The sequence below is a fragment of the Apodemus sylvaticus genome, chromosome 17 (genome assembly GCF_947179515.1).
Source record: "Apodemus sylvaticus chromosome 17, mApoSyl1.1, whole genome shotgun sequence".
Lineage (NCBI taxonomy): Eukaryota > Metazoa > Chordata > Mammalia > Rodentia > Muridae > Apodemus > Apodemus sylvaticus.
The window spans coordinates 27,386,958-27,450,538 of record NC_067488.1 but is presented as its reverse complement, the minus strand read 5'-3'; the positions used below and the strand labels follow the sequence as shown (position 1 = coordinate 27,450,538).

General features: G+C 42.8%; 1 protein-coding gene across 1 annotated transcript; it reads left to right on the top strand.

Annotated features, from left to right (window-relative positions):
* The first annotated feature begins 3,890 nt into the window (after nt 1-3,890).
* Tmem65 (transmembrane protein 65) lies at nt 3,891-42,574 on the top strand. The gene is made up of 7 exons (XM_052161137.1): nt 3,891-4,653; nt 28,927-28,971; nt 31,812-31,879; nt 34,956-35,010; nt 35,732-35,774; nt 37,663-37,768; nt 39,882-42,574. The coding sequence occupies exons 1-7, from the start codon at nt 4,368-4,370 to the stop codon at nt 39,990-39,992; spliced, it is 714 nt and encodes a 237-aa protein (XP_052017097.1). The 5' UTR covers nt 3,891-4,367; the 3' UTR covers nt 39,993-42,574.
* The last annotated feature ends 21,007 nt before the right edge of the window (nt 42,575-63,581 follow it).

The following is a 63,581-nucleotide window of genomic DNA, read 5'->3' as shown; positions in this document are numbered from 1 at the left end:
AATGTATCTCTTATCAGCATGGCTAAGCCTTCAGTTAATATGCTGAACTACACAAGCCAGAAGACAACGGTTTAATTCATTGGGAGTGACTATTGACAGTCTACTACTTTTATTTTAAGGACAGGGTCTTGTAATGGCTATTCCTGGTTGTCAACTTGACTATATCTAGAATGAACTACAATCCAGAATTGGAAGGCTCACCTGTGATCCAGATCTTGAGGCTGGGAGACATAAGTTTCTGATCTGGATCTTGGCATGGAGGTCTTGAGGCATAGTGGCTATGAATCCCAGGAGACTAAGGCAAGGAGATCTCTGAGTTCAAGGTCAGCTTGGGACAAAACAAGTTCTAGATCCAGGCATGGTATACACCTTCTGCTGGAGGCCTACATAAAAGCATTGGAAGAAGAGAAGACTAGGACCTGGTTCACTGACGGCTTTGCACATTATGTAGGCACCACCCAGCAGTGGACAGCTCCAGCATTGCAACCCCTTTCTGCAACAACCCCGAAAGATACAGGTGAAGGAAAATCTTCACAGTGGGCAGAACTTTGGGCAGTACACATAGTATTACAGTTTGTTTGGAAGGAGAAAAGGCCAGATGTACAATTGTCCACTGACTCATGGGCTGTAGCCAATGGATTGGCTGGATGGTCATGGTATCTGTTCACAGCAGGAAAACCCTAACTAAGACAGAAGTTGGTACCAGGGACTGGGGTATTGCTGCGATAGGCCTGACCATGCTTTTGTTTGGAAGAATATGGATTTTAGGACTTTGGATTTGGAAAGCAGTGGAATGCTTTAACTGGGCCTTAGTGGGCCATGCTCATAGGAATATGAAAGAATTTGTTGCTGAGAGTGATTTGAACTGTGCAGACCTGGACCAAGTGGGTTCAGTGGAGAAGAATTTCAGTACATGGCCTGGAGACTGTTTTTTTTTTTTTTTTTTTTTTTTTTTTTTTTGTGGTATTTTGAACATTCAATGCAAGTCTTATAAAGGGCAACATTTAGTTGGGGCTGGCTTACAGATTCAGAGGTTCGGAGGAGCTAAGAGTTCTACACCTTCATCTGAAAGCCACTAGGAGAAGACTGGCTCCTAGGAAGCTAGGATGAGGGGAAAACCCATGCCCACAGTGACACTGCAATTGGGCCACACCTTCTAATGGTGCTACTCCCTGGGCTGAGGGTATACAAACCATCCCAGGTCTCATGTAGCTCACATTGGCCTTGAAGTTGCTATGTAGCTCAGGCTGGCTTAGAACTCCTTGAACTTCCTGCCTCTGCCTTCCAAGTGCTGAGATTACAATTGTGCATCACCATGCCCTGCTTAACAATGTACTGTTAGCCGGGCATGGTGGCGCACACCTGTAATCCCAGCACTTGGAGGCAGAGGCAGGCAGATTTCTGAGTTTGAGGCCAGCCTGGTCTACAGAGTGAGTTCCAGGACAGCCAGAGCTACACAGAGAAACCCTGTCTTGAAAAACCAAAAAAATAAAAGAAAAACAAAAACAGAAGCAAAACAAACAAAAAAACCCCAATGGACTGTTAACACATTTAGGCAATGGCTGATAAACATATCAGGCAGGTTCTGGGAGAAACAGAACCCAGTGTGCGTGTGTGTGTGTGTGTGTGTGTGTGTGTGTGCATTCCAACAATGGCATCATCTGTATGCTGGAAAGGCAGAGAACCCAGCAGCCACTCAGTACTGTAGAGGCCATGGGTGTTCACAGATATGCATTGGAGAAACCGGGAATGTTAATCACATAGTGTTGTCTTCGCAATGGAGAAAATGTATGTTTTCTACCCAGAAGGCTGGGAGTTGGATGTTGTTAATAGCCCTATCTTATTAATAGACCTCTCTTTGTTTCTCAGTCAATAGAACCCATCCTTAGAGGAGGTGTCAAGTGCGCGTCATAACCTGATGACCTTTGTACTGTCTGTATGACCAAGATCACACCAGATCCTAGGCCCTTAAGCTAAAGAACTCATCTTCATGGTAGAGGTCACATGTACTTTACAAATGAGTTTCAAAGTAGCCTTAAGCTTTATCGTGCAGGTGGGATTGGGATAATTGTTACCAAGACACTTTTCCAGAATTATACTCTACTTAAATAAGTCTAAAATAAACTGGCCTGGTGTCAGACTCCAGAAGTTTGAATCAGCACCAGCTGAACTGCGGTTCCCTAGTGGTTCATTTACCTGCTGCTGTTGAGCTTGCAGGGACCCCAGCCCTACCCACCGTGCTTCCACACACACACACACACACACACACACACACACACACACACACACACACACACACTGTACATGAAGCTGGATGTGCCCACAGTCCAAATCTGGTGCTTGGGACTTAGAAGATTCCTAGAGAGTTTCTGGTCGTCATTCCAGATCAGAAGGTTGAAGGTTGAAGAAACTTAACAGTGGCGTCAGTGAGGACAGTAGTAGTAACAAAAATGGACATGCTCATCAGTTAGGCCACCCCAGCAGAAGGTGCCACCCACTCTAGGGGAGGGTCTCCCCTCCTCCAGTTAACTCTTTGTTGTTTTTTTTTTGTTTTGTTTTTTTCGAGACAGGGTTTCTCTGTGTAGCCCTGGCTGTCCTGGAACTCACTCTGTAGACCAAGCTGGCCTCAAACTCAGAAATCCGCCTGCCTCTGCCTCCTCCCAAGTGCTGGGATTAAAGGCGTGAGCCACCACTGCCTGGTCCCCCAGTTAATTCTTAAGGGCATTAATTTTAACGGAAGGGTTTATAAAAATACAGCTGATTGGACTCTCCGACATATTTTAAATCATCTCTCGATTACTTATAATAACTAATACAGTGTAGGTGCGCAGAAATAGTTGTTACACTGTTCCATTAACGGAATAATGAGAAAGTCTGCAGATGCTCCAGGCAGATACACTTTTTTCCCCCAAGTACTTTTGGTCTGAGGTTCATTGCATTTGCAAATTCAAAACCACAGATCTGTGTGCTGTCTTAAGTGCTTATAGCATACTCACTTCACACAAGGTTCTGAGCTGGCTGCAGCAGTGGTTACGATAAAGAAGGGATTTGGATCTTGATTACACTTGAGTAGATTTATCGTCTAAGCAGATTTATTTTTCTAAGATAGGGTGCCTAAGTGTCCTTAGGTTCAGATAAAGCAGTGATCTTCCTTAGGAAGAAGGGAAAGCTTCCTGGAGAAGGTGACATTTAGCCCCGGCCCTGAAGATATCTAGGATCTGGACAAGAGGGATGAGAAAACCACAGAGGGACGTAAATCACCAGAGACCATTCGATAAAGGTTTTTTGACATTGTCGCCGTGGCTCCAGAGTTGGCAATCTGCAAGTAAAGAGCTGACCGGCCAGAGAAGAGTATTCTCCCCAAATCTTAAGTCTCAGTCTCAAACCCTCCTCTTTATGGGACGGGTTGAACCGGCTCAGCCTTCCCCAGGGAGCTGCCAGAAAGGGCGTTTCAGCGCCGCACTGTCTGGCCGCGGTGGGCACTGGTTTGGCAAAGGGCGCGGCTCTTTGTGCTTCATGCCCCCACAGGCCTGGGCAGGGTGCAGTGACCCCCACGAGGCTCTTATCCGTCCCGCTGCTCCTCCAGGGCCGTCCGAACTCCAGATTTAGGACGGTGCTTCGGAGAGCACGGCTGTAACCGTACCACCGCTCTGGCCATCCAGCCTTAACTCCTTTTTTCCTGCTCCCTGCATTGCATTTAACAGGCGGATGCTGTCTGACAGGGTACGCACCCCTTCCTTTCCTCGCCACGCAAGGGAGTGGGCGGAGACTCCAGGATGAGTTCCCTCCCAAGCGGGTATGCGCCTGCGTAGCTCCGCCCAAGATCCGCCCATTCCCTGCCGCCCCGCCCTCCTATTCCCGGCTCTGCCGCTAGGGGTAGCGGCTGCGGCTACGGGCTGATCGTCGCGGCGCGGTTGCTTTGAGGGCGCAGCAGCCCTACTGAGTGAGGCCGGCGTGAGGCCAGAGGGTGGGAAAGCGGCCGGCGGCGGAGGGCGGCGCCGGCGGAGGGCGGCGCGCGGTGACTCATCCCTCTGGAAGATCAGACACGCTCGCCGAGCTCGCCCGCCCCGCCGCTTCTCAACCGGGAGGCGCCCGCCCGCACCTCCCGCCCGCCCGCTCGCTCCGAGCTCCCGGCTCGGCCGCGGCGCAGAAAGTTTTCCCGGGCTCACGGCCTGCGGGAAGCGGAGCGGGCACGGCTGGGAGGCGGTCGCCGCGCGGGCCCGCCGAGTGCATGGTGCCGGGCGCCCGGGCCGCGCGTCAGGAGGACCCGGGGCGGGGCCGGGCTGAGCCCAGCTCCTGAGCCTCTGTCCAGCTGCGTCCGAAGCCGTCTTCCCTCGGGACTGCTGCGGGGGTCGCGCTCCAGCGCCATGTCCCGGCTGCTGCCGCTACTGGGGAGCCGGACGGCGCGCAGCCTGAGGCCGGGCCCTGCCGCCGCGCCCCGCCCGCCGTCCTGGTGCAGCTGCGGCCGGGGACTGCTGGCGCTTGGGGTCCCCGGCGGTCCCCGGCTTCTGGGCACACATCCCAAGAAGGAGCCCATGGAGGCGCTGAACACGGCGCAGGGCGCGCGCGACTTCATCTACAGCCTGCACTCCACGGAGAGGAGCTGCTTGCTCAAAGAGCTGCACCGCTTCGAGTCCATTGCCATTGCACAAGGTAAGCGGGTGGGGCCGTCCGGGAAGACTGAGTTCCCGGACCCCTGTCGCCTCCCCACACTCTGGCCCCACGCCTGGCACGGCCGAAAGGGGAAACTTTCCACCTCCCAAGTGTCCCCAAGACAGGACACTCGCGGATTGTGCCAGGCAGCTGGGGCCGAGCTTGGCTTGTGCCTCACTGGCTGTGGAATTTAGGAGCTTCATCCTGAAATGCCAGTTGTCTCTCAGGGTTGTGTTTTGGTTTGTCCTGTGCCTCCTCTCTCCAGCCCCCCATTCCCCTAAGCCTTTGGTGTCTTCCTGAAAACGTGTACCCATGCAGGTGGCATGCCCTGCATGGTCTTAAGAAAGTGCCAGGAATTGGGCAGGCAGGAGGAAACTTTCTTGAAGGTGTGTGGATGGCCCCTCAAGATGCTCTAGGTTGTATATGGCTTCTCACATCTGGTTGTGGAACAGCCCAAGGAAATCTTTTCCTGGGAAGTGGAAAGATGGTATCGAGCAGCAACTGAGTGTGTACTGGAAGACTGGAGATTCAAATTGAACGCCAGAGTTTGTTTCTTTGGAGTTTGAAAGAATGAAGTGAGTTTTTGGGAAATTGGGACTAGGGAATCTTAAAAATGGAAAACACACTTCTACTTAATAATTGGAAAAGGATGAAAGGAAAGCTATTTTTAAACAGACATGTTAAGATAGGATATTTTTAAAACAAGTGCGGAATGTGGTAGGGCAGAATTTGAGTGTACGTGAAAAGGCTAAAAAGTACAGAAGAAGATTCGAAAAGATGCAAAGACCAAAATGGATTCAGTCCTTAAATTATTTTTTTTTTGCTACGTAAATTCTGTTGTATACGCAAAAACATAGCTACTATTTTATGTGACATTTGGATGCGTTAGAAAATTTTTAAATAGTCGAAGTTGGTATTATATAGTATTATATAAACATTCCATAGGTTCTGAAGTATGGAGCCCTTCAGTACTGATTTGGAACATGACTTTCAGATCTCTTGAAAGGTTATGTCTGGCCTGTGGTGAGAGGAAAGTGAGTCCTTTCCTGATATTAGTATGACTTACCTTTATAACTTAAGAAAGTTTTTATTGGTTGTTTCCTTTACGACTTTAATTTTTTTTCCAGTTTAGGGGATTGTGAGTCAATATAAAGTAATGGGAATTTCAGGCATTGCATACCCACGACACTGTTTCTAGGAAAATGCAGTATTCCAATCAATTCAGTTAGTAAATCACATTACAGAACATCATAACTGAATACTAGCATACCTTTAGTCTGTGTGTGGTTTTAAAAGACTCAGTTCTGAAAAGGTGCTCTTTGAAAACAATATAGGCAGTCATATCTTAGAAAGTCAGTTTATGTCACTCAGGTGAGACTATGTAAACATCATTTTCCCCTTTCTAAAGCAAGGTCTTGGAAATTCTACATTGTCAACAAGGTATAAGATTGGAGGATCCTTTGAATATAATTTTATAGCAGTTATTGAAAAGCATGTTTTTCAGTACCAGTACCTGACTTGCTAAATTTGATGTACTTTTGCACATACCAGCAGAGTATTAGGTAGAAGTGTTACATTTTCTAATGAAGACAGTATTTTTAAGTCTAAGATGGTTTTTGATATCCTTGGAAGGACCTAAAACCTTAAGTCCATGGAGGTCATTAGCATCGATAAAACTTAATGACCTAAGTTATTTGAGGAAGCTATTGTTAATTTAAACGTATTTGTTCAGGGGGGAAAAGGGGGTAAATATATAGGAAACAATTTGGTGGTTTAATGCCTCCTCTTTATAAGCTAAAGCACTTCAAAGTTTGGACATCTGTTTTTGTTGATGCTTCAGACTAACACTAACTCTTGAGTTGGTGACACTTAGAGGTGCTGCTGCATTAGTTTTTATCGTGCCTTGGTGCTCACTTGACAGTTTTATCACCAGTCACATAGTTAAGGGGCTAACTAGGCTTGCTTAGTAAGTTACCTTGTTTACTAGTTACATAAGGTTAAAGGATCTCACTGCACTGCACCTCATATTCTGAAATCAATGGATTTGTGTATTTGTTTTAAATGAAAACATGAAAACCTCTCATGTTTTCTTTACTTTTTTCAATGTTTCTTGTTGTTGTTGTTCTATCTCTTATTTGTGTGTGAGCATGTTACTTCGTGCTTGTAGAGGCCAGAGGACAGGTGTGGGGGTTGTCCTGTCTTTCCTGCCAACGCACTGGTCCCCAATCAACAAACTCAGACCCTTAGACTTGGTGACAAGTGCCTCACTAGTGGGCCATGTCATCCATCTTAATTCTGTAAACTACCAACTAATGCACTAAACGTGGATTACTAACTATACTTTCTGATGACATGTAGTCCCTGGGAAGTGTAGTCCCTGGGAAAGGCTGTTTCTTACGGTAGGAAGCCTGTGTGTCCTTGGAAAGGTGCTTAGGTCATCCTGGGAAGCATTCTGGCTTTGATAAAATATTACAGAAAGGAAAAAAAATCATCTCTAAGATGGGTCGTAAGATCTGCTGAAATGTGGCATGCAGTTTTTATCGTTCTCATGTGTCTATCAGTAGGCCTGTGGTAGAATTTGTGATGAGATATCACTCTAGAATCAGTTTATAACAGATGAGGCAGACCTTGTGGGATTTCTTATCTGAGTGAGTTTGGTTGTTTTGATTTTAGAATTACAAACTGATTTTTCCTTTCCAATCTGAAGACAGAGTTTATGTTGCACTCCTACCTGCTCAACTTGTTTTCTCTTCCAGAGGTAGCGGGCAGGCATTCCACGGACAGTAGGGGTTGGCTCTGTCCACAGCAGAGCTGATGGGATGACGCTGGTACAGTTGCCTGTTAGCACCAGCCAAGGTTCTAAAGCAAAGTCTGTCTTCCTCATTTCTGCAACTAACATTTATGTTTATAATTATTTTTAAACCCTTTAAAAGTACATTTTGCTTTTGAAATGAGGCAGTATTAGTTGTTATCTGTTGCTATAAAACAAGTTATAGCAAACACAGAACAAGCGCCTCACAGTTGCTTGTGTTCCCAAATTCCTGGACCTGCTCGCTTGTATATTTCTTACTCATAGTCTCCTTTGGCTTTTTGAGGTCTCGGCTGGGGCTGGAGGGTCATTCTCAGCCTGACCCGTTCACACAGCCTGTGGCTGGTGGTGTCAGGTCTTTGTTATGTGGACTTTTCTACAGGACTGAGTGCTTTCCAGACAGAATTCTTGGAGAGAGGGAGAGAGAGAAGAGGGAGGATAGTGCTCAACGGAAAGGAAGGAAGGAGAGAAGGAAGGAAGGAAGGAGTTCTAGAAGCCCGTCTTTTATGATACAGGCTTAGAAATAACCTCTCTTGTTTGCTGTGGTGCCTTGGAGGTTGCTACCCAAGAATGACTATTGCATCAGAGATGGAGAGCCACTGGTGTCATTTTGGAGGCTGCTTGCAGTACTTACTAAGGTTTAATGAACAGTTTCAGTAGAGTTATGTAAGACGAGAGATGGTTTGGGCAGAGATATCATAAGAGATGAGAATTGAAAAAAGCTTCTTAGGGAAAATTATTGTCATGTATATTCAAAACTTAAAAAATTAATTTTACATATGGCAAATAAAATATATGAAGGCCATAGTTCCCTGGCAGAGGTGGTACCATGATCGAGTAGGTGGTTTTCCTAAGGCTTGGCTCCTTTACGGCACTCAGGGCGTGTTGACTTCTCTGATTTCCCCATGTGGGGCAAACTTTGTATAGTTTGTGGTAGTAAGGGACTGTTGTATAGTTTGTGGTAGTAAGGGACTGTGTTCACACTTTGAAAAGAAAAGAAAGAAAGGAGAGTATTTCCAGGTGAATAGTGCAGTTTTTCTGTTAGCAGCATATTCATTAGCTCTTATCTTTTTTGTTTGTTTCTGTTTGTTTCTTTTTTGTTTGTTTATTGTTACTGTGTAAACAGTAACTGTGTACTTTGAACATTTGTTTTTGCTACTGATATACTCCATATTACCTTTATAATTCTAAACAGTAATGTGTCAGTCTTCCTCTCTTGTGATTGTTTATTTAAGATAGGATAAAAGCACCATTTATTTAGGTTTGGAGTACTTGGCAAGTAGCCTGAAGGGTCCTAGACAAAATCAAAGGCTGGCAGCTATTGGGTTGGACTGTAGAGTCCAACCATGACCAAGTTTCGCCATGGAGATCACTCTACTAGGGATGCTGTACCTTTCAAAACTCTTTCCCTGTTCTTCACAGCGTGTTCCCCGGGACCTTAGGAGGAAGAAGCAGCTGTGCCTACCTCTTAGCCTCTGGGATGGATTAGGATAATCTCAGCTTTCCCTCAAAGAGAAAAGATTGTCCTGTGCCAATTAAGACACGTGAATAAAGACATTTCTGGGCCTTCCTTGAGATAATAAAAGTGGAGTAAGGGAGGGATAGTCCCAACTGGGCTCAGCCAGCGGGGGAGCCAGTGTGGCTTCACCAGAGAGTCCAAGAAGGGTTTTCTCACAGGGGTCTGGGCCCAGCTAGAACTGCTGACCAGGCAGATACAGGTTTCCTCAGTAACAGTGACTGTGACATTTCAGAAGGGCTGTAATATTTAGGTAATAGGTCAGAGTTCCTAGAAAAAATGTTCCAAGAGGGGTAGAGAAGCTGTAAAACTTTGTATCCTTTTCCTGTTGCTGCTGTAACAAGTTTAGTACACGCTAAAGCCACACATTCTTGTAGAGTTTTGGCAACTCAGGGTCCAAAATGAGTCTTAAAGGTGCTTGTCAGCAGGCCCCGTCCTGGAGTCTCGGGGGAATCTGTTCCTTGCTTCTTCCAGCTTTTAGCATTCCTTGGCTCTTGGCCTCATCACTTGAATCTCTGCTTCAGTTGTTGCTTTATCTTCTTTCCCCTTGACCTTTTGCTTGCCCCTTGCAAGGACTCTTGTGACTACATTTAGTTTTCACTTAGCAATAATCATGCCCTGGAGAAGCCTCGTGGTACATGCCCCTGTACAAAGCTTGTGATAGTGTTTCGGACCCAATGAGATAATTCAGGATATATCTCTCAAAATCTTAAATCACATTTGTGAAGTCCCTTTGCTATATAGATAGCATTCTCAAAGGGTAGAGGATAAGGTGGCTGTGGGCATCTTTGAGGTCCCAGATCCAGCTTCCTACAAACGTGTTAGGACCTAGTCTCGGAAGTCTACACTGTCATCTTTGTTTCCTGCTTTTGATCAGGAGAGTAAGTCACTAAGGGTATTCTAGATTCAAGGAAAGAGAAATCATGAGATAGCATTTTATGTGAGTGATCATGTCTAATAATTATAGTTCCTTTAATCTGTATATTAAATTTTCTGTTGAAGGTTTTGAAGATCATCGTTAGTTTTTATAAGGGTATGGGGCCTCGTTTGGAACGTTTGTTTCTCTACCAGATGCTAGTACAGCGATTCTTTAGACAGCCAGATGTACAGCATTCCTGTCTTTATCAGAATTTTTTACTTTCTAGGTGTCGGCACTTTGGGCTGGGAAGTCCCCTGCTGTGGGCTCTTCCCTTCACAGACTATTGAACAGCCTTTCTCCCCTGTGCCTGCCATTTGCTGGGGGCTCGCTAGCACACTTTCCTAGTTGTGTTGGCCAAAAATGTCTCTAACTGTAGCTGCATGTTTCTTGGATGGTTGGGAATGTGGAACCTCACAGAGAGAAGCTTATCATAATCTTCTGGCTGAGAGACATCAGTTATGGGAAATGTTGAAATTGTTTCTTTAGCTGTTCGGGCCTGTCTCCTCTCACCATCTGCAGTGCTTGTTGTTAGCTGCCTGCCTTTGCTGCCACCGCACCCCCCCCTTCACTGTTTGTCTCCCTTGTGCTTGTGTCTTGATATGGACAGAGGATAATTCCTGACCTATCTAGCCCACTACTCATCTGTCTGAACTTTCCCAATACCTGTTTTCCTTGATTGTGTTGTTTCTTCACTACTAAATTCCAAACACAACAAAATTAGAAAATACAGCTTTCAAATAAATCAAACATTGTCCTAGTTTAATTTACCATTTTCCGTCCATCAGTCACTTCTTATTCTTTTTTTAAATAGCAGTTGTGGCAAGCAAATTTTTACTAAAGAAATTTGTGGGTGGGAAAGTTGGAGAAGTGTGAAGTAAGTCAGTTATGGGCTCATAGAAGAAGGTTGGCTGGAACTGAAAGAAACTGGGTGATCTTGAATGTTGTGTATGACCTGATATTAAATCATTATTAGAAGAGATTTAATTTTTCTAAAAATAGTGATGTTTGCATAATCACATTCTTGTCTGCTTCCCTGTGGCTTGCCTGCTTATAAAATCACTGGAACAAATAGAGACCAAGTCCCCGCGTGCAGATTTTATTAGCATCTTGCTCAACTCAGTTGAATTAATTAGTCTGCAGCTTTACAGGACTCAAGTCTTGTCTTTGTCTTATTGTTTTATGTCCTCTCTAAGTTAAGGCACACAATCATGTAACAAGTAGCTACATGTTCAAATCACCTTAATCTGATCAATGTGAGGATCTTGTAAAAAGATTTTGCAGGGAAACTGAATCGTTTATTCTGCTTGCTTTTGATGCCATATTCCCTTCTCTGCCTTTGAGAAGAAATGAGTGTGCTTATAACGTACCTTGCACCAAACGCCACAGTCCTTCTATGTTGTGTTTTGGTACAGTGATTTTCTCCGAGGCTACTTCTATTTGCAGACTTACTAGTGGTCGCACCAAATGCCCGCAGAGCACAGCTGTTTTAGGTGGCATCTCTGTAGACTGTCGTAGTGAGAGTGAAGTGTGTCGGGCTGAGCCTGCTCTCCACCTCTCCACACAGAGACCTCCTCATCCACCAGAGCTCTCACACACGCACCTCTGCTCCCCTCATTCCTGGTGGCTCTTTCCTGCTCCGAGAGGAGCAGTGCTTCTTGGCATTTCTGCTGCTACCGTGTCTATGCTGCTCTGCTACTATTCCACAGTGCTTATAATTTAATTTTCTTTTACTCACAAAACAAAACCTTGTGCCCCTTCACTCCACTCCCAGAAGGTTTAATCTTGATAGACACTTCCAGGACCAATCCTCTTTCAGCCAGCTGCTGGCAGCATCACATGGTTATAGATCCAGCCTCAGCTCTGTCAGTGTAACTCTGACTTGCAAGTATCTGGGCTGTGGCTGGATTATCATTGTTCTAAATTCTAAAAAAGTACTTGTGAGGGGGATTACTTTTTTATGGATCTTTAAGTGGCAGGGGAATTTAAGTTTGAATGATGTTTTTGACTTAGTCCAGATTTCCTGCTTTCCTTCTGAATTTTAGGATAAACTGTTTATCCCATTAAACATTTCTGTTATTTAACAGTCAGTAAGTTCTGGGTTTTAACCGTGTGCTGTTGCTGCCTGTCTTGCTGCCGTAAGCACTGCTGCTCTGTAGGATGTTGGGTGCTGGCCGGGTGCACACGCAGAACCGACTCTTCCTTGACTTCTCTGTTTTACTATTCCTGGAAGATGTTACATTTTATAGATTAAGAATCAGAGGCTAAGGGCACGTTGCCCAAGACTTTTGAAGCTGTCATATTTGAGTTATAACTGAACTTGTTTAGCTTTAAAACTTCAATTCTTACTCTTTTTTTTTTTTTGGAATCTTTTTATTGGCATAAATTCCAATGGAAAAAACCAAAACCAGAAACAACTGTGCCAGTATCATTTGTGTGTGTGTATGTGTGTTTGTTTGTTTGCTTGCATTTTTTGAGGTAGAGTTGCCTCAAACTCACTATCCTGCCTGGGAAGTGCTGCTGGTATTGTAGGCCTGCAGTATCTAGCAGGTAAGGTAACATTGTAGGCCTTAACCACCACATTCATCTGGTAACATTGTAGGCCGGCTGTACCATATCCAGCTGATTAACATCTTGACTTTACCTCATCAACCGCTGGCACTGTGCCTTGTGCACCTGCACACTCCTTAGTAGTTCCAGGTGCTTGTGGTCTGAGGATGGCAGTGACCAAAGATAGCATTTCAGGGCAGCTGGGTTTTAAAGCCTGCTTCTGTAACACCTGCTTTTCTGCAACCATTTTATTTTACTTTTCTACAGTGTCATTGCAAAGTGCAAGAAAATTAAGCAGGCAATGTAAAACTTTTTCAACAAAAATACTTAAGAAGTGCTAGAGAGATGGCCCAGGAGCTGTGCATTGTACGATGGCAGCTTTTCCAGAGCCAGCAGCCGCATAACAGCTCACCATGGTCTCAGGGCACAGGTCTCAGAGTACCCAACACCCTCTGCTGGCCTCTGTGGGTAGTGCATCTACATGGTGCACAAATACACACACAGGCAATACACATACATGTAAAAGGAGGAAAAACCTAACGAGGGCCAGGGAACTTTCCTCCTCTTCTCCCTCCTCCTCCTTCCTTCCTGCCTCCCAAGCCCCCATCAAAGTCATTTCTTTCTTTTTTTTTTTTTTAAAGATACTTGATTTATTTGGTAGTTTGGGTTTTTTTTTTTTTTTTTTTTTTTTTTTGGATTTGGTTTTTTTTGAGACAGGGTTTCTCTGTATAGCCCTGGCTGTCCTGGAACTCACTATGTAGACCAGGCTGGCCTCGAACTCAGAAATCCACCTGCCTCTGCCTCCCAGAGTGCTGGGATTACAGGCGTGTGCCACCAACGCCCGGCCAAAGTCATTTCTATACTATAGCAGGCAAACATATTTGATATTGAAAATACCTCTCATGTTTCCATACTGGACATATTACTTGCAGCTTCGGGGTCAAGAAATAAAGCCTGCTTAGTTTTAGAGCATAAATGTTCTTAAATATTTACCTCCCTTGATCTTTTTCTGCCTGAGAAGTCTTTATAGGTTCTTGGGGATATAGGTGTATGACTTAGGTATACAAATGAACATTCACATTAATGAGTAGACATGTTCCTTCTTTTATGTAGAGATCTAAATCTGAGCTGTGTATTTCCTACTGCATAATGTATCTTCTAGTATTTAAAGTTGATTGATACTTTGATTTTATAACCATTATTGCCATGAATAGTGCCCATATAAGTAAATACACAGTACAGAATGGCAGGAGTGTGTTTCCGGCCATTTCAGAAATTGTTGGAAATTCTGTTTTGGTAATGAACATCAAGTCACTTACTTAAAAAGTGACAGCTTTGAAAATGAAGCACTCTAACAATGTGATCTCGAGACATACTGATTTGATAAATAAAAAAAAAGTGCTGAGGAATGCCAAGAGTAAAATACTGTCTTTGTTTTCTGCAGCTAAACCATTCCGAGTTCTAAGAGCAGTGGTGTCCTTTCTGTGGGTAGCTGAGGCACTGCAGTTCATAACTAGTAGTCTTAATTTGAGCCAAGGTCCTTCAAGCCACGTCTGTTGGTCTCTAGTGGCCAAGGTACTAAACATCTGGGTGAGCAGTGGAGAGACACTTCAGGTTCACTGTGTATAGTGTGCGGCAGAAATCTTCTCGAAGGCGGGCAGAAGTACCCAGTCCAAGCAGGCTCTGTACTCCTGTCAGCCTTCCCTGCCTCTCCTTGCTCTTCATTTGTTGTAGCTGGACTCTTAACGGTGTAAGGTTGCATGTATCCCAGGTAAACAACTGCTAATGTCTCCTCTGCCCTTGCTGACTCTTGATGAGCTTCCGGCTGCTTGCCTGTGGCCACAGTTCCCTTAGAACTTGAAAGCTTTGGGTTTGATTTGACTTTGGAAGTATTTTATTGTAAGGGTGAATAATGTTCCTTGGAACTCTGTATTTCTGTGGAAAGTAGACTTGGTTTAACAATGTTTACTCTGCATACGTTACCTGGAAGTATGGTACAAATGAAGATTCTGTCTCAGGAAGTTTAAATGCTTCATACTTCCTCAAGGATTTCTACATTAAAGGTTCAGGAATTATATGTTAAATAACAAAGGTTAGCGGTTTTTATTCATTTATTTTAAGGTAGAAAATTGAAACTATGCAGATAGTAAACTATGCAGATAGGAACATTTGAGTTGAGAATATAAACAAATGTGACCATGATGATATAAAGAGTGGAGCATTTTGCAAGATGGTAGAAATTTATATTTGGATGTATGAATGAACTTATATTAAAAAAATATTATCCTAGAAAGGTTTTCTCTGCTTCAGAGGGGCTTGCTTCATAAAGACATTAGAAAAAGGTATCCTGTTAACATGTTTTTTTGTAAGCACCTTTGAGACGAACATTGTGTAACAAACGTCACAGGGCCTGAGAGAGGTAATGATCCTAAAAGATAAAACTTACTTAGGTCAGAGTAAGTTCTGGGCAGTCTGAGGAGCCGAGCTGTTGAAGCTCCGCAGCTGTCTCTTGGCTACATTCCCTTCATGGCACAGACAGCAGCAAAGGGGTTGTGTGAAAGCCAGTGGTAGACCAGAAGAGATATGGCAGGGGCGGCCTCTAAACAGAAGGGCAGGGCAGGGGAGGGAGGCTGTGCACGAGAGAGACCGGCAGACCCTGGGCCTCCTAGGTTTCCATAATCCCTTTCTAGGGCATATCCCCAATGGCTGAGGAACCACTCCAAACCTTGTAAAGGTTCTGTCTACTGTGGGCACAGTGCACTTACACAGGGCAGTCAGACTACACTCAAACCATTGCAATGATGAACTGCATATATCGTAGTGTTTCTGAAATGGAAAATTGTCTGCTGACAACATCCCTGTTTAAGCACATTCTGATGTTTGCACAACTAAAATCTCCTGACAGTGCTTTTCTCAGATGTGCTGTCCCTATTAAATGATGCATGGCTGGATTTCTTTTTACCCATTTTCTTTTATTTTTCTATCATGAAGTATTTCCTCAGGGAACATGCCTCTAGGCACAGATCTTTTTTATTTGCTGTTTAAAATGTTCTCCTCATGTGCTTTCTGCACTTATTTTTGATTACTTAGAATTTTTTTGGTATAATTTCATATTTACAGACTTCTAAGTATTGCTCAATAAACATTTTTTTCCTTCAAATCATTAAAAATGACTTCCTGGGATAAAGTCTTATTATCTCAGTTATAGGTTACAGTTCCTTGGGAAGCAGTCTGTGAGACAAAGATAAACAGGTAAGAAGTCTGTTGGGTAATGTTGCTGCAGTCCTTACCTTAGAAGAGAAAGGAGGATGCTGGCTAGCCTCAGCAGGGGAAGAAATTAAGTTTTGGTATTGTCTGAAGAGAAGACTCAGCTGGGAAGTTCTGGGCTTGGGATAACCCTTCTTTATTGTCCTGAGGTGGTTGACAGCTCTCAGCCTCTACTTCTCTAAAGGGGAGCTCTGGGCAGAGGATAGAGACTTAGGTAAAGTAGTATTCTCCATTTGTAGCGTTTCCCGCTCCCCAAGACAAGAGGATGCTGAGAGCCTTCTTTTAGGAGGACTTGAGGCAGCTGAGGATTGTATCGTACAGTCCAGGGTTCATTACAGTCAGGATACCTTGGTGTGCATTCCTACAAACAGGAACACATTTTCCAGAGGAAAGAAGGAATTGGAGAATGGCTAATCAAAACTAAGGATGTATGAAGAAATCTTATGAAACCCAACTAGTTTGAAAGCTAATGAAATATACAATCAAAAGGCTGGAGAGATGGCTCAGTGGTTAAGAGCACTGACTAACTGCTCTTCCAGAGGTCCTAAGTTCAATTCCCAACAACCACATGGTGGCTTACAACCATCTGTAATGGGATCTGATGCCCTCTTCTGGTGTGTCTGAAAACAGCTACAGTGTACTCATATAAATAAAAAATAAATCTTTTTAAAAAAGAAAAAAAAAACAATCAAAAGAAAAAAAGGGGACTGGAGAGAGATGGCTCAGTGGTTAAGAGCACTGACTGCTCTTCCAGAGGTCATGAGTCCAATTCCCAGCAACCACATGGTGGCTCACAACCATCTGTAATGGGGTCTAATGCCCTCTTCTGGTGTGTCTGAAGACAGCTACAGTATACTTATATATAATAAAGAAGGCATTTGAACAGTATGAACAGTGAGCAGGGTGAGCAGTGTTCTGTTCAGTCAGGGAGGCCCCAGAATCATCCATCCTATAGGCTATTGCTACTGTTTCTGTTATGTTACTCACCACAACTAGATTGTTGCTGAAGATACCACACTGGTTGTAGGACCTAATCTTGTACTGACCAAGAAACTGTCTCCTTACTGGCCAGCTTTCCCGGAGCTAGAAGGTGTTGTGCAGGCTTCTGGGAGAGAACAGACATTAGCGGTCTTACTGGCACTGGATCCTGCATGCTGCAATACTGACTGCCAGGCACGAGGGTACAATAAAGGCAAGACAGTGTGTGGAGTAATCCACTCCCTCGATTGGCCCGGAGGCCTGCTCTGCAGGACTGAAGATAGTCCTGGTACTGAAACACTGAAAACTCAAGGCCCAAGGGGAGAACCTATGATACTGTTTCGCTTAGTGGCCACGTTGTCCAACTTCTTTCTGATATTTACATTTACATGTTTATATGTGCTGCTTTTGCCTTAGTTGAAGAAACATCTTATTGTATCAGGTTAATGCAGATATACAGAACTGTCCAAATGCTGAGAGCAAGGGATCGGGTGGTCAGCAGTGGGTGCTGTGGCTCAGTGGCCTCAGGTTCAGGGAACAGTGCTGCAGAGGGAGTGGGGAGAATATCACAGCCAGAGGATGGGGCAGGGGTGTGAATGCTGTGGACATGACATCACAACAGTTGCACAGAAGACTTCACAAGATCAAGCTGGTTAAAACCTCCAGCAGGGAAGGACGGAAGACTCCCAAGTGCCCCTTCTAGCTGAGGATTTATTAGTTTATAGCTGCCCAGGAAGGGAGAGTCAGTCTTCAGGGTGGGGTGCTGGGAGTCTGCTCATGCCTTTGTAGATGCCTTCCAACTCACATGCATATGGGCCCCGCTAATGGAATCCAGTGGGTTATAAACAAAGGAAGACATGGAGTGGAGAGGGAGATTTGTTGCAGCTATGAGGGAACTAGAGAAAAGGAGTGAGGGATATTGTGAAGAAGATACATTGTATACATGTGTGAACATTTTAAAGAGATTTAAAATTAAAGAACACTGTTCTGTATGACCATATCATCGCATGAGTATATATATTACTACTCTTTTCTTCCAAGATGCTTTTAAGGTTTCAGCAATTATCTAATACTTCTGTAGAGCAAAAAGATTTACACAGGTAACTTATCATATTTACTTGTTACGTTTGCAGGGGTTCCCCAGATCTGTTAGTTACATAACCTTGATACTTAGCAGTACTTGCAAAGAAAGAGGTGCGTGTGTGTGTGTGTGTGTGTGTGTGTTATAAAGAATTTGTAATTAACCCAGTACCTCACAGTACGTTTTAATTTTCTTACTTTCTGCATTTATTTGCAGCTCTAGCCTCTGGTGGATCTGGTGGATAGGTACCTAAATCCTACTGTTCTTGTTTTCTAGTCACTGATTCTGTCTGTCACCAGTGCACCACCACCAGCACTGCTGATGCCTTCTTGTGCGAATGTTCTTTCACTTTAGTTTGGGCCCAGGCACCCAGAACCACAAGCCCTTCCACTCTACCACATGGAAGGAAGCCTTTTTCATGCAAAGCGGATTTCAATGCCTTGTTGGACTGACCCCTGGCTGCCCCTGTTCATATTTGTTACCCTGCTTCAGCTGTGAAACCCTGCTGTATTGCATGCAGCATAACGCCTTGCATAGCATTTCCTAATCTAGTCTCCCCGTGGCTTTTGGACTGTGCTTCGTGAGAAAAAATGGCTCCCTTCTTCTTCCCCTACCTGCTTAAAGTTCACAGTGCTTTAAGGCTAAGCGCAACGCCTTTCTTCAGTGTCCTCTCTAAGGAGTGCAGTTCTACCTGGTGGAAAGTTCATCTGTTGAACGCTGCATTTAAAAATATAGGAGTTTCCTCTCTCATCATCACTCTTGTCTCTTGTCACTCTCACCTCTCTGCCCCTCTTGGGCTCTCCTCCTCTCCCCCTCTCTCCACATGATCATCACTTCTCTACTCTCTCTGTCCCTCTCTGTCTCTCTCTCTCTCTGTCTCTCTCTCTCTCTGTCTCTCTCTCTCTCTCTCTCTGTCTCTCTGCCTTTCTCTGCCTCCACTATACCATTAACTCCCATCCTCTGTTCTGAATAAACTCTATTCTATACCAAAATAAAAAAAATATATATGTGTGTGTGTGTGTGTATGTGTATATGTGTGTGTATATATGTATATATATGTGTGTGTATATATATATGTCTATATATATATATATATATGAGTTTTACCATAGATTTGACAGAAAAGTTTTTTATATGCCTTTCCACTTATGACTAAAACAAAACAAAACCTTAAAAGTTGTTTAAAAAAAAACTCATAGAAAATTACCTCTGATACCAAAGAGTTATAGAAATAGAATCAACAGAGAGCAGAAATGCACAGTGTGACTTTCCACCAGGTAGAACTGCACTCCTTAGAGAGGACACTGAAGAAAGGCGTTGCACTTAGCCTTAAAGCACTGTGAACTTTAAGCAGGTAGGGGGAGAAGAAGGGAGCCATTTCTTCTCACGAAGCACAGTCCAAAAGCCACGGGGAGACTAGATTAGGAAATGCTATGCAAGGCGTTATGCTGCATGCAGTACAGCAGGGTTTCACAGTATTTAGCCACTGTATCCAATGTTTAGTTCATTACCAGACAGGAACGCATGCAATTGTGTTTCCTTATTGTCCCCTAGTGATAAGCCCACGGGATGTTTTTCAGAGTGGATAACCAACAGGGAACTGAAGAGCAAGTGTGGTTGCACATGACTGTAGTCGTAACAATTGGGAGAGTGAAGCAAGAGGGTTACCTGAACTCTGGAGTTTAAGCCCCTCTGGGCAACACACTGCAGCCCTAGCTCAGCCAGCCAGCCAGCCAGCAGTGAATGCATGAGGAAGGGATGGGAAAAATGAAAATGGTGCATCAGAGAAATGCAAAGTATGAACTGAGTGTGAGAGCTCACACCTCTAATCCCAAGCCAACTATATAGGGAAGGGAAGGGGGAGGAGGAGGAGGAGGCATTGGTTTACTTTCATGCCTGGTTATAGTGTCATATGATAGGAGCTGTCCTCTGGCTTCTAGCACCTGCCCCATCCCCCCATTTGCTTTTTATATTTAAGAAAGGGTTTCACTGAGCTCAGGGTACCCCGGGGTTTACTCTGTGGTTCAGATTGGTTTTAACTCTTGATTTTTGTCTTTGTCTCCATAGTGCTAGGGTACCACTACCCCTGGGCCGTGGGGGGCTGGAGCGATACAGCTTTAAGGTCACAGAGTAATTAAAATGTTTTTAACTGGTTATTGTTATGGTTGTTATGGTTGTTGCTGCTGTTGTTGTTATTATTATTATTATTATCATTATCATTATTATTATTCCGTGCTAGGGATCTGAGACAAACCCCTTGGCAAATGCTGGACCTCGGAGCTGCACTTGCCCTGCTGGCTATTATGATATTTACTGCCTCCTTGCCAGTGTACGTTACTGTGCACAGGAAGGTCTGCCTCTGAGCGAGTATGCAGGACTCTAAAAAATTCTTACGTATTTTATATTTGCACACATTGTAATGACCTCGTTGTTTGACTGCATTTTGATTGTAAAATATTTTTAGCATGCAGATTTCCCAAACCTGAGATGGTCATTTCGAAGCGTGCGAAGGAGGTGTCATCAGCAGAGACCCCTGATAGTTTTGGTACAGTACAAGCTTACAGTGTTGTTTGGCAGATGCTTATTGCAAACAGTAAAGCATCTGTTTGGCAGGTCTTCTTTGTTCGAAACAGAATGCTTAAGAACATTTTTTGCTCTACTATATTGGATTGCTAGCAGACTGTTCCCATTACCTAACCCTGGCCTGCGGACTTGCCTGAGTAATAACTGCACGCTTCACTAACACAATCACGTTGTGACCATGAGAAAGTATCAGCCAGGGCACAGGCGTGCCTTATTTCTCCCGAGGAGGTGAGACAGACCTTAGCTCAGAGCCACCCTAGGCTACATCGTGAGACACATCTTATTGCTCCTCCTGCACAGACACATACTCTTGAATAGTCTGAAAGTTTACATAAGTTCTAAGTTCATGCTAAGGCCAAAAGTGAAAGGCTGTTTTGCTATGGTTTGTTAGATTTGGTAGCTGTACAGTTGCATATACTAGTAGTGGCAGACTTGTTTGTATGCGTGTTTATGTATGAAATCCACACAGAGAAAAATAATTTAAAATCAATGTTTTCTATCATAATTTCAACTTGTAGTCTATTAACATTAACTAGTTAACATTTAACATTGCCCAAGAATGCAGTACAGTGTGTGAGAGATATCTGAATTATTTTATGGCTTTATGGGTTAAAGACATTTTGTAAGGATAAGAACTTACAAATACCACTTGGATAGTATTTATGGGGTCAAGGGCAAAAACTGAGATTATAGAGGCACAAGATGTGCACACATCTTTGCACTCACACTAATGTACTAGTGCCGTGTCTGTAAAAGCCTATATTTTACTTGCTAATTCTAATGCCTGTGTTAAAACAAAAGGTAGACAGGTAAGCACACACATTCAGTGCTGGTATCTTTTGAAGAATAGTTTTGGTTGTGAATTATTCTGGAGCTTGTTCCCAGCACAGAAATAGAGAAATGCTATTTGCCCCATAGCTGATAGCACACATCCCTGTATTTGGTAACTGAACTAACAGTATGGATTATTTGATGGCAGTATTTGAAACTCATCTTTAATTATGCCCCTAGTTACTACTCCTCTTTGCTACACTTAGGTAGTGTACTTCCAAAAGCTGCCACTGTACAACAAAGACGGAGAACATAGTTGAATCTTTGGGAATACAGAGATTTAAATCTCTCATTTGTGCACCAAGAAAATTTCTTCAGGATTTAGCATCTATCCTTTGTCAGAGCAGGCGTTTGTACCAGGCTCTGTGGAATTTTAACTCAGTGTGATTTCAGGACAATGCATTTGGTCAGGGCTAGAGATGGAGATTGGCCCCCATCCTGGAAGCCCTGTAGTTCTGAAACCAGCAGAAGTCATGATTGAGTCACTCTCTCTGTGGCTACATCTTCACATCTTCAGAGCAGCGGATTTCCTCACGGCCATGCTCCAGGTATTTAGACTGAGCAGTTCTTAGTTGTGATGGACTCTATCACACCGCTAAGAAGTTTAAAGTCCCTGCTGCGGGGAGCAGTTTGTATTTTTTATCACATGCAAAGCAGCCATGCAATTGCTTCTAGAGGGAGGCAGCATCCCACTGAGAATCCTGTACTTTCAAGGACCCTTATGTCTACTGTTCTGTGAAAGAATTCTTACTTGAGGAATGATAGGGAGAGAAAAGGGTAGCAATCCACTGAAAGTCTCTCTTCTTTCCTTGATGTTAGGCAATTTTATCTTAAAATGAATATCCTTATGTAACCACATCTACAGACAGATGTACTATTTATGATATTTTATACTAGCTAGATTTTTCTAGCTCAGTTTAAGTTTTTCATCTACAATATTATAAATGATTATATGATTCGTTTTCAAAGAAAATGCTAATAATACCCACAATAAATAAAAGTAGCAAGATCTGACTTTTCTTAAAGTTACACTGTTGTTTTGATGTATTAGCCTTTTAAAAGACACATCACATGTAATAATTTCCTGTGATTCATAGGCATACAGGCAGGGAAGTCTGTGTTAAGGAGCATCTGTAATTGTTGCATGTACACAGTTACATATCTAAAAGCAACCACACACCAGTGTTTTGTTTGGCTGTCTTAAAAGACAGAAAGATACTGTGAAATAGAAGATTGGAGGAAAATAAAATTATTGGAGGAAAATAAAATGTAATAATTATTATACTGTTCCTCAGTATAGTAATTATTACTTAAGCCAGAGGTTAGTAGATTAGTAAGTTCATATGTAGTTGAGCATAGTAGCTGTCTGTTAACACCACAGTCAGCTCCTGTTTATAGCTGTGGTGTCGCTGGCTCAGTGGTTCCTCTAGGTGCTGGGTTGGGTGCAGTCCGGCCTTACAGAGCCCATCAGGTTCTCCAGAAGGTCAAGGGGATAGGGCAGCTCTGCTAAATAAACTCTGAGCAGGACTATCTTTGATTGTATACCATATAATCACTACATATATACATATAAGATATATGTATATCCAACTATTTATCTATCTTAATTTTACAATAAGCATTTTTAATTGCTAAATAAAACTATAGTACCACATTCAGATACTTTCATGGGTTTAACCTAAAGCATGTATTTAAAATATAATTAAAAATCTTTACTTGAAATCTTTATTTAAAAGGACATATTAACTAAACTCTACTAAATCCATTAAGTTCTTTGCTATTTCTAAAGAGTGTTCATTTTTTGCTTCTTGCAAATATGTTACGGAGCCATGATTGTTATAAACTATGTTCTAAATCCCTTTTTGGTGCGTGGCTTTTTGTTATCTAATACAGCTAGCTAGATTATTTTGCATGCAGTATGGTTTGTGTTTTATATTTTCTAAGGCATTACTGTGACTTTCATCATACCCATTGGATGGTTTTGTTCCTATTAAAAAAGAAGCTATTCATTATGTCTGGGATTGTAGTTCTCTGATTACTGTTTAAAAACATCCGTTTTTCTTTGTTCTCCTTCACGAGTTCCCTAGTAGATGAGATGATTTGTGCTCCTGGCTCTGCTCCCTGGACAGATGCTGGGTGGATCTGCAGTAGGCGGGTGTCCGGAAGGTCAGGTGCAGGCTCTAGATTGTGTCTATCGTCTCAGAGAGATGCTCTTTGGCTATTTACACTTACTTAAATGATTTTAAATTATTTCTCTTCTGTTTTTTTTTTTTAAACATTTGTGGCAGTAGGCTGAAGTAAATCATTGTATTTAGAACCACCGAGCGGTGAGAGCACAGTGCGCTCACTAGCAGAGCAGGAGTTGTCTGGGCTGCAAAAGCTCTATCCTTTCAGGCTTGGGGTCAGCATATAGATGTGGGTGGGCTTAATGAGTGTTTAACATGAAAACCACAAGTCATGGTTTCTATGGACTCACATATAATAGGTGATTGTATGCCACAGGCTGCAGTTCTGCTATTCAGAGGCAGGTGCTGTAAACACATTTTGTAACTGGACAATGGCAACTAAAATACACTTACACTTCTCCTGTTACAGTCTATTTGATTTAAAATCTATCTTGTAGAAGAATTAGAAAAGAAATGCACCGACAAGCATAGCTTACTCTAAGAATTATTCTATAAATTGTATTGATATTGATAGAATTATCTTTAAAGGAAAATATGATAAAGAAGAGATATATAAGTTAAATCCTACAGTAAACTCAGGTTTATCCTTTTGTTGTTGTTGTTGTTGTTGTTAGGGTCTTGCCATTTAAAAGAAATAGATAGTTGGAGCTTGAAAATTTTAAAGTTTCTTTCTGACTTGTATTTTATCTACATCTCAAAACATGAAAATATTTTTCATAGAGTTTGACCTGAAATGCAGGCTGTGTTCTTGGCACCCCTGTAGCTACAGCCCTTGAATGGCTGAGGCTGGAGGGCCACTGGTTCCGGTCTAGCCTGGGCAACCAAGCCCGACCTCTGTCCCAAGAAACTGGGCAGCAGAGCAGCAGGGCGGGGGTTCGTTAGGCATGCTTTTCCTGGGGTGGTTTATAGCTTTCAAGCAGTTTTAAATACATGTCTTGCTTTTATTTTGGGTACAAGAACACCACAGGAGATATCACTTAACTTTTCTGAGGAACACAAGAGATTTAGGTATGCAATGCTAAGTACGGAAAAAAAAAACAACAACTAATTAAGGTTTCCAATAAAGAATTAATCTGCTATACATTTGTGTAAGTTAATAGACAGAAAAGCTCAGATTTAAAAATTAATGAATTTTGTTGTAAAATCACTTTGGCTAAGGCAGATGAGATATAGACAAATACTGTTTCTTCTTCTCTAGATAACATTATCAGATAATATATACTCACTACATTTGTTTTTGTGTAGTTTATTTTAATAATTATTTTGCTGTGAGTACAAATTTACCTGACTTTTATTAGTCTCTGAAATCAGTAGTAAGGCATATAGGCTTTTGACACTGGAATAAATTGTTTTGGAATTTGTTGTCAGAAAATTATTTCCTCAAGTAGGGTAAGGGTTTGATGGTTTTATACATTAAATTGATTTCACTGTGAAAAAAATGTTGTCTCATGAAAGATACAGCAAAAATAAGATTTGAGAAACCTGGGCTTTACTTACCCATGCTTCTTTTGTTGGTCCCAAACCTCTTTCTTGGTGATTGTGACACATTACAGATTCAGCAACTGATTTCAGGGGCAAAAGCAATGTTAGAAATATGGTATGTCTTGTAATAAGTAACAGAAGTCACATACACATATTTTAGTTCTGTAAAACAGCTAAGTGTTATTATACCAAAGTGAGGAAGGGAAATATTGCCTTACCAATAAGGGAAAATATTATACATGTATCGAGTGACCACAGGTCAAAGACACCGATGTCTACATGGTATGATACACCATGTGTGTGTGTGTGTGTGTGTGTTTGCCTCCTTCAGAGAAAACAGTGCCTCCAAATCTGTCATTTTTTTCTCTGTGATAATCCCTCTCCTCTTCCCTGTCAGAGAGAAGTTGGGCACTGAGCCCCCGGGGACTTGCATTCTCTGGTAGACTCTTAAGAGAAGGCTTACTTTTCTCTTTGCTTTATCTTAGGGAAAGTAAGTCATCACTGCTAATGCAGTGAAAGTTGGGAGGAAGCTTTTAAAGTTTCAGCTCCATTGTTCGTTGTTCTAAAAGGTGTTAGTGGTTTTTTTCCTCCACACACAATAGTAATGGTTGACATTAGGATTTTGTTTCTCCAGTCTATTCTTAAAGTGTCCCCTGTGAGTGATCAGCCGGGCTCTCTGTCTGGCACTGCAGCAGAGCTGATCGCCTGTATTCCTGTCATCTCAGGCTTCACAGAGCCTCTGACCTGAACTGACACACCCAGTCTGCCTTTCTGTGCCTGTAGAGTACAAAGTCACTTGATTTTCTTCTGTAAACTGAGGGTTTTTTTTTTATTTATTATTTTTTTAAATAATATTTTAATGTAAGTCACATTTCAGCTGTGAGTTTGGGTAAAATCTAGCAGTAGTAGTGTAGGATTGAAGCAAACGTGGACTCTAAAGTGGAAATATTTGCTGTACAGTGCTGAGGTCATAGGGTCTCTACAATAGTGCAGGCTCAGATCTAGGATTGCTGCCCTCAGTATGGTATGTGTCTTTTGGATCTTATTTTTGTTTTTTTTTTTTGTTTTTTTTTTTGAGTCAGGGTCTCTCTACATAGACATGGATGGCCACAACTCACAGAGATCCACCTGCCTTTGCCTCCAGAGTGCTTGGATTAAAGGTGCATACCAGCATGTCTGATTTTGTTTGTTATTTGAGACAGGGTCTTACTATGTAGCCCTGGCTGGCCTTGAACTCAGCTCACTGTGCCCCGAAGGGATTAAAGGCGGAGCCACTATGCTCTGGAAGAGTTTCTACCAATGAAAAAGTCTCTTGGATATTTTCCAGTACAGCAAAAATGAAAACCTAATTAGCTGGAGTTCTGTTGATTAGAATCAACCTCCAGTTAGTCATTTCCTCTCCCACCAGATGCCTCCCTAGACACACAAGGAAAAACAACTAAACAGTTGGCTAAGAATTCAGCGTTAACTTTTTAGAATATAACCACAGGGTCCTGGAACCTTAGTGGTAAGCCAAGTGTAGGCACACCTTGAATGATTCTCTGCCTTCTTGGGGTGATTGGCACTGTGCCACTCTGCATGAGCTGAGCAGCAAAACAGTTAGGTCAGAGGCCCTGAAAACCCTGTACCCCAACAATGGAGCCTCAGGCGGGAGCTCCTTGGGTGGCCTGGGTTCTTCTCAAGGTGGGTTTGGTTTTTTTTTTTTTTTTTTTTTAAATCTGTTTAACATCAGATCTCTAATTCTTCTTATTTTTTTTTTAAAAACTTCTACATTTTTCCTGTTTTTGTTTGTTTTTTATTTCTTATGTCACCTGCCATTTTCTTTATGTGAACGAAGTTTAAAACTTACAAGTTTATGTAACTAATTTAAAAGCAACTGGATTAGGAGGTGGAAAATGTGGTTTGTATAGTGACTCCTTTCAGTTTTAGATTTTCTAGATAAACAGGGTGCAGTACCTCAGTCACAAAGGAATAAAAGTAAACTATTCCTTAGGTGGTTACAGTATTCTACAAACTATCCTGGTTTTTGGTTTGTTTTGGTCATGTAGAAAACTGGAATTCTTCATCTTTTGGTTCCGTCTTAAAATCAACTTTTGTTTCATGCACATGGGTGTTTTGCTTACATGCATGCCTATGAGCTATGTTCCTGCCAAGGTCAGAAGAGGTTGTCAGAACCTGGGGGATGGGAGTTATAGGTGCCGAGGATTGAACCCATCTGGAATAGCAGCCAGTGCTCTTAATCACTGAGCCATCTCTCCAGCCCCCTTTATTAATTACATTTTCAGAAATTAATTTATTAATATTAAATTGCTTTAGTATTTTTTTTTAATTATTTATTTTATATGAGTGTACTGTAGCTGTCTTCAGACACACCAGAAGAGGGCATCAGAACCCATTACAGATGGTTGTGAGCCACCATGTGGTTGCTGGGAATTGAACTCAGGACCTCTGGAAGAGCAGTCAGTGCTCTTAACCACTGAGCCATCTCTCCAGCCCTAGTATTTGTATTACTACAAAGCAACTGTGTCCATGGAGGAAGTTGCCCTATAATTTTCAATTTTTCTCCCTCCCTGTGGTTTCAAGGGCTGTCCCTGCAGATTTGTACCTGAAACACAAGCACTCTCACTCTGAGCGAGACCTGACCTGCAACTTTCCATTTACTTTACGTGCCAGGCTTTGGTTTTAGTATTATTCTGTTCTCAAAATGTGTTGGAAAATATTTCTCCCAAATATATAAACCATAGCTATTCACTGCTGTGATCAAATACAAGAGGTTAAAACACACACACACACACACACACACACACACACACACACACACACACCCTCTTAAAGGACCAAAACACTTGAAGGGAAAGCTTCATCTTGGCTCACGGTTTCCTGTGGTTCAGGCTGTGCTGGGTTGGCTCCATTGTTTGTGGGCAGTGATGAGGCAGACCATCATGGCTCAAGGGTAAGGAGCAATGCTACTCACCCCGTGGTGTCTAGGAAACCGTCTGGAGGGACTGGGCTCTGAGAAGGTGTGTCTTTCCAAGCAAGTCTTCCAGTTAGGACTCACCCCTGACTTTTTATGCAGTAATCCAGCAGGTCCACACAGCCCCGCCTCTGAACCCAGCTGCACAGGGAACCAGGCTTTCTGTATAGGTGCCTGCTGGGGACAAATCTATACAATCTACACAGGTTCTTCTCTGAGTTACCAAGTCATCTACTTAAGATGGAATTATTAACCTTTTCAACTTTCACAGACGGTGAGATGTTCTATTTGCATTTTGTAATAATTCTAAATTTTATATGACAGACATGATACTTTTAATACATGGAAAAACTTTGTCATATTACCTATTGCCTTTTAACTTTTTGATTAAAGATGAACTATCTGCCATACATTATAAATAGCATATTATTATTTGCTATTTTAGATTAAAAAACACTATGTCTTTTTAGTTTTTTTCTTGTTTGTTTGCTCTAGTGTATAGACTACTTATTCTAATAGTATAGCTTTGAAAATTTAAAAAATTCAGTGTATTGTTACATGGAATTAATTGGAGAACATGATACAAGCCAGTAAAACTATTATTCTAATGGCATTGCCTGTAAAATGTAATTTCCAAGTGGTTGTGGTGACACGGATATTTTGGCAGCACTTGGATGTGGATGCAGGAAGATTGTGGATTTGAAGCCAACATGTACTGTATAACAAGATCTGCCTCTAAATAAATAAGCAAGTATACGCATATTTGGGTGGTCTTTTTTTTTTCTGCTCTCAGTGTTAGTTTGTATATATTTGTTAAGTCATCCAGAGTTTCCATATTTTCTAGAATGTGTTTCTACTGTAATTGATGCAAATGGGTTCCTTGCATAATGACACCATGACCTAGATAAGAGAGCCCCCATGTGTGTGACCCACAGCATATGGCCAAAACTGATTAGTTCCTAGTCTTGTAATTTACTCCAAACCAGTATTCTTTAAAATGAATAATTTAGGTCTACTAACTTAACTCCATCTTTCCATGTTGTACGTCTGTTTTATACAATCATAACTAATTCTTGCTCCATACCCTTTCTTCTCTTTAGAAAAATTGGAAGCTCTACCACCCACCCCAGGACAGCTGAGATACGGTAATGGTCTCTAATTGCTCACTTGCTATGCACATCTCTTTTGGACCTGAAGGAACTATGTCTTACAGCAGCACAGCAGTCAGCAAACCCTCCTGATAGAATAAAATAGGTTATCCTATTTTTCATCTAAGAGTGCTTTCTAATCCTGGCTGAAGATATATACAGTATTATGGGATAACTTATATTTTTTAAATGTTCTTATCATCTAGTAATAAAAGTAAATTTATATTAGAAGTTTTCTTAATTTTCAGAAAAAAATATATTTAACTTCTCAGGTAAAAGGATACGTTGGATTTAGTTAGGTGACTGAAGAACTTAATTTTAGATCTGGGCTAACTGTTCTCTGATGCAGACAGTGCGTCTGGGTAGCTAGTGTTCGCAGCAGTAAGAAAGCAAGTGCAGTTCATGTGAGGAGGATGAACCTCCTCACTGAGCTGTTCTGTTCTTTCTTTTCTGATAAGAATTAATTTTGCAGGTTAATATGGGAGTGATATAAAACAGTTTAGGGTCTTATTAAAAGACAGTGGAAGAGAACCATTTAAAAGTGTGGTGGTGATTTTGAGTAGGTGGTAATTAAGTAGGTAATTAAATATTAAATGTCATCTGCTAACAGAATAGTGTTTGCCAAAGGGAATTGAAGAAATAGTGAATTAGTAGGAGATCGTTATTCATTGGAAGGCAAATTCAAATGACTAGGAAAAAACTAATGATAGTTCTTTTTTTCCCTCTCTCTCTTAGGTAGAATATAATTTATGTTAGAAATTAGTAACTTTCCTCAAACACCAAAACAGTTTAAGAATTCTTTAAGATCTCTCTTCCCAGGTAATCTTTCCTGATTCTCCCAGCCTAGATTCTTAATTCTGTATTGTACATTACAATATTATTATTGTTTTTGTAGGTGATGTTGAAATGAACTGTTATGTGGATAGGTTTCTATGGCTAAGTCCTTTGCGACGTGGAAACCGAGTTTTATGTGTCTTTGTGTCTCAAGTTCCCAGTGGGGTACCCAGTGCATACTTTTTTTTTTCTGAGAAACTTAATTTTTCTCCCTTGAATTAAAAGTAGTGTTTATTTGACAGATTTATTTAAATATAAAGATAAAGACCTACTTCATAGTTCAAGTTGGTTAGTGTGGCAGCATGCCTTAGTGTCACTGACCAGGCTTCCCCCCAGGATGAACAATCAGTGTAATCTTAACTTAATGCCATTAACGTCTTTTTGAGATGCCATTATATTATTCAAATACTAAGTTATCTCAGCTGATTTCCTCATTAGTGTGCCGTATTTGTGTGTCAGAGACCACAGAGGTTGTATCTAGATACACTTAGATGGTGGGTGATGTAAAATCTCCAGTGTACCCTTTTGCCTATTAAGTGTATATTGTCGTAGGAAGTTAGGATTGTGTGTGTGTGTTTGGAAGCTGCTTACCATAAAAAGTCAGAATGTTCAGAAGGCAGCCAATGGACGTAGGCGGAAACCAGAGAAGTAAGTCTGCATTCTTGAGCTGAACCCCATGCCATGAATGTAATAACTTTCACCATCTCGATAGCTTCTGCAGTGATAATCACAGTGGAATATTCTGCTCTTCATCATGAACATTGTTACAGTGACAAATGACACTGAAATGACTTGTTATGTCAATTGTGTACTGTCAATGTAATAATCTCCACATGATGGTGCATGTTATGTTGAGTGTGACATTTCTATGAGGGTAGTTGTGGGTAGAAGTGTTTGTGTTTTAAAATTCCTGCCTCGTAGCATTTCCGGATTGTAGAGCTCACCATAGCAGTATCATGTTTTCATAACTTCCGGGTTATACTTTAATTGCATTGTATATTTGCTTGCAGAGAAAAGCAAATCTGAAGTCACTAGCAACTATAACCAACTGGCTTAAGGGAGAACTCTTTAAACATAGGATGAAGCTCAGACTCTTGAGCTGAAAAAAGTTTACTAAAAAAAGTTGTCAGTTGATCTGACACTGTCTTTGCCTTAGCAGTTGTAAAGGTCAATTTAGTCTTTTCCTGTTCCCAGCTCGCAATCTGTTTCTCAGCCTCCCCCAGGTGTTTAAATATGAAGTTAGCTTTTTTTTTCCAGGTTAGTAGCCCTCGATGTAAGTAATGATTTTTGAGCATCTGCTATGTTCTTGGCTCTGTATGCTAAAGGCACAAATTTGAGAAAGTGAAGTGGAGTTATAAAATAAAATACATTTTTGCTACTTTGACTTTTAATATCCAGGTTTCAGGTTATGTACCAGATAGATGACGTGAGACATGTCTTTGACAGGAGGGGGCCTTCAAGCCGCATTTTGATACAGAGCAAATACTGATTCTTACAGTTTCAGTAGCATTTGGGAATCTTAATAGGTTCTGAGATGTTAAAGACTTCACATAAATGTCAGATGAAGTTGAGGTAATTGTCCTTTCCTACAATTTCTTTAAAGAATAGACGAGGGTGGAAAGGGTCAAATAACTTCCCTAGAATTTGAGTGTAGGCATTTTTAAAAATTATTATTACAAATACAGGCATTAGTAGTATTGTGATAGTCCTCAGGCACAAGAGAGAAATAGGTTAAGTGGGGGCATCACATGTTTACTACAGATTTACTCTTCCATGAACTGTATATACGTGCACTGCCAGGAAGAAAACATAAAGGCCTAAAAATTGTTTTTATGTGTTACATATTCGTGTTTTGTTTCCCAACATAACTTCTGTCAAATATACTTACAGCAGCAACAGGATCTCTGATCGTTCTTAACTCTTTAATTACATGGCCTGTTTTGTCCATTCTAAAGTTATCAAGAAATTAAAATATATTTTTCTGTGTTTTGATGTTTTTTCAGTATTCTTCCACAATGCGATCCCTTTTGTAGGATTTGGCTTTTTGGATAATGCGATTATGATTGTTGCGGTAAGTTCTCACCACTTGTATTTTATGTAAACAAAGAAATTAGTGTGCTCTACATTTTCCTAGTATACATATAAGAAGAAAACGGATGAGTGTATATATAAATGTCAGAGAGTATTTAATAATTTAGAACCACACTGCTTTTCTTGGGCTACTAACACTGAGTTGTCTCAATTACTGGTGTTAATGTAAAGCATATCTATGTCCAAGAAAAGCTCCTTTATGTTGAGTTTATAAACTGAAGTTGACTGTGTACCTGTGAGCAGGTTGTCTGATAGAGAGCATCTCTGTGCTAAATGTTTGTTTCTCACTATTTTTGTGCTTGAAGCCGCCATTGTAATAATTTCCTTAATAAGGCACGCCTTAAAGACTCACCTGCTGAAATACTGTCCTTTGCTGTGAGCAACTGTGGAGGCAATACCTATTGAACAAAGGGGAGTAGTTAGAGTAGTTTGAAGAGAGGCAGGAGGATGGGAGTTAATAGCTTGTTAGATCTCTAATCAGACCCTGTGCCTATCTTCCCCGTGGCTATGCCTCTTTCCTAGAATATCAGAGGAGAGTGTTTTTCCAGACCTGAGATTCTTTTTTTTTTTTTTATTCGATATAATTTATTTACATTTCAAATGATTTCCCCTTTTCTAGCCCCCCCCCCCCCACTCCCCGAAAGTCCCGTAAGCCCCCTTCTCTTCCCCTGTCCTCCCTCCCACCCCTTCCCAGTTCCCCGTTCTGGTTTTGCCAAATACTGTTTCACTGAGTCTTTCCAGAACCAGGCCTGAGATTCTTAACCACAGGTTACCAATAACCTGTTTACATAAAATTCAGCTTTTACTGAAATAAGTATTTTAAATCACTGACTTCAACACCCAATGAAGAGTAATAATGGTTTTGACAACAATACTCTGTAATTGAAGGCTATTTCCGAGATGGTGGCATGCTCCCATGAGGTGTTTATTTGATCTAGAGATGAACACAGACGAGATTCACAGTGGAAGATTCTCTGAAGGGAGCCGAGTCATCATGGCCGGCTTCCAATGCGTCCTTTGTATTTGTTTGTTTTTGCCCTTTACTGTGTCTTAAAGCACAGATGATCTTTTCTCATTGTGGAGCAGATGTGAGTGTTTCAGACAGGGCAAATTATGCAGTCTTCTGCCTGTCACGTGATAAACTTCCCTCTCCTTCTCTCAGACACGCCTTCCTGGCTTTGTAGTCAAATTTCTCTCTAGTCAACTACAATAGGGTAAAGTCGACCTTCATAAATGACTGCTAGTAATATTCAGCCTTAGGTTATATGGCTTATTATAATTGTATATTACTGGATTGCTTTTTGTAATATATATTTTAGTCATTTTGTGAATTGATTTGCTTTATAATTCAATTAGGATAAAAATTTTAAGAATAGGTTAATTGTAAGGTAAGAGTAATTAAGGTGATAGCTTAACTTTGATAACTGGTGAGATCTATTTGTAATTTCCATCTATCTTTAAAAGTTTTTGGAATACAGCACAAAATAAAGATAATATTTTATTACAAATAAATTGAGGGTATTGTTCCCCAAGTGATAAAGCATGCAAACACTTCTTGTTTCTTTCTTTTTTTCTTAAGATTTATTTATTTACTTTATGTGTATGAGCACACCAGTAGAGGCCATTGGATCCAACTCCAGATGGTTGCAAGCCTCCGTGAGCTTGCTAAGACGTCTCTCCAGCCTCTACCTCTTGGTTCTTACTGTTACTTTGTGTAGGGAGTGAGAGGGCCAAGCCTGGAGCCTCATGCACACCAGCGGACACTGTCCACAGAACCACAGCTCACACAGATGCCTTACAAGGCTCTTCTTGGGTTATCGACGGTGGCTCGCCGCTGTCACGGGTGCTGTCACACGTATGACTTACTTGTCTACAGCTCTGTAGTGGTGCTCTGCTGTCTTCACATTTATATAAGAAAACTATGCATCTTTGATATTTTCCTCTCTGTTTTATTTTCCTCAGAAATCTGCTATTTTAGCTACCTTCAGAAGTTAATAATTTTATGTGTCTAGGAGAGTGCTGCATCAGGCTGGTCATATTCAGCAAGAATCATGTCTTCCAGGGGTAGAGCTGAGAGCGAGGGACAGGAGGGTAGAGGGAAGTGCCACCCAGGCTTTCTGCTCTGGACTGACTGATGAGCACTGGTGTCCGGTCACACGTTAATTAGACGGCCTCTTTTTCTTTATATTGGCAGTTCATTTTTTAAACATTGTCCGATGCCAGTTTCCTAGGGAGTTTGAAAACTAAGTTTACCTTTATCCGGGACTGGAACTGAAATAGCAGAATAGACCCAGGACCTCCTCTGTTTGACAGTCATGCATCCCTGTCACCTCAGTGCCACCTCTGTAAGTGGGCGGGAGACATGAGCTCCTCCTCTTCACCCAGGGGATGTGGCTTTGGGACCTCCAGGGAGCGGGTCCCGGGGTGCTCATCGCTCAAGTCTCAGTCCTGCAGGTCCATCAGTGTGCTTGGCAGTTAATGTCCCCACGTGAACGCATGAACCCCAGCTGCCGTATTTAGTGGTTAAGGGGCCAAAGGTGTTGAGGGACGTTGTTCTAATTGCAGCTTTCCTAGAAAATCACCTAGGCTTTCAAGTCTTTTGAAAGAATAAGCAATAGAACAATATGTTATAGAACTTAGCATATTTGTGTTCAAAGAGCATTAAAAAATATTTCTTGGAGATAGAAAAGTAAAATTAATCTAGAAATTAGACTATCAATGGTGAATTGATTACTACATGTGTTGCTATCTATTTTTTAGGAAGGCTCAATTTTGATGGATGAAATGTGATCGGTTATTTCATCATGGAAGTATATGTATGCATAGAATTAAAATATAGAATATATAATAAATATATAAAGATATATAAACATAGAATTAACATAGACTATATAGAGAGAATTAAGTGAATCACCTCATACTGTTCACATTTATGGATATTTTGGGGTATAATTATGTGGTAGCAGCATATTGACTATACAGTCTGTTTTTATTAGCATGTTGATATTCTTTTATAGCCATGTCAGTTTTAATTTATTTCCCTGATCACTTTTCAGGGAACCCAAATCGAATTGTCTATTGGAATTATTTTGGGAATTTCAACAATGGCAGGTATTTAATAATAGCAAATGTTAAAATTCAATTGTCGGCATATTGTTTAAAAATGTCAGTAAGTTAGATTTAGAAGATGATAATGTATTTTAAATGAATTTGCTCATTGAGATGTTTATTTGCTAAGGTATCTTTAATGTTAATCTTCTGGTTCTTAGTTTTCTGTGTGTGTTTTCCCCCCTGAGAAATTGTATAAGTAATTTATGTTAGTGGGTAACATGACTCAACTAAACTGTCTATGTTAAGGCATTTTTTCTCATAATTTAATATTACCCTAAATCTTTTTACCTTTTGTCACTATTAAATTAATTAATTTCAAGTTGAGTAGAAAAAAAATTTAAAAGCAGTATTTTCCTTCCTTTACTTTCTTGAGTTGGGCTTGCCAACTTGGCTCTTTCCTTGAGCTTCCAATATTCAAATTTCCCAAAGCAAATGAAAGACAAAACTCTGAAATTTCAGTATTGAAATAAGAATAGAAATTTTCTGCTATAATATATAAATCCTCTGTCGGTGGAGGTATAATATCGTAATTTTAGGATTATGTTCATGTTAAACTCTTGGCACCTAGTGCTCTCCCTGGGCCACGTTGAGCATGGTTTTTACAGCTAAGTTACGTTGACTTCAGAAGACCAAGGCTCAGTGCCACCTCTCACGTGACAGCATGCTGCGACCTTTGCTGGCTTGGTTTTGATAATTCATTGTGTTTTTTTCACCTTTCCAGCTGCTGCTTTGGGAAACCTTGTTTCAGATTTGGCTGGACTTGGGTAGGTTCATTCACAATTCAGTCTGCAGTTCTGCACCTCCGCTCTTGTCTTCATTAGTCTCTAATTAACAAGCCTTTACAAAGGACAGTTATTTTCTCTTGGGTTCTGAAACTAAAAGTACTTCTAAATCAGTACATTAAATATAGTTGTTGGGACAACGTGCCAATAAAACTGAATAGTAGTCCCAAGAATAGATAGAACCATGTCACCATATAAGCAAAACAGAATTTCTATTTATAAAAGATATATTTTGTGGACATCTACAATGGAAACAGAATCAAAAGCAAACCTCTGTCATTTTCCACTTCCTTTTACTGACAAAAAACCCCAAAGATAAAGAGATATGGCGCAAATTTGAGGATACTTACCTGCAAAGGAAATAATGTCCAAGTCTCTGCCTTCCTCTCTCTCTTTCTCTCTCTCTCTATCTGTCTCTCTCTTTGTCTGTCTCTCTGTCTCTCTCTGTCTCTGTCTCACACACACTCACAGTCAGTAAGACAGTAAACATAGGGTCTTATGGACATCGAGTGCACTCTGCCTCAGAGCCACGCCCCCAGCCTGCAGGCATGTGTCTCCTTGGCCATTTCTCTTCTCTGTGGTAGGAATGCTGACACAGACAGAGGGTGGCAGCCCTGAAAGCCAGCTTTCTCGCTTTCTTCCAGGTGGCAGATGGCCTGGGCTGTGCTTCCTGGGCTTGGGAAGCTGAGAGGTTGGCATTCAGAATTAAGGCAAACCTCCCTCCCTCCCCCCCCCCTCTCTCTCTCTCTCTCTCTCTCTCTCTCTCCCTCCCTTCCTCCCTCCATCCCTCCCTCCCTCCCTCCCTCCCTCCCTCCCTCCCTCCCTCTCAATTTGTCATTGACATTGTCTCCTCTCTTGGCCTCTCAAGAGGTGGATTTTGAGATTTGTATCTAGTAGGAGTCTATTTCACCTCATAGTTTAGGCAGAGACAGTTTTATAAGTGGTCTGACACTTCATATTAGACATCTGCACTTGAGTTTGAGCCCAGAGCTAACTTTTAGAGTTTTTGGGTTTTGTTTTTTTTTTTTGTTTGTTTGTTTTGTTTTTGTTTTTGATTTTTTTCCTTCAGGGCCATGATATGATTTTATATTCCTGGAATTCTTGACAAATCTTATCTTGATACAGACTCCTTAACATTTTCATTTCCCATTTCCAAACTTTAGGCCTAATATTGACAGTATTATAGTTTCTATGTAGCTTTTTGATTTATTAATGGACCAAACTGATAGGTTTTAAAGTCACTTAGTTTTAGATTGAGGTCTAAAGACTTTTCTGAAGAGCTTCTATGTTTGAGAACTGTTTTTTCTAGTTTCCCTTTCCGTCACATATTTCTTTATATGTGTCCTTAGATGCACAGTTTCAAGATATCTGAAACCAGAATGTATCGTATTATTGTCAGTGTGGATAATTGGCAAGCTCTTTTCTTTTTGATAGTACTTAGAACAAGATTAATGCTAACTTAGGCTAAAAGTTCTAGATTGTCATTCTTAAGTACATTAGTCTGATAAATTTAAAAAACTTACTTTCTGATCATAGTTATCAAATTAAATCATGATCATACACTTTGAATTTGAAGTGTAGCAATTTTACACACACACACACACACACCCCCACCCACCCACCATTTCTCTCTTAAAGATAATGATAAAGATTAGATGTTCTTAGTCACTGTGTATTAAATGTGAATTTGAATGTATTTTAAGCCAGAGTTACCTATACGTAATAAAATGAAAGTTATGTTTTTTTGTTTTTGTTTTTGTTGTCTAGAATGATGAGCACAGGGACAGATTCTTGTTTCTCTTTGTAGTGATCGGTTTTTACTCTATGCAGACACTTGCATATTTCCTTAAACTGTCTTGTTCTCTTAAAGCCTTGCAGGTTATGTTGAGGCCTTGGCATCCAGGTTAGGCCTCTCAATTCCTGATCTTACACCAAAGCAAGTTGACATGTGGCAAACGCGTGTTAGCACACATTTGGTAAGTCATATGATTTATAAGTGTGAACCTAGTGGTGACCATGGCAGTTTTGAAACTGTAAGTGACTTGAGTTTTGCCCAGGCCTTAGATGTTCTCAGAATAACTTGTTATCCCTTTATCTTTTTATAAGTATGATTGATTTTTTTTTTTTAACATTGTACAGCTTGGTTAGTACAAAGGGCTTGAGCACTCAAGGTTTTGTAATCCTTTGTCCCTTCTGGAACTGATTCCCATTTATACTGTAGTTGTTCACTGGTGGTCATTTCTGAGCATGTCTGTGGACTGATAGGGGAGGAAAGGTCAAATAGTAATGGATTGAAATGTTAATGGTGGGAGGAGCAAATGTTAATGGTGGAAGGCTGCTCTAGCCTTTCTAAGGGGAGTAAGAAGGGTCCCTTGGTAACTCTGGGTGATAGTGAAAGACATTTTAACAGAATGGGTAGGCAGTTGGGAGTCTCTTAGCAATGGTCATATTCTAGGACAGTCAGGAGTCAAATAATAGTCTCTCTGTTGAAATATGAATGAACAAAATATTTAGATCAAAATAAGAATTTAAGATGAACTTTATTAGTATCTAGATAGAACTAAGTTTTCCTGTTATATCTCTGAAACTGTAGTCCCTTCAAAAATATTTACATTATAAGATTGACAGATTTAACTATTAATATAAAACACAGGCATACTACCACCACCACAAACAACAAAATGCCGAAGTAACATACAGAAAAAGTATTGTACATAGCATTGTCAAAACATTCATGTGTACTCTGAGAGTTACTATGGATACCCTGATTGCTGACGGCATGCTATCCGAGAGCAAGCAAACATTTCCTTCAGCTCTGCAGACTATGAGCTAGCATAGCTTCTGTAATGCCAGATGGGACTCATTTTGTCTCTCTGTCTTCTTAACTAGAAGCCCCAGGAGGAAAGGTCAACTATATGTAATTGGTCCTCCTCTCAGGTTTAACCAGCACAGAGTTTAGTATACAATAGAACCTCAGTAACTGTCTGCATGAAAGAAGAAAACTTGAGGGACTGAAGAGATGGTTCACACACCAGGAGTGTATACTGTTCTTACAGAGGACCGAGGTCAGTTCCCAGCTCTCACGGCTCACTCGCAACTGCCCATAGTTCCAGTTCCAGGGTATCCAGCGCCCTCTTTGGTCTCTGTGGGCATCTGCACTCACATGCACATCTCCACACACAAAGACGCATACATGCACACAAATAGTTTAAAATAATAAAATAGGTATTTTTTCAGAAAGAAAACCTAATTGAAAAGCTTTAATTTGATAGTCATCAGGAATGTAGAATTTGAAATCATTTATAGAAGTAAAAATTTAAAACTTTTCATAATGTAGGTTTCACAATGTAGATTATAAAAGTCTTGGTATGATATGTATATATATATATATATATATATATATATACACATACATACATGATTAAAATTGGCATATGTGCATTTGTAGTTTTGTCAAGTGTGAAAGACTTTATGACCAGTCTATGAAGATGCACAAATAATATTTAATTTTTAAATCATCAGTACATAGAGCCCTTCAGTGTTGTGTCTCAACTGTGGGAATGTAGGGTAGGTTCTTTATGGTTCAGAATGCTTTCAGGAGTCAAGAACCCACTATTCAATGGGACTTGAAAGTCTTTATATAGAATGTATGCAGCAGCTTGGAAACTAATGCATTACAAAACATGGTGCACAGGGCAGAGAAGCAGAAAGATACAGTTTCTATAATGGTTGTATCTGTATATAATTGAGCATATATGGCATTAAATACTGAAGGACAGGATACAAGGGTATCGAATCCAGATACACTGAGAATAGCTGCTACATTTCCCCTCCTTTATGATTTAAAAAAAATTTGTACTTGAATATTTCTTTGATGCCATATTTCCTCCTGTTCCTTTGAATTTTAAGATGGCACATTTTTGCGTGTTTGGTAGCTTATTTTAATATGTAGGTTTCTGAAATCAACAGCAATACAGTTGTAGTGGGAATTCCATAGTGTGTGGCAATGGGCTGTTGTCATCGATGTTTAAGCAAGAATACCTCTTTTCAGGACATGCAACTTTAAGAAGTACTCTTGTGTTTCCTTAGGGCAAGGCTGTTGGGGTGACTATCGGCTGCATTCTAGGAATGTTCCCATTGATTTTCTTTGGAGGAGGTGAAGAGGATGAAAAACTGGAAACAACAAATCAGTCATCTTAGAACACCTATAAAAAGATGTAAACTAATGTACCTCAGTCATTAAATACACTGTCTCAACATTTAGCAGTGAAGACAGTAACAGTGTATAGATATGGGATCAAATAATTCAGCATGTATTATGGAAACACTAACTTATTGTGGCTTGGTCTTCTTAAGACATCTTTTTAAGAACTATTTAGTATCATTTTATGTAAATTGTTGAGATGCTCTTCATCAATGGCTGTCATCATGTTATCTTTTCCTTCTCTCTCTGTATCATGATATTATTTAACTTTCAGTTATTGGTACCGTACTGTACTGAATTGGGGTTGCTCATTTGTTACATAACATGCACGGGAATACCTATTTATGTTTTTATTTTTTTCCTGATGGCTATAATTCAATGCTGGGTTTCTCCAGATTATTTAAGATGTTTAATATCAGTTGACATTTTAACTCCCTGCCCAGTTGGCATCGCTTCTGTTATTTCGCGGTAAACATTTACAAGCATATAAATTCATTCAATTTTTAACCTTTCATATCTATCCAAAATGAAGTAGTGTTTTAAGTATGTCTGGTTCACTTTAATTTTGAGCCACGCTGTCTTAAGAGCCAGAGGTTAATCAGAAAGGACAATTCTCTGGCCTCCCTTTTACATAAATCATACATGCTAACAAGTGTACTTATTTCTGATTGGCTTTTTACCTTTAATTTCCCGACTTTGAGCAATCACGCAGTGATTTCTGGTTTGTGAGAGAAAAGCAATGCTTGGATCTCCCTGTCTCTTAAAATAGGGATTAAGAGAGTCAGGTGAACTAAGACATTTATAATGACATTTGGAAATTAGGCTAAAAAATTTTTTTTTACAGACGTAGAAAATAAAAGTTTTCAAGGAGGTGTATGGGATGGATGACAAAGTTTAAGTGCTATTTGGGAGGTTCACAAAGTGTCAGTTGTATTACTCTGGAAAGATCTCCCCCGAATGTGTTATTGTCTCATGGGATGGAATGAGTCTAATATCTCATGCTCAGAATCCTAATCTCATTAGCTCTAGCTTTGTGACTTTGTTTTCTGGATGAGTATTTTAGAAACAACATGTATTTTCTCTTTTGCTTTCTAGTCTAGTCAAATGTAACACGAGGAGAGATCCTTTCTCCCATTTGTGGACTTTTTTCTTCTTTCGTGGTGATTATGCCACATGGTTGGTGAAGGCTGCTGGCGTAAGTCTGCATTGTATGTCTGACCTGAACGCGGGCCTGAGAATCCTGGGTTGTAGTTTTTGAACCCCCTTTTCCCATTTGCTCTACTACACATGCTAAAAAGTTGCAGGTAGCAGAATAATTGAGCGTATGGAAGAGAGAAACTGAAGTTAGAATTTAATCCTTGAGGAATTAAGATTATTCATGGTTGCTAAGTAGATGGAAAAGACAAACTTTACATGACCATGCCTTTTAAATCTTATTTTGGAGTTTTGTTTGCACATAATTACTTTGGGCTCCTTTTAAAGAAGATTTCTTTTCCATAAGAAAGCATGTCACATATTGTTCCTGTTGCACTTTGGGATGATTTAGTTCTGTCCATTTATCATAGAATTTAAGGAAAGATAGCATAAAAGTCAAAAACCATCAAGTTCTCATATACACAAGTAACATTCTCCTCTGATCAAATTAGCATCACATGACTTGAGGATGCAGGCAGATTCATCGTTTGTATCTTTGTCCACATGTCACATGGACAGCAAGCACAGGGTCCCAGGATGGTAGGATAGAATGCATATTTTACTTCCTGTGTAAACATGTGAATGCTATTTCCTTACTCTGTGTATTGGTGGCTTTTCTTGTCTTTGTTTTTAGGTGTTGTATTGTGGTGCTTAACTTTCCTTCTTATTAAATACCATCTCCAGAAACTTGTCTTGGAGTTTAGAAAGCACTTTGGATTGTTGATTTTTTTTCTTCCTTTCTCTTGAAAAAGCTCCTAGTCCTTATTACCAGAATTTCTGTTAACAGAATTATGCCAGTTTTGTTGAAAATTTCAGTTATGGAAGGTGTAACTTTCACATGAAAGACATTCTAATTTTCAGTCAAAAATTTTGAATCATTTAACCAATAAAATGCTTTGAATCATTACGATGCTTCATTTTCAAAAGCAGACAAACAGAAAGTCTCTCTGTCTTCAACCAAAGGTATTGTTTTCTCAAGCTGTGGCTCTGGCCTAACCTGGTGCTGTGCACGGTGTGATTCCTGAAGGTGGCCCCTTTAAGTTAATGACTTGACTCGTAAGACCCGTGTTCAGCGTTTTTCACCACAGAGGATGTGACGCCAGCTGAACCTGGACTGCCCCGTTTCTCATAGCAGCTGTTCTCTATCAGCATGAGAGCTACGGCGGACTGTACCATCACCAGCTGCTGTAGAACTGTGTGTTCAGAACCCGTGGTGTCTGTGTATTGCGATTTATTGACTTGTTGATGCATGTAAACCAGGCACACTTGGTTGCCTCCGTATGTTAAATAGTGACCAATGTTTTTACAAAAGAATTGAACAAAAAATATCTTTTAAGACATTTGGGATGTGGTTTTTGATTTTAAAGTTTGGTTTTCTTGTCAATCTCAGAGGCTCTGGGTAATTCTCTGACAGGGGAACAGGGTTAATAACTGCAGGTTTGTTATGATGTGAGCACGGTGTCTGCACGTCTCCACACAGCCTCCTCTTAGAGCTCCCGTGGACGTGAACCCTGTGGAGTGAGAGAGCGGATTCCATGAAACAGCAGTGAGGGGTGCCAGGCGCTTCCAGCCCCGCAGCTCACAGTGCTCAGTTCACTTCAGGTTCTCTCTCCAGCAGGGCGTGGGAAAGCAGTAGAAGGCTTTAGAATACACAGTGCGGTGCGCATTTTGATCTTATTCACACTCCCTCCTCAAACTCCTCCAGGCTCTTTTCACACCTGACCTTGAGCCCCTACCTCACCCCCACCCTCCTCACCTCCACCCCCTGCCCCCCACCCCCCCAAGGCCAAGTTGTGCTGCCAAAAATACCTGGCTGAGTGGCCTTCCCCTGGAGTGTGGCTGCCTTATCAGGGCTGGCTACACTCTTAGAGAAAACTGACCCTTTCCCAGCAGCTAACAAAAGACAATACAGGTTTCTGTCTTACACCAAAAGTTTGTGTAAACTGTTTTGAAGGAAATCTGCCTAGTTTTAGAATTCCATATCATTTATGGACATTTTTATTGTGCTGTAATTTGTACTGTAGTGAAGTGCTCAGGGACGAGAATTAGAGTTTTGCATCCTCACCTCTTTTGGGGTGCTGTGGTTTCTGGGGACAATTACTTAGTCTGCTTCCCCACCCCCACCCCCTAAGTCATGTAGACTTAGAAAGTGGATTCCCATTCTTACCATGAATTATTTGAAATGATAAGAATTGCCTTTTGGATTCTAGTGTGACGGTGGCGGCAGTAAGGACACTATCACCTCCCCTTTTATCACCTCCCTGTTGCTGTGTGCTGTGCCTGCATTAGCTGTGTCCATGTAGATAGCATATGGCTTTATGCGATAGGACGACATGTTCATAAACTTTGTGTCATCTGCTGTTTTAAAAAGAAATTCAAATTCTTTGTACAAAGAAATTTTCTTTTAAAAAACCATTTTCTCATGTATAACCTAGCAGTTCTTATTTGAAATCTTAAGCTCTGCTTGGTCAATTCTGTGAGTTAGGTTGCATACAGTGTGCTAGGGACTGCCCAGTGCCTATTGTTTGGGAGGTGTTTTTGTTTCTTTCTTTTCCTGACACAGTCTCGTTATGCTGGTATCCAACCTAGGGCATTTCTCTCATCTGTGTTTTTGAGTGCTGGAGTCAGAGGCATGAAGTACTAGACCAAGTATCTCTGTCTAAGTGAAGATTATTCTGCTGGGAGCAGAGGTAGGGGAAAAGAACACAGAAATAAATGCATACTTAAAATGTTTTTATCTCAGTGTTATGGTTCATAAATGATACAAGAGAAATTAGATTAGAAAATGCCGGGGACCATAAACGGGGTTGTCAGGGGCCACTCGAGGGAACACGCATGTACAGTGCAGATGGACGGCTGTGCAAGCAAGGGTGCTAGATTCTAGGAAGTTGATGTCGCACTAATAAAAAACTATTTCCCCTTGGGGTGCATTGTGAATGTTTCCCTCTTCACCTCACACTCAGTGTCTGGACTAGCCCTAAACATCAGCGCCTAAGAGTTAAGATGAATACATACCAGATATCAAATGGATAGCAGGAGGAGGAGGTGGCCCCAAAGCGTGGAGACGTGCTCTTGGGGTTCACAACATCTGGAGATAGCCTGGTGGTCAGTAACCGAGGTTGTCATGTGTTCCTGGTCACGTGGCAGTCACTTATGTTCAACAGAGCAATCTGTGCTGCTGATCTATCAATTAGGACTGGCAACAGAATTAGGGTGGCTTGGGAGGTGGTGGTGGGGGGCTTGAATTTTGGGTGTGGGTTTTTTTTTTTCTTTTTTAAAGCAATGGAGTAATGATCAAGATAGGCATATACACTGTTTTCTTTTGAGGTGCCAGGCCTTGGGGGACATGAAGAGGGTGGTGTCTTCTGATGGTGTAGACATTTTTCACCTTGGGGTTTGTGTGGAAGCTCATGGCATCGAGAACGGAGGCCACTGACGTGTTCCGCAGGCTGAGGTGTGAAGATGTGTGAGCTCACCTCACTGCCTTCAAGATTCAAAATGCGGGCTGGAGAGATGGCTCTTCTGAAGGTCCTCAGTTCAAATCCCAGCAATCACATGGTGGCTCACAGCCATCTGTAATGAGATCTGATGCCCTCTTCTGGTGTGTCTGAAGACAGCTACAGTGTGCTTACATATAATAAATAAATTAATAAATAAATAAATCTAAAAAAAATTTAAAATGCTTCTGAGAGCTATGGCATTTTTCCATAATAAAAGAACTTTTGGAGTTGGGGGGTGGTTTGAGACGGGGTTTCTCTGTGTAGTCCTGGCTGTCTTGGAACTCACTCTGTAGACCAGGCTGGCCTCGAACTCAGAAATCCACCTGCCTCTGCCTCCCAAGTGCTGGGATTCAAGGCGTGTGCTGACACTGCCCGGCCAGGAACTTCTTTTTAAGTGAAGAAAACGTGAGCTGAGAGAGGAGATGAGGGGGGCCCCTCCAGAGTAAATATGTGAGATTGCGAAATTCAGTGGGCCTGCATTTGCCAATACCATGCAAACTGTGCATTTACATAGTGTTTCACCTTCACAAAGCACTACACAGAAGTGGGCTTTAAAAGGCTACTAATGCAAAAATAGAAAAACCGAAGTCGGGAGGTGCCATAGTCAGGAATATGGACTCTGGCCTTCTTGCGCACTGACCGGAAGTTCCAGCCGCACCGTCGGACCCCTGTTTTGTCTAGCTCCTGTGCTTCTCCTCTTCCTTGTTTTCTTTTCCTGAACCTCAGGAGAACAGAAGTAGTTTTTAGGATACATTTAACATTCCATGCCGTGACTTTAAAACCATGTCAACCAAGCATTCTCTCTTCTTCATTCCTACTTGAGGGTGGGGTGGAGAAGAGACAAAATAGAAGTTAAGTAGTTTATTTCACTAACGTTTTTGACTGTTCTTTTTAATACATTGACTCAGAGAAAGAACCCACCTTTCAAAAGAAAAAAATTATCAGGTTTTAAATGCCAGGTCTGAGGAAGAGATGCCTCTCCTCTGCTCTCTGGCTTCAGGGCTCTGAGTGGAACCTGGCCTTTCCTAGGGTTCAGTGGCTCCTTGTCTGAAGAGTGACGAGTCCCCCACTAGAGTGCTGACTGGCTCTTCAGCGCGTCCTTTGGGTACCTCTGCGTCCATCCTAACAGATTGTCTCCTTTCCTGTGTCACATTCTCTGCCACTTATGACCTTTACAGATTTTGCTTCTGGAAGGCAGGTTACTTTATAGGCAGTTCTCTGGGCCACTGTTTTTATTACAAGTAATCCAATGCTTACTGAGAAATGTACATGTATTCTCTATTTAAAAATCAATTTCAAGGGCCGGGAGTGGCGGTGCAGGCTTTAATCATAGCGCTTGGGAGGCTCCGGGTGAGCTCTGAGAGTTGACGGCCAGCATGGTCTGCATATCTAGTTTCACGCCAGCCAGGGATACATAGTGAGACCCTTCCTTTAAGAAAATACTCTTGGCTTATTCTCAGCGTGTGTGCATTGGAGCCAATGGCTACAGTATTCTCATTTTCCCCTGATGCTTCCCTCCGGTGCTGTTTATTTACAGTGTTGAAACTCTCTGCCCCTCTGTCTCCCCTCCCCCATTTCCTTAATCTTGTGCTATTTCTCCACTTTTGGGCTCAACGGCACACATGTTTTCATAAGAGAGCAGCTTTGGGGTTACGCCTTAAATCCAGTATCACAAACCAAAGGTTTTTAAGCGTCTTGTTTTCAGGAGGCCTTTATCCTCCAAACATTTGAGGCTCCCCAAATGGCTTTTATATAATAGCATGCTAGAGAGATGCAACTAACATATTATAAAAATAATTTGTTCATTTAGTATAGTAACAGACCAACTTCACATTTACATAAATGATACATACTTTATGGAAATTGTTTTCCAAAGCTAATTAGGAGAAAAGTGTTTTAAAGTGTTACCAAATGTCTTGAATGTCTGAGTTACTAGAAACAGTTGGGTTCTCACCTGTTTTGATCTGTTGATATTGTTTGGCTTGGAGAAAATAAAACCTCAGATTCCTGGTCACAAAAGGAGGGAATACATATTAATAGCCTTTTGTTTGATTGTATCTGAGTTCAAACCATAAGCTCTGCAGTGAGGACCTTGCCCTGCTGGGCCCTAGGCTAGTTCCACAGTGCACTTCCCTTTTGACTCCTTCCCTCCCTCTCTTTCTTCTCTCCCCCCCACTTCCACTCCACCCTCTCTTCCTCCCTCTTCTCTCTCCCTTTCCCCTCCTCCTTTCTTCCTCTCCTGTCTAGTTGTGTTTCCCAGGTCGAGCTCAAATTCCCGGGCTCCAGGCGCCTGCCTCACCCTCTGTCTGAGGCACACCCTTACTTTTGCTTTTTGTCAGTGAACATGCCGCGGTGAAAAAAGGAATATTCATGCCTTAATGTAGTAGGAAAAGGTTTTGAACACACAAATTGCTTTAATACAAACACTGAAACTCTGCAGATCACACCTCCAGTTTGAGAACTGTAGTTGGAACTGCCCTGATTACGTTAGCTCCAGGACCAGATATCAAAATCCCGGGATAACAATATCAGAAACGAGGCAGAAGCTTGTGTCCTGTATAACATTATCGCAGCGTGTAGATTCCTGTTGTTTCATGCAAGCACAGCTTTTATACTTAAAGTCAATGCATGATCTAAAATGGTTGGTTGAGTCCCATCAGTTATATCCACACCCTGCACAGGAAAAAGGAATAAAAAAAGGTAAATGGCTCAAAGCAACTTAAATCGCAACGTGACCTGTCTCTCGAATTTCCATCTAGAAGCTCACAGATGTCTCCATTCTGGGTGACTGAGTCTGTAGCAAGAAATGAGATGGATGTCTGAGGAGTCAGCTGTTGCACGCAGTCTGCCACTATGGCTACCACATATTCATACCTCACCTGTCCCCTCAGTGTGAAGATACCCATCTGGGAGAAGGCTCAAGGTTCTGAGCAGTGGCTGTGTTGATGAAGAACAGCAGCATCCTGTCCTTTCTTGATGTGGCCCTGTGGTATCAGATAACCTACAACTGAAAAACACCTCGTCCAACACACCCAGCGTGCACTGACAATTTCCATTCAGGCAGAGAAAGACTTGGGATACAGTGGTCACTTGTTCTAGCAATGGTCACTCTTCAGCAAAAATCTATCCTGACCATCTAGCAGAAAATGTGGCTCACCTATTTGAAGAATTTGGCAAGAATGTGTGACCCTCCAGCCTCCACCTTGTAAATGTGGTCATTATAGGCACACACCACCACACCTGGACTAGACAGCTCTTCAATGCCTGGAATTCGCTCCCTTTATTCCCGGGGTACAACATCTGTATTAATCCTGGCATGTCCAATCTTCAAACCACCACACTTGGCTACGGAATCATAGACCCATCAGTAATAGTTGGATTGTAGACCACTGATCCCTGATACCAGTGGTCTTCAGGGTCTCTCTTCCTCTCAGTCTGGGATGGGAGTCATTGTTGCGAGGAGACCTGGCACCATTCTAGGAGGCTTTCTGAAAACATGCTAAGAGCACTTGTCTTTTGTCATGTGGTTCTAGGCTAGTCTGTGGATATAAAACTTAAATGTGAGACCAAGCTTTCCAAGTTCTGAGGAAGCCTCTCTTGTAAAACTGCACACCTCCCTCAGGCCTGTGGGACGAAGTGTGTGGCCCATGGGGACTGGCCATGTTTGGTGTATGGCATAGAACAGGCAGGAGATGCCTGGTCCACGACAGTAACTCTCAGACACCTTTTTTCCTTTCAATTTGGTAGTAAATGTGTGAAAAAAAATATGGCTGGTAGTTTTAAGGTGAAGAACAACAAGGAGTAAAACCATTCCATTTTCTACCTCTTTAGGGACTTGTCATATGATTCCGCCATTCTGAAATCTCAGTCCACCCAACTGAGATTTGGTGAAATCTTTGCTGAAAACTAAGTGTCAACCAAATGAGCCAGATCAAACACACTGTTAAAGTTATTGGTGTCATTGTGACCCTTCCACATAGCTCCACTTGTGGCCTTTGCACAGCTGCACTTGTGACCATTGAACACCTGCACTTCTGACCCTTACACAAGCAACATTTGTGACCCTTACACAACTGCATTTGTGACCCTTGTATACCTGCCCTTGTGACCCTTGCATGGTTATGCTTGTGACCCTTGCATGGCTGTACTTGTGACCCTTGCACAGCTGCACTTGTGACCCTTACACAGAGATGTACTTGTGACCCTTACACAGAGCTGTACTTGTGACCCTTGCACAGCTGCACTTGTGACCCTTGCACACAGCTGCACTTGTGACCCTTGCACACAGCTGCACCTGTGACCCTTGCACACAGCTGCACTTGTGACTCTTGCACAGCTGCACTTGTGACCCTTGCACAGCTGCCCTTGTGACCCTTGCACAGCTGCCCTTGTGACCCTTGCACAGCTGCCCTTGTGACCCTTACACAGAGCTGCACTTGTGACCCTTGCACACAGCTGCACTTGTGACCCTTGCACGGCTATGCTTGTGACCCTTGCACAGCTGCACTTGTGACCCTTGCACAGTTGCCCTTGTGGCCCTTGTATTGCTACACTTGTGACCCTTGCATGGCTACACTTGTGACCCTTACACAGAGCTGCGCTTGTGACCCTTACACACAGTTGCACTTGTGATCCTTGCACACAGCTGCACTTGTGACCCTTGCACAGTTGCCCTTGTGACCCTTGCACGGTCATGCTTGTGACCCTTATGCACCTGCCCTGTGACCCTTGCACAGCTGCACTTGTGACCCTTGCACACAGCTTCACTTGTGATCTTTGCACACAGCTGCCCTTGTGACCCTTACATACCTGCCCTTGTGACCCTTGCACAGCTGTACTTGTGATCCTTCACACAGCTGCACATGTGACCCTTGCACGGCTATGCTTGTGACCCTTACACAGCTGCACTTGAAGTGTGATTATTCGAGTGCCCCCAGTATTTCCTGACATCTTCCAAAAAGCTGATAAAGTCCTAGGAACTACTGTGGTGCCTTTGGAGTAATGTTGAGAACAAAGTCGCAGGTCTTCTGTGGCCTGGCTGATCGGTCCCAGCTGAACCATTTCACGGGGCTGCAAATGATTACTTGAATCAGATTCATTTCTCCGCGAGACATTGCAGAACAATGGTCTTTTCACTGAGGCAACCATATTAAATTCACAATAGGAGGTAATATACCCACAGGAGTGAAAAGAGACCTTCATTTATAAAATAAATCTTTCAGAAACATCTTTCTTGTGTGAAACTAGATTGCTCAGGATGGTTGAGAGGAAAAAATGTCTCGGAGCTTATGTTTTTGTGGGTCGCTGATGCAACGATCGTCGATTTTCTAAGTCTGAGCCTGAGTCTGCTCTTTAGTCATCCAGGGCAAGACCAGCAGAGCGCAACTGAGTCCTGCCCCAGACTTCAAAATTGTGGCACACACACACACACACACACACATACAAATTATGGAATACACACACATAAACACACATACACACACACCCCAAAATTATGGAACACATACACACACACACACACCCCAAAATTATGGAACACACACATACACACACACACACAAATTATGGAACACACACACATACACACACACACCAAAATTATGGAACACATACACACACACCAAAATTATGGGACATACACACACACACCAAAATTATGGAATACACACACACACACACACACACACACACACACAAATTATGGAACACACATACATATACACACACACACACACCAAAATTATGGAACACACATACACACACACACAAAGTATGGAATACACACACATACACATACATAAACACACACACACACACCCCAAAATTATGGAACACACACACATATACACACACACCAAAATTATGGAACACATACACATACACATACACACACACATACACACACAATTTTATGTCACTGAATTAAACAGAATACCCATGGGAGGAGATACAGAGACAAAGTGTGGAGCAGAGACTGAAGGAAAGGCCATCCAGAGACTGCCCCACCTCTGGATCCATCCCATATACACTATTGTGGATGCCGACAAGTGCTTGCTGACAGGAGCCTGATATAGCTGTCTCCTAAGAAGCTCTGCCAGTGCATGACAAATACAGAGGTGGATGCTCTCAGCCAACCATTGGACTGAGCGTGGCATCCCCAGTGCAAGAGTTAGAGAAAGGACCCAAGGAGCTAAAGGGGTTTGCAGTTCCATAGGAGGAACAACAATATGAACCACCCAGTACCCCCAGAGCTCCCAGGGACTAAACCATTAACCAAATATACACATGGAGGGACACATGGCTCCAGATGCATAGGCAGTAGAGGATGGCCTTGTTGGACATCAAAGGGAGGAGAGGTCCTTGGTCCTGTGAACACTCACTGCCCCAGTATAAGGGAATGCCAGGACAGGGAAGCAGGAGTGTGTGGGTTGGTGAGCAGGGGGAGGGGGGATGGGATGGGGGTTTTCGGAGGGGAAACCAGGAAAGGGGACAACATTTGAAATGTAAATAAAGAAAATATATAATTAAGAAGAAGAAATAGCTAACTGAAGCAGAGGTCAGGCCTTGGATATGCTATAATAAAAACATGAAACACGCGCTCTTGGCTTTGGAATGAGGAGACACAACCTATGGCCTGTAGTTGTTGGCTGTTTGGCACTGTGATTACCATGGAAGACAGAAAAGATGTCCAACAAACTTGGGAACCTAAGAAACTGTTTCTAGGCAGAATGTTTCAAGTGCTAACAGGCCGCTTTTAGCTACATAAAATAAGACCCAGAGGAAAGGAAGGAAAATGAACGCAGCAGAGCAGAAAAGCATTCCAGCTCAGGGCTCACTGATTTAGTGAACAGAACTGCCTATCATTCTAGTCTGCAGAGTTCCCAAATATGCTCGGGGTGTGTGTGTGTGTGTGTGTGTGTGTGGTCCAAAGCACAAGGACAACGGGATTGCTTCTGAGTTAACATCAAGTCAGGGTTGTGAGACACTGTTAAGATCCTAGTGGATCTCGGCAGAGCATCTAGACAAACTTGCATCCAAGAATATAAGGGCGCTCTCCCACAGAGCTAACATCCTGCATATGGAGAGGCTCACTGCGAATGGAAGCCAACTGTTCTTTTCTAGTGGAACGGAGCCCCACAAGTGTGTGCGAGTCCCACAAGAGCAAAACCTATATCAGCAGAACAGAGTAGGGCCTGGCGGCACAAGCCTGCAATTCTCAGCTTCTTGGGAGGCTGAAGAGAGATCACAGGTTCAAGGTCTGTCTGGGCTACAGAGAGAGATGGAGCCAGCAGGGTCAACTTAGCGAGACCCTGTCTGAAAACTAAAGTGTGAAGAGTGTTGACAACATAGCTCTGTGGCAGAGCCTGTGCCTGGCACACACGAGTCCTTGTTCAAGCCCTGGCACTACAGACAACAGAATCGGCTAAGAGCCAGAGTTGGACTGAAAGGGGAGATTTAAAAATGTCAAGAAGTCTGTAGGCTCAAAAGGCAGAAACCAGGGTGGGGAAGCTGTTTGGTTATAGAAATAGGCTGTTCTTCCTCCTAAAAGAAGGGGTACTTGGAAGTCAGTGTTAGGAATTCGGTAGAGAATCACCGTCAGAGACCACAGCTGTCCCCAAAGCCAACAGAAAGGGGTGACATGCACCAGGCTGGATTTCAAAATGGCTGTCTGCCAGCATCCACTGCATGGTGTGTGTGTGTGTGTGTGTGTACAATCTAGGATGCCATTCTTTCCAAGCTATTCCCATTCTTTTTACGACAGGCTCTCTCATTGGCCTGAAACTTGCCAAGTAGGTGTTATGACAGATGACCCCCCAGTAAGCCTGTCTCCACCTCCCCAGCTCTGTGAATCAAGCAGGTGCCATCACACCTGGTGGTTTTATGTGGATTTTCAGAATTGGACCCAGGGTTCTTCTGCTTGCAAGGAGAACTTTTTAGACTAAACCAGTGCCCCAGCCACAGCACTCCTGGGTGGGAGTGTCTAGGCTCATCCCGGGCTGCCCCCCGCTGCTGTATAGGGAGAAACAGTTTGTTGCCTCAAATCCCTAGATATCCCATCCACACCGGGACCTGATTAGGTGACAAAGTCTAAACCTTGAGCCAGAGACTCTTGCAGAAAGGGATTCAACTCTCTCAGGTCTCTAGACACTAAGGACATTTTATATATGGAGAGCCATTAGAGGTCGAGAACCAACTACTATATCTTGGTTTATTGACGGCCCAACGAACATGCCTCTGTGTGCTCTTCTTCTAGAAGTTAGGTTCACAGATCCATTTCCCTGGGGAAATGCAGAAAATGCAGCAGGAGGAACACCATGTCAGCTCAGGGCCTAAGAAGCACTGGGAGCTTCTGTGCTGTTGCTTTGAGAACCCTTAGCTGCTACTCAAAAAGGTAATGACTGCCAGGCCAGTTTCTCACAGACTGAGGCAGGAAGATGGTGCCTACCTAGGAACTTAGTGATGCCCTGTCTGAAAAGAAACTGAAAAGAAAGGTTGGGAATGTAGCTTATTGGCAGATGCCCATCTAGCATGTGTGAGGCCCAGTTAATTTTCTTTCCTCACCTCAAGAATGACTATGTCAGTAATTAGCTATAAAGGTAGCTATGCTGCTGGAAGAATCTTATGAAGAGGTCAGAAGCTAAGCCCTGTCCCAAGCTAGCCCACAGGGCTTCAGCTAATGGTTAGTTGAAGGAACCGGCCTGGTCCAGCAGCCACCAAGCCTGGCAGAAGCCTTGTTCAGATAAGTGACTCTCACAGAGGAAATGCAAATGACTCTTTTAGGTCATCAAGTCTGGAGATGTTTCATTACATAATGACAGATAACGAAAGACATTTACTTGACAGTAGATTTAAAAAAAAATCAGTTACAATAACACTTCTGAAGAATAAGAATGGAGTGTGTGTGTGTGCACGCGCGCAAGCATGCCTATCTGGTTTGATTGAAATTAACTGACTAAACTCAATCACAACCTGAACACGAATCAGAGTTGAAGAGGCAGACGCGGCAGCGGAAATGGAGCAGGCTCATCAAGTCAGCTATTTTTAGTCTGCTTGGGACTTGTAATGGGATCAGGAAGAGAAAAAAATGAATCAAGACATAGCAGAGCTGAGAAATTCGTTCATGCATCTTAACGATAGAAACTTGATGTTGCCTCCTTCCTTAAGGAAGAAACGTCTGCACTGTGAGACAGGTCCTTGCTGTCCCTCTAGCTCTTCTTCCTCATGGTCCAGTCACACAGAGAGCCACCACAGCTCCTCAGATCATCACACAAGCTCTTGCACTACGTAAAAAAATTCTTTGTCGGTTCCAATCTTTGCCAATCTTTGTAATGAAATTGAGTCATGTTTACCCTCATCACTCTTTCTCATCCCTACTCCCTCTGAAGAAACTGGGCTTCCCACCAAGTCCTCCTCCTCCTTTGTGTGTGTGTGTACATGTGTGTGCATGTGGTGTGCATGCATGTGTGTGAACATGTGTGTGCATGTATGTGTGCATGCATGTGTGTGAACATGTGTGTGCATGTGTGCATGCATGTGTGAACGAACATGTATGTGCATGTGTGCATGTATGTGTGTGTATGTGTATGTGCATGTATGTGTGTGTGTGTATGTGCATGTATGTGTGTGTGTGTGACCCACTGGGTTTAGTAAATGTCGCTGGTTGAGCATGGGTGAGAGTTAGTTACTGAAGCATGGGTACCCTCAGTGACGATGCCGCTGAAGAAGCACCACCTGTCGGGACTGTGAGATGGCTAATAAGCTGGTAAAGGCATTGCTGACAGCCTGCAGCCTGAGTTTGATTCCCAGAGTCAACAAGGTAGACGGAGAGAGCGGACTCCTGCAGTTTATCCTGTGAGCTCCATGCGTGTGTTATGATGCTCATGCACCCGAGCATGAAGAGTACGATGGTGGTAATAAAGAAGGATGCTCCACCTCTTCCCCAGCCACTTCTCACTGTCACTAATCCTCAGGGACGGGTGGGGATGACTGGCCTTTCCCCTTTCATGATGAAATTTTGACTGACCCAATTCTCTCACTGATTCCTTTTTAAATATTATCTTTCTGCTTGGTAGTGCGTGTGTGTGTGTGTGTGTGTGTGTGTGTGTGACCCAATGGGTTTAGTTAAGGTTGCTGCATGAGCTTGAGTGAGAGGTGCACATGCATGCACACACCCTCACACAAGGTGCACACACACCCTCACGCACACACACATCAAAGGAGAAGGAAGACTTGGCAGGAAGAGCGTCTCTGGGCAGGCTGGTTGACCATGCTTTAGGACACCGTACTTTGTGCTTACATGTAATGACCAGCTATGCAATTACCAAGGTAGTTGTTTGCCTGTCTTCTGCTTCTCTTGTGTCACGCATTTCTGCTGCAGACACAGACCACTGAGAGGACATTCCCATGACATGACTTAACTGTGGTTTAATATCAGTGCTTTCCAAAGCTGCACCAAGGGTGCTTGTCAGATGTTCAAAAGGTCAAATGCTATTCAACCCTTTCCCCAGGTAATCTCACTTGGGACCTGTTTGTGTTTAGGGTCACCTAGACCCTTAGGATATAGGCAGTCAGGCAATACCATTTTTACAAAGTTCCAGCCCGAGTATGTCCTGTCTCCTTTGACCTCTTACTGCTTACCTGTGGGCTGTTTCCCTCTGTTGAATAAGCATTAGGGAGGTCATCCTGTGAAATTCAAATGAAGACGTCATGCTTGGATCAAAATGGAATATCCCAGAAAAGTGAAGATGAAAGTAGTCATTATTTTCTGATATTTATTGCTATTTTTTTTCTGATTTCTTTTGCCAACAGTAAGGAGGAGATCATATGATGCTCACTGATTTATCCTCAAGGCATCCCAGGTTAGTGCCTCAAAGTTGGGGAGGTATGCAGCTAGAGACTGCTGTAGTGCTTCTCCAGTCACGCTGTTCTGGATGATAAGTCTGTAATCATTGAATGTAGTAGCTGCTCATTACACAGGTCAGTACAGCCTTGTCCCAAGGCCCAGGGCATCTGAATGTCAGGAGAAATAGCAGATAACAGCTTTTTACTTCTTATTCTCTCTGGGGCTGGGTGAAGAGTTAGATGTCAGTGAGGGTCCAGTAAAGAAATGGCTGCTATATTTAGGGGAACCCGGAAGAGTACAGCAGAAAGGGGGAAAAAACAGACTGGACATAACCAGGGCTAGGGAAGCAGAACGTGGCAAAATCATGGATTATGAGGAGGAGCAGCAGCTGGGGAAAGGGAAGCACGTGAACTAGAGCAGCCTGGGTAGAGGAGGAGCCGAGAAGAGCCGGGATGCTGCTGTGGGCTGTGAGACTGTATTGGGAATAGGGACTGAAGGAACCTGGCCAGTGTGGTCTTTGATGTGCTGGTAGGCACCACAACTGTATGGCATTAGGGAGTCATCTGTCCCTTCTGTCAGAGGCTCAGGAAATGACTCCTTTGAGTGTGTGTGTGTGGGGGGAATCCATTTCACAGGTTCCTGAGATGCTGGCTTTTATTTAACCACCAGGAATCCTTCTACACTTCAGCTAGGGCGAGCCTGAATTCAATTTAGGACCATCACTGGGCCTGCCCTTTTTGGGGGGCAAAGGGGGTATCCTTTGGCCTGATACTCTAACCTTTTGCTGATGATAATAAGAGTGTGTAATATCTGATTGATTCAGAGCAGGGTGGGATCATCATGGGCCCAGAAAGGCTGAAATGCTGGCCAAAGGCCGGAAGGGACAGGGATTCAGACAGGCAATGGGATGAGACTGGAAGAACTTTGGTTAAGAGCATCTGGTTTACCTATTGACTACTGACTGCGTAATGTCTCCAATTCCATCCTGGAAGAAACTCAAGAGGCAGGGGGTGATTATTATAAGAAATATGGAAATCAGCGAGCCAATGAGATGTAAGGGGAGGGTGGGCTACAGGGACTGAAGTCGGCCACTGGAGGCCATAGTCTGCAAGCCAATTTTCTTTCACCTGCTTGGATTGCTTCATATCAGCTTTGGACAAGTTCAGGGTTCTCTGGTTTTGCAGGACCACCCAGCTAGGGAGGTGAGCCTGTTGTGGAGCAGTTTTCAGGATTCCTGGATGGTGTCTGTCAGCTGAGCGGAAATCTGTGGGGACAGACATAGACTAGGGAAAGAAGGTATTAGCATGACGACTGCCTGCTCGTAACCTGCACTGAAACCCTCAGCATAAAAAGAGCAGAAAACGATTGTCTGTGAACGCCAGAGTAGACTCACAACTTTGAGACAAAGCCAGACAAAGCCGAGAAGTTACCAACCTAGGAGAAGCATGAATATTCATGTGTAAATTTCTTGGCAGGAAAGAGCAAAGGGGAAGAAGAGGAGCTTGAAGACTCAAAGGTGATCTGGGATAAGAGTATGAGCACTCTGTGTGTGTGTGCATGTGTATGTACATGTGTATGTATATACATACACACATGTATACATATGTGCATATACATGTATGCATATGCATGTATGTGTGTATTTATGTGTGTATGCATGTTGGACAGACATGCCTTCAGCACAATGAGAAGTACTTTTAAGTCTATATTTAGAAAACAGCCAAAGGAATGTTAAAATGTTTGAGCCTGTAACTATGGTAATTTTACTTTTAAAAAAGCTTTAATCTGGGCGACAAGGTCCGATTAACATATCAGAACTGCACTGAGGGAACTCTGAACTTGGAAGTTTAATCTGCAAGCATCTAATCCTTTGCTGTGACATGGAGGTGTTTGGTTATTGAGAGCAGTCACAGCTGGGCGGTGGTGGCGCACGCCTGTAATCCCAGTACTGTGGGAGGCAGAGGCAGGCAGATTTCTGAGTTCGAGGCCAGCCTGGTCTACAGAGTGAGTTCCAGGATAACCAGGGCTACACAGAGAAACCCTGTCTCAAAAAAACCAAACACACACACACACACACACACACAGAGAGAGAGAGAGAGAGCAGTCACTGGGAAGCACATTCTAAAAGTAGAAGCACATTTTCAGTCAGGAACTGTAGTTTGAGTTTGTTTTCTTCATGGCCACCTGGTTTGTGAGTTGGTCCTTTCCAGCCGGAGGCCCGCTAGCATTAGCAAGCTCTGTCTGTGAGCCTGCCTTCCTCAGGTGTGATTTAGTAGCTGTGGGGAGGGATATAGGTGGTAGGAGTGGTTGAGGCCTGATTTTTTACACATGAAACCAATCCAGGGTGGCAGGTAATTGTGCCTCAGTCCCCAAGCCTTTTTCCATTTAAGAGACAGAGGTAATTTAATTCAAAAAAAAGTTTTAAATTTTGTATAAAATTTAAATTATCAATGCTTTCTGTCAGAGGTTTCAAGCTAACTTTCTGTTACAGATTTTATAGATTTTTTTTTTTTTTTTTTTTTTTGGTTTTAAACCACATCCAATGAATCACAATATTGTAGTAAAAGTTTCAGACGCATAGGAATGGGTATTTAGGGAGTGACACATCTGTGATTATACTTTCTAATTTTTAAGGACGGTAAACAAAACTAAGAAGACAAGCAGGAGTTACACAAGCAGCAGCAGTCCCTATTGTGAGAAGTTACAAACAGGCTCGGGTCCAGTGTGGGAAGGTCCAGACTCAGCGTTTCTAATAAAGTAGATCGGCCCGTGACAAGTTTTAATGTCCGTAACACCAAAGGCGCTTGAATCTCTGTGAAACCGAGTTTAGTGGTGCAAGGGAGAGATGAGAGTGAGCGGTGGCTAGGGGAGAAGGCTTAGTGTGTGGGGAGCTGACCTGAGACCCACACCGGAGAGAACTGGCTTCAGCAGGGAGTCAACGTGACCGAGTCCACGAAGAGGGAACCACAACTAAGAAAACGCCTCAGTAGGGTCCAGCTGCAGGCAAGCCTGTAGGGCATTTTCTTATTTAGTGTTTGATGGGGCAGGGCCGGCCCATTGTAGGTGGGGCCATTCCCCCCCCCCCCCGGGGGGCCATCCCCCCTTCCCCCCCCCCCCCCCCCCCCCCCCGTTGGTTCTGAGTTCTATAGCTTGGGAGCAGCACTTCCCCATGGCCTCTGGATCCGCTCCTGCCTCCAGGTTCCTGGTCTGTTTGAGTTCCTGTGTTGAATTCCTCCAGTGATGGACTAAGGTACGGAACGGTAAGTCGAAAACGTTCTTTCCTTCTTAAGATGTTTTCGGGCATGGAGTTTCATCACAGCTATAGAAACCCTAAGTAAGACAACCCTTACCTGGGTTCTCGGAATCAACTGAGCCATCTCACCAGGCCTTCAGACTTCTTTATAACAATGCCGTGACCACAGTATAAGAACAAAAATGACCAATTCTGATTTTTAAAGAAAGAGGGGGAGGGGGAGAAAACACAGCGGGGTGTCTCTTTCTATATTAGGCAGTGTTCTCTAGAAGACAGAACCACAGAATACGTGTGTGATGGGCGTGTACCGGATTGATTTATATGATGCGTGCTGGGTAGGCCCAAGTCGCTGTGCGTAAGCTGGAGAGGCTGAGCGCCCAGTAGTTGCTCAGTGCACAAAACTGGATTTATCAGCAGTCCCAATTGGTGTTGGAGGTCTGGAAGCTTCCTAGAGAGTCTCTGTTTCTGAATCAGTTGGAAGGCTTAATAAATAAAGGTCAGATGGCGGCGGCAGCAACAGCAGCAGCAATGGTAGATGCTGTGATCTATAAGAAGTGAAGGCAGGCAGGCAAACAAAATGCTTTTTCCTCAGACCTCTTTAAAAATTAAAAAAAAAATCTTATTAATCTCTCTCTCTCTCTCTCTCTCTCTCTCTCTCTCTCTCTCTCTCTCTCTCGAGCTGTAGATGTATGTGGCACAGCAAGCATATGGAGGTCAAAAGACAACCTTGTGGAGCAGTCCGTTGCTCCCACTTTTCCTTGGTTCTGGGACTCAGCTGATCCAGCTAGCCAAGCCACCTGATCGGCCTTTCAGACCTCTTCCTAATAACACTGGCAGCAGCTGCTCTCTCCAGCAGGCAGATGACACGACCCCCACCTCTCTCTGTTGAAAGGTGCCACCCACATTGAGCTGGAGTCTTCTTCTTCCCTCCATAGATCCTCTCTGGAAAGGCCCTCCCAGACCACCCCAGCATCACAAATTCCACATGTTGTCCCATTGACCATCAACATTAACCATTGCTGTTTTCTTCTTCGGATAATCTAGAGCGTCTCCATCCCTCCAGCAACTGCCGTTTTGTTCTCATTTTTAATGCTCATGGAAGGGCCGGGTCATGATGCTGTGGGTGGGCTTAGAACAGTCCACTCTCTGTCCTAGTTTGCCAGCTCTCATTCTCCTCACTTGGGGCGGGGGGTAAATGCTTAAGACAACTGAAGATTCTTCTCAGTCTACTTTAAAGATGTGCAAAACCTCCAGAAACCCCGAGAGACCATGCCACCACTGAAGACCCTTTTCCCCAGAAAACTTGCAACAGACTGTAGCTGAGAAACAGGACCATGTTTGAAAGCCCACCGATTTTGTGAAATATCCAGGTTCCCACCAGTTTTTGTAAAGCTGGATGGAAGTTAGAAGCAGAGATGGACGGGGCGGAAGCAGTGAGGCAAGGGTCTGGGCAGGTAAGATGGCAGGTTGCAGTGGTAGAGAGAGCTCTGGGCACAGCAGGAACGGACTTCCCTCTTAGCTTTCCTGTGACTTACTGGGCTGTAGGGTGAGCGCTCGACCTGCACACCTGCACGGCTCTGCACTTCGGTATTAAATTACACTAGTACTAGTACTGACGCAGTCTGTGACCATGGGAACCAGACACAAATGGCTGCGGAGGAACGCACTGTGAATTAGTTACTTTTCTTGTCACTATGATCATATACTCTACAAGGCATCTTGAGGGAGAAAGGGTTTTTGGGTCATGGTTGAGGGGATTGTCTACCACTGCAGGGAAGTCATAGCTGCAAGAGCGAAAGGGGCAGTGTGGGGGTGGGGCTGGGATGGGCGGGGTGGGGGTGGGGTTGGGGTTGGGACTCCTCTACAGCAGGATAAGTGGGCTGGGCTATAAACCTCAAGGCTTGCCTGTAGTGTCCAGATTCCTCAGGCAAGGCTGCACTTCCCGAAGCCTCCATAACATTCCAGAACAGTGACACTAGCCACACCTTCAACGATGACTCTGTGGGCGGGGCTTCGTGAGTGGGCTGGTCCAAAGCTGGGATGCCCCTTCCTCGCATCCAGTCCCATCTGTGGCTTTTTAACAGAGTTTTACATCTGATCCGGTTATAGACAGTGTCCTGTTCATGGTCCTTCGTGGAACTGTGCTATTGTTTGGGGTCACTGAGGATGCCTGGGGTGAATCCAGATCTCACTGGTGTTACTAAACTCATGGGGTACATTCCACAGTGATAGAAAGGGTGGCAGGGTTGTCACACAGATCAACATTTTACTTACAGTTTGGCTGTTTACTACATTATACTTTAATAGAACAAGTCACTCGAGTGAAGCCTAAAAATTGACTCAAATGAAAAATGTTCAGGGCATACGGCAGCGCCTAGGGAAAAGGATATGATGAAGATCTCACCGGCGGCGCCAGATGGGCGCAGCTTAGGATACACTCTGACAAGAGAAGCAAGCCCGTGACTTCTGAAGAAAAGCCAGGGCTAGAGGTGATCCAGAACAGGCAATGCTGCATATCGCCTACCCGCGCAGGCTGAAAGAGATGGCCATCCAAATACATCATTTCTTCAGCAAAGCGTGAATATGAATATATAACCGGGAAGTCCTGTTAATAGACTGGTGTGAAATTCAGGTCAGGTTTTGCAACCAAATGAGTCACACACAAAAAAAAAGACTGCTTTTCAGTTGTTTGTACATTTTAGAATGTAGAAACAGACATTTTTTAACTTGTAGTAAAGTAGGCCAAGAGGAAACAGATCATTCCAGAACCTTAGACCTGAGTCATACTTCACAGATTAAAAAAAAAAAAAAACCAACAAAACCCAAAAATCCCAACTTTCCTTCCCGTTGCCTTATGTTTGAGGTAGCTGCACCCATCCTATAGATGAGGCATCTGAGGAACGGTGAGGCTTGGGGGCTTTGCCAACACCGACCCCACGCTCATACCAAAGCTATGATTAGATTCCAGGCCCTCATGCCTCTGGACTCTTGACCTTCTCATCCATAACCACACACCGCACAACAAGCCCTCAAGAACCAAGGCAGAAGCAGAGGAATTCTTAAGCCTATTTCCCAAGAGCAAAAGATGGCCTCCAGAGAGGTGCAGGTGCCCACCAGCCCGACGATTGCCACTAGATCGAGGGGGAGGTGAGAGTGGAGGCCTTGACCTTGCAATGCTGAGCTAGAGCTGTATCCAAGACACTCGAATTAGCCCCTCAGGCTAAAATGCACCTCAAATGTTTACTGGGTTCCAGTAATAGTTCAGAGGAATTATTACCCCCCAGAGATTCTAACAGTAGTTGCATCACTGGGCACCTACTATGCTAGGAACCTTCACGGTGCCTTAGAGAGGTCTTACCATTTTTCTCCCCTAGATGAAGGAAAAGGGAGAGCTTCACAGACATGACCAAGGTCACATTCCTGATGAGTGACAAGCTGGGAATGGCTCAGTTCTGATTGGGTCTTAGCACCACATAGTTAGCTAGTGTCCTGCAGGGAGTGACCCCAGAGCCCGTGTGTTTCATACTGTGCTTGGGGTGAATGCCTTTTCTACTAGCTCCATGATCCCACTGAATAGACACACACAGTCCTTGCATATGATATGACTCATGTCCCAGAGTCCTAAGTGCAAGTTGTTTTAGCCACCTTCATTTTGTGCTGGAGCCCCCAGAAGGAAGTGGGGGCTTGTGCTATGGAGGAAACCACAGTAGGGCCATGAGCTGACATGCAAAAGAAGGGTGGGCTTGGGAGACAGTCGGTGAAGATTCAGGCATGAAGAGCCTCACTGTTCTCCCTGAGGAGATTAGATTTTGTTCCCTAGGCAACAGAGAATCAAACAATGCTTTTTGTGTAAGATCACATCATGGATGTATTTCCCTGTGTGTTATCTCATTTGTCTTGGAAATCAAGGACTACTTCCTGGAGCAGTGTCAGCTAACCCAGGACAGGAGATGGATAGGATGTCATCATTAGAGACTTTCAGGGTAGGACAACTGTATCAGCCAGGGACCAGCATACGTGTGTCTAGAATTCAGTTCTGTGAACCTTACAGTGAGTACTTGCTGGATGTGCGACACTCAAACATGCCTTGTTTCCTTCAAAGAAAGTCAAAAAGCTCCTAAAACATCAAGGTGGGATTCAGATCTGTGCTAATTGGATGTGAAAGCCCGTGCTTCGATCCCACAACTCAACTCTCCTTATGAGTTCAGTCAGAGTTAGAAGTGTGTGTGTGTGTGTGTGTGTGTGTGTGTGTGTGTGTGTAGGTCTGAGGTCAACCTTGGGTGTTAAGATTTTTCAAATTATCTATCTTGTGTTTCTTTCGAGACAGAGTTTCTCAGCTGCCTCGAACTCCCTCATCGGACTGGGTTGACTGCCCTATGAGCCCTGAAATACTCCTGTCTGTCTCCCAGTGCAGGATTGCAAGCCTATGCCAGTATTCCCTGGTTTCACATGGGTCTCAGGGATTGAACTCACACTGGTATAACCAGCCCTCACCTCCTCATGAGTACCCCAGCCTCAGATTGCATTTTAAAGAGTCTTGACAGCTCAGCAGTGGTTTCGATGTCTCTCCAGAACCACTGCTTTCAGTCAGTCCCCACATAGCCTAAAGAGAGCGGTGGCAATGGAGGGATGAGTGGGCTGAGGCGAAGATTGGTCTCACTGGCGCCCATCTCGGGATTTGTTTCTCGGGCTGGCGCTCCTTACTGTCTGAGCTTTTCTAGCTTTGTTTGTCTGAGTCAGTGGCCTCCAGGAGAGATCAGAAGTCATGAGAAAAGAATTAAGGGAACAGGTCCTG

What these genes read in the sequence shown, in the direction of transcription:
- Tmem65 (XM_052161137.1), top strand. Translation starts at nt 4,368, where the DNA reads ATGTCCCGGCTGCTGCCGCTACTGGGGAGCCGGACGGCGCGCAGCCTG. An exon ending in GTCCATTGCCATTGCACAAG is followed by an intron (nt 4,654 to 28,926) that starts GTAAGCGGGTGG and finishes TCTTCTCTTTAG; the next exon opens with AAAAATTGGAAGCTCTACCA. An exon ending in CGCGTGTTAGCACACATTTG is followed by an intron (nt 37,769 to 39,881) that starts GTAAGTCATATG and finishes GTGTTTCCTTAG; the next exon opens with GGCAAGGCTGTTGGGGTGAC.